At 40.7% G+C, this 59910-nt stretch overlaps 1 protein-coding gene across 1 annotated transcript; it reads right to left on the bottom strand.

The window, feature by feature from the left end:
• Positions 1 to 14379: 14379 nt before the first annotated feature.
• LOC128643760 (cytochrome P450 3A9-like) lies at positions 14380 to 58695 on the bottom strand. Its single transcript, XM_053696579.1, has 6 exons — positions 58647 to 58695; positions 57355 to 57454; positions 57133 to 57246; positions 56635 to 56723; positions 44740 to 44888; positions 14380 to 14402 (listed from the first exon to the last, which is right to left on the bottom strand). The coding sequence occupies exons 1-6, from the start codon at positions 58679 to 58681 to the stop codon at positions 14380 to 14382; spliced, it is 510 nt and encodes a 169-aa protein (XP_053552554.1). The 5' UTR covers positions 58682 to 58695.
• Between the last annotated feature and the right edge of the window lie 1215 nt (positions 58696 to 59910).

Genomic DNA, 59910 nt, shown 5'->3' with positions numbered 1-59910 from the left:
TCTCAATAGCGAAAGGACTTTCATGTTCTAAAGGGTCCTTGCTACCCTGCAAGTGTTCACTCTTTGTTTCCCTTTTTGTTTTTTTTGTCTCTCCCTTTTCTTTCTGTGTGACCTTCTTTCCATTTTCAGCATATATTAAATTACGAATATGGGCAGCTCCTTAATGGGCCATTAAGAAGGGTAGAGGGGTGAACTGAATTAGGTAAAGCTAATATTATCTGAGAATATTGTTATCCACTAGGGACATTTAAAGCAAGAAGGTTCTCTTGGGGAAAATTTTGGTAGACCAAAAGGTGCACTAAATTATCAGAGAGCTCTGTTTCTGTCGAGGCGCAGTAATCTTATAGGTTATTCTTTGGGAAGGAACAACCCTGGTCGGCCTAGATCACTTTTTTATCACAGTCACTATTAGAACACTTTTCTCGTATTTTTCCCCGGACCCTTCACTTTTCTCCTTCCCCCCCCTTTTTTTTTTTTTTTTTCTCCCCCCGCTTAGTCACGTATTCACTTGAGTTCACCTGGATTTTATCACCTTAAGACACAGCACATTTTTCCCTCAGGAGGGAGGGAAGGAGAGGGAGGAGGAGGGATCGATTGTTCTGTTCTCTCTCCCCTCTTCCTCTTTCCCCCCTTCCTTTTTTCCCCTTCTCCTCACTTTCTTTTTTTTCGCTGCACTCATTTATGGATAGATTTTTAAATTCACCAACCCATCACAAAAGCACTCCGCCGGCCATGGCTTCCAGACCCAGAGAAAGGAAGAACAAAGAACCGCCAGAAACTCTAGTTGAATTGCACCCTGAACCTGGATCCGCCAGAAGGACCAGTGTTGTGCTAGTGAATAGTATACTAGAAGCCTTGAACCCGAAATTTGAGTCACTCAGGCTAGAAATAAAACAAGATTTAAATTCTCTATCTAATGAGGTCAAGCAATTTACGATGAGAATCGAAGAAGAAGAACAAAGAGTCTCCGATCTTGAAGATCTCACATCAGTCCAAAGCACCAAAATACAGGCAAATACTATCTCCATCAGAGAACTACAGAACAAGATCGAAGATCTAGAAAATCGATCAAGAAGGAATAATGTCAGAATAATTGGGGTGCCTGAAACTCCAGACTATTTAGATCTCCAGAAGTTTGCAGCTGAATCTCTCCCTAAATTACTAAATTTCCCACAAGAACTGCTACCTTTAGTAATAGAGAGAGCCCACAGAATAGGGAGACCTATGGGTGTAGAGGATAACAAATCTAGGCCTAGACCCATAATTGTAAGATATTTGAGCTACCAAGATAAGCTTAAAATCATGCAATTATCCCGCAAGAATTTGCCTGTGCTTTTGGAGGGGGCTAAAATATTAATTTTCCAAGATTTCGCATATGGCACGTCTCTGTAAAGAAGAGAACTCACCCCAATATGCGGCAGATTAATTAAAGAGGGTGTTTCCGCTACTGTAATTTATCCGGCTAAACTTAAAGTAGAATTCCAGGGTCACACATATTTTTTTGAGACCGCTGCGGAGGCAGAAAAGTTTCTCACCGAAAAAGTTGTTAAATAGGATAATAGGATCTTTGATAACTCAAATGTATTCAATCATATTTTTGATAAGCAAAATTAGAGGGTTCTATAGTTTCATCTGTTTTTTTCTTCTGCCTCAGGTTTCAAGGAGAATTAATCTTCTGGGGCTGGGGACGGGGGGCATTTTTTTTTCTTTTTTTTTTTCTTTTCTCTCTTCCTTCTTCTAAGTAATGTCTAAAAAAGGAAAACTGATTTTAACGTCCTGGAATGTCGGGGGTATTTCCTCTCCAATAAAACGCAAGGCAATAGTCTCGCAACTGAGGAAACATAACTTTGATATAGCCTTTATACAAGAGACCCACCTTAATGTGGAAGAATCAGTAAAATTAAAAACTTCCTGGGTGAAGGAGGTATTTTATATACCTAGTATTGGCAGGAAGAGGGGAGTGGCCATCTTAATGGGGAAGAGGTTAACTTATGAAGTGCTATCAAAATACTTTGATTCAAATAGTAGAAGCCTAATCTTGAAAATTAAATTGGCAAATTTTGTCTTTATACTTTGTAACATATATGCCCCCAATAATTTTGATCCTAACTTTTGGGACTCAGTACAAACCAATATCCTATGAATGGGGGAAGGAAATGTCATACTGGCAGGGGACTTTAATATGGCACCACAAACACCCATTGATAGACTCAGGAAAACAAATATTTTTTTGCAATCTAAGAGAGACAAATCAGAGGCCAGAATGTTTAGAACTTTAGCGAGCAACTTGGCTCTTAAAGATATTTGGAGGATACAACATCCAGATCAAAGAGAATTTACATGTAAGGCCAGAAATGTTAACTCTCTCTCAAGAATCGATTTATTTTTAGTTAGTGATAAAATAGTAAAAATAGGTACTACTACTAAAATTACACAAATAACTATCTCAGATCATGCCCCAATCATATTAGAGATCCCAATTTATGGCAAAATGTACGCTTCACGATGGTTTTTCTTCCCAAAATTTCTATCAAAAAATTTAAAGTTTAAAAACTGGCTAATGAATAAAATGAACGAATTTTTTTCCTTAAATTTGGGCTCAGTTAATAATCCAAACTCTCTATGGGAAGCGGGTAAAGCTGTAATGAGGGGGGAGATCATTGCATATATGGTTAAGTTCAAAAGAAAAACTAGTCTTAGAGAACATCAAGCACTGAAAGCCTTGATTAATTCTTATAATAGATATTTAACCCATCCCACTACCGTAAACTGGAAGCGATATTCCGCTGCCAAGAGAGAGAGAGATACTTTATTGACCCATAATACGGTTCAAGCTGACTTAAAATCTAAAGCAAAATTCTATCGCCATGGGGATAAAGCCGGTAAATTTCTGGCCAAACTATGCAAAAACATTCAAGGGAATCCTGTATCGATTCACTCTTAGAATCTGACTCTATGATTAATGATCCGAAAGAAATATTGGAAATTTTTTCAAATTATTATAAAGGGATTTACTCCTTTAAAGAGTCCGACATGGAAGCCTCAAGAGACTTTTGGGAGGGCTTGGATCATCCAGTCTTAGGTGAAGATGCAGTAAATAAAATTAATGCCCCTATAGCTGATCAAGAGATTCTTCAAACCATTAAGGAACTGCGGCTGGATAAAGCTCCTGGGCCGGACTCCTTGCCCAATGAGTTTTACAAGATTTTGGCACCGATTATTACTCCCTATTTGAAGATACTCTTTAATCATTTTTACATAGAGAGAAATCCTATCCCTATATCTTTCTCTGCATCTACCACGTCGTTAATCCTAAAACAAGGTAAGGATCCTTTAAAAAAGGAGGCCTATCGGCCCATAGCATTACTTAACTCCGACTATAAATTGCTGACCTCAATCCTAGCTAAAAGACTACAGAGCGAGATTGGAACTCTTATTAACGAGGATCAGGCGGGGTTTCTAAATAAACGCAATCTAACGGCCAAAGTTAGCGAACTCTTTCTGATCCTTGACTATTTTAACAATTCTGGGAAAGTATCGTCACAAGACCAAATGGATTTAGCGGTGATAGCGCTGGACGCAGAGAAGGCGTTTGACTCAGTACATCATCAGCATATTTTGACTTCTCTCTCATCCTTTTGATTTAAGGATAACTTTATATACTTCATTAAAAGTCTTCAACAAAACTGACTATCAATCAGCTAGAATCCGGCCCAATCAAACTTCAAAGGGGCACCAGACAAGGCTGCCCCTTATCGCCTCTGGTGTTTGACCTAGCTATTGAGCCTTTAGCCCTCAAAATAAGAAAAGATCTTCAAGGCATAAAGATAGGGTCTATGGAACAAAAAATTGCTCTATATGCTGATGATGTACTGGTCTATGTCTCAAATACTAGAATTAATATTCCCAGATTACTCTCGATTACAAATTCTTTTGGAACATTTACGGGTTATAAAATTAACGCTGCTAAATCAGAGTTAATGTGGATTAGGAAAAGTGAGACATCCATGACTGAGTTACCTTTTAATGAGGTAATTTCTCACTTTAGATATTTAGGCATTAATATATCGGCAAACCCACGAGAGTGGTATGACCTTAATATCTCCCCAGTCCTAGTCAAGGTAAAAGAATATAAGAAGAACTGGCAAAATTTTCCGCTTTCATTGTCAGGTGGAATTGCACTTTTCAAGATGGTTCTTCTCCCTAAGATCCTTTTTCCCCTGCAAAATGTACCAGTCATGCTGAAAACCAAGGACTGGAAGAGTTTATGTAAGGCCCTTCGGTACTTCATATGGAAGTGCAAAAGGCCTCGAATTTCGATTAATAGACTACATCTGCCCAGGAGGTTTGGTGGCATGGCTCTACCAGACCTCAGCAGCTATAGCTTGGTCTTTTTAGCACAAACTGTAATAGATTGGTTATTAAATAAGAATTATTTTACGAATAACACTCTTGAAACAAATATAATACATCCATATAATCCCACAGCGTTAATTCACTGCCCTATGCACCTGATTCCTAAGGAAGTGAAATGCCTTAGCTCTGTATATACAATAATACAAGCTTGGAAAAAATTAGGATGTAAATTAGGCATAGATCTCTCTATTCTGAAATTTCAAGGACTGTGTGGCAATCCGGAATTCCAAAGAGGTACTCAATCTCAGGTCTTCCAGAAATGGAATAGCCTGGGACTGACTTACCTCACACAATTTATAGATCAGGAGACCCATCTAATTAAAACTTTTGAGAGACTAAAGCAGGAATTTAAATTAAGCAATAAGGACTTCTTTGCGTATTTACAGGCTAGACATTACCTCTTTTCACTTATCGATAAATATGGCTGGTCTTGGTCTTGGGGGAAGTTAGATGGATGGCCGATCCTTGTTAAAAGTAATTTATTTTCCATTTCAACCTGGTATGACCTGTTGGTCAGCCAAAAGGGTGATCTCAATTTATATTACATATCGCAAAAATGGAATCTAATGTCTCAAGACTTAGATATTGGGCCAAACCAGGTGGAAAAGTCTATAGCCACGATAACACAAACTACTCTATCTGCTAGTTGGAGGGAATCACACATTAAGTTGTTATATAGAACCTATTACACTCCACTTAAAGGATTTAAATGGCATAATTTCAATTTTAATGCTTGCCCAAAATGCTCGTTTCCAGCGGCGGACTTAGTCCATATGATATGGACTTGTCCTCGATTAACGCAGTTTTGGTGGAAGTTAGAAATTTGGCTTACTAAGGCTTTAAAGTTGCCTCCTCTCTCTCTCTCTCTCTCTCTCTCTGGCAGAAGTAGTCTTCCTGGTTGAATCCCCTTCTACTCATAACGCTAAAAAGATAATGAATATGACAATCTTGGCCGCAAGGAATTTAATTTTTAATAAATGGCGAGACACTTCAACTCCGAGTATATCAGAAGTTAAAAATTACATGAAAAAGCAATGTATCATTGAGCAGATGGATATAACCTTGACATCCGAGAGGGAAATAACTCTTTTTTTCCAGAAATGGGCCAGATGCATTAAAATCTTCCCCCAGGAAGAAATAGATAATTTAATATATCCCCTTAGACATTCCGAGACAGTTTTATTAGGGTGTTGGTAAAGAAGGGTTCCTTTTTTTTTTTTTTGCTCCCCTTTTCCACCTATTTCCTTTCCTTTTTTTTTTCTTTTTTTTTTTTTTTCTCTCCCTCCCCCATCCCCCCCCCCCCCTAGATGTTAAATAAACAACGGATGAATTGAAATTCTGTTTAGAAAATTAATGGCTTTAACTATAGGTGTATTCTAAAAACTGTTGAAATCTATTATGCTATATTATGTTTACAAGGTATTTATTTCCAATTTATCTTCATGTTCTCTAAAATGAGATTTTTTTTTGAATGTACATTTATTCCTGTCGAGTATTGATGACTACTTGTTTATGTTGTAAACTAATCTAAAACTGAATAAAAAATTATAAAAGAACAAAAAACAAAAAAAACCCATAAAGACAATTAATGTATACAAGGTCTCCATTTGTTTCATCTACAAGATGTGAATTAGACACAGTTAAGACACAGTGATATCAGTTTTTGAGGAGTGACTGTGAGAACAACGTCACTTCTGGTGCCAGGTTTATTTGATAATGGTACATTTCCATGGCAACATAACAACAAATAATGGAAAGGGCGAAAAAATTAGAAACGTTACTTGATTTTAATTATTACAAAATTGATCTAGTATATAATAAACACGACACTTAATGGTGCCATACTGTGATGTCTGAAATAAAAGTAAGTATCTAAGTGAACCACAGCTGCTGAGATAAATTTAATTTTAGTAAGTGTGTTTGCAGAGATTGTTTTTTGGGTGGTAACATCAATTACAATATATGTAATGTGAGAACCCACAGTTAATCAATGCAGTTTAATAGTAGGTGAAGGATGCTGTGGATATTCTATAGCTGCCACATGTGAATAAATCACTGAATAAATGCAGCAGCATAAGCACAACAAGTCACCAATGAAAAAGGTGTTAACACAGAGAAAAAATATAACAACTGAGGTGTAATTAGTATGAAAAAGCAACAAGAAAGAGGCGCCAATGGTGCAGATCAATGGAGATTTTAGTATACCAATCGTATGTGAACACTAGGTACTCACAATAAATGGAGGCACTCAGTTGTGCCAGTAGATACAGGCTGGGTTTTAACAGCAATCCAGCTGGCTGAACAAGGAAGCAGCTCTCTATCAGCCCTATATAAGGAGTAAAGATTTGTTTAGAAACATGCCTGAGGAAACAGTTTTAACTGAGAAACGCGTCGTATGTATTCCTTATGTATCAATTACTTTTTTAACACTGTGATGAGTGGTAAACCTTTTTATATGTTTTAAATAAATCCATTTTTATATAAATCCACTCTCAGTGTTATGTATGGTACTTTTTTGCTATGCTACTTTAGAGTATCTGCACTCTGACACCCACGAACCAGCCATTACACCCTGGATCAGCCAGCTGGATTGCTGTTAAAATCCAGCCCGTCTCTATAGGTACAAGTGAGTGCCTTCAACAAATGTGAGTACTCTGTGTATATTGGGCTATTATTGCTATTTGTACCACCATTTACCTGCACCATTGGCGCCTCTATCCTTGCTTACACAGTAATTAGTATGACACTGAGTAGATCGATCACAGTGTAATATAATGTATTAAGTGTATATTGCTGAAACATATAACAGGTAAGTGGCTGAATGAGGTACCTGAGCAGTTAAAGCTTAACTGCAGGAGAAAGAACTCAGTGCGAGCAAACAGACTCAGTCCACGAGATGCGGCAAAGGTTCGTGTGTGACGTCACCGCTCCGATACTTCCGGGATTAGTGAAACAGCTGACAGGCGGCTTAGAGTTCCGTAGCTGAACAGAGAGTTCTGAGGTTGCTTCAAAGGAGGCTGGGAAGGAGTGCAGACAATGCAAACTACAATCCAATACCAAGCAAAGAGTAGTGTGGGAGGAGGCCTTTTATAGGCTGGATGTCAGACTATTAAAGAAACAGTACTATTTGCAAGTGAGTTAATACAATAACTGCATAGAAGAGCAGATGAATAGCTGTGAACATGACAGGACTCCCCCCTCAAGGAGCCACTCCGGGGCTCAGGAACGGGGTCTATCAGGATTCCTCTGATGGAACCGAGAAATGAGTCGAGGGGCCGAGATATTACTGGCAGGTTCCCAGGAATCATCCTCTTCTGCATACCCCTTCCACCTTATAAGATATTGCAGGATGCCACGGTAGATTCTGGAATCTAGAATGGAGTGAACCTCATATTCGATGTTAGGGTCAACAGATACCTGCGGTAGAGGTTGTTGGGAAGAGCCCGCCTGAACCGTCCGGTATGGTTTCAGGAGGGAGACATGAAATGTCGGATGTATTTTGAGGTTATTAGGCAGTTGAATACGCACAGCATTGTCATTGATGATTTTGATGATAGGAAAAGGTCCTATATATAATGGAGAGAGTTGCTTCAAAGGAGGCTGGGAAGGAGTGCAGACAATGCAAACTACAATCCAATACCAAGCAAAGAGTAGCGTTGGAGGAGGCCTTTTATAGGCTGGATGTCAGACTATTAAAGAAACAGTACTATTTGCAAGTGAGTTAATACAATAACTGCATAGAAGAGCAGATGAATAGCTGTGAACATGACAGGACTCCCCCCTCAAGGAGCCACTCCGGGGCTCAGGAACGGGGTCTATCAGGATTCCTCTGATGGACCCGAGAAATGAGTCGAGGGGCCGAGATATTACTGGCAGGTTCCCAGGAATCATCCTCTTCTGCATACCCCTTCCACCTTATAAGATATTGCAGGATGCCACGGTAGATTCTGGAATCTAGAATGGAGTGAACCTCATATTCAATGTTAGGGTCAACAGATACCTGCGGTAGAGGTTGTTGGGAAGAGCCCGCCTGAACTGTCCGGTATGGTTTCAGGAGGGAGACATGAAATTTCGGATGTATTTTGAGGTTATTAGGCAGTTGAATACGCACAGCATTGTCATTGATGATTTTGATGATAGGAAAAGGTCCTATATATAATGGAGAGAGTTGCTTCAAAGGAGGCTGGGAAGGAGTGCAGACAATGCAAACTACAATCCAATACCAAGCAAAGAGTAGTGTGGGAGGAGGCCTTTTATAGGCTGGATGTCAGACTATTAAAGAAACAGTACTATTTGCAAGTGAGTTAATACAATAACTGCATAGAAGAGCAGGAGGGAGACATGAAATGTCGGATGTATTTTGAGGTTATTAGGCAGTTGAATACGCACAGCATTGTCATTGATGATTTTGATGATAGGAAAAGGTCCTATATATAATGGAGAGAGTTTCTTGGACGGAGTGTTCATGCGCAGATTCTTGGTAGACAACCAGACAAGGTCTCCAAGGGAGTAATGTGGAGCAGGGGTTCTTCTCATGTCATAATATTTTTTATGTATCCGTTTGGCTTCCTCAATTGCATTACGTACAGTGATGAAATTTGAAGCAATAGTTTGGGTTAAATCGCTGATATGGACTGAGTTGTCATTTCCTGGTAGAAGTTGGAAAGATGGATGATAACCATAGTTAACAAAGAACAGTGTTTGCTTAGTTGTGGCATGGATGGTGTTATTGAAGACAAACTCTGCGTAAGGGAGTAGAGTTGACCAAGATTCCTGGTTGTAATGACAGTAAGTCCGTAGAAATTGTTCAACCCATTGCTTACACCTTTCGGTTTGACCATTGGTCTGAGGATGATATGATGATGAGAGCTTTTTTTCAATCGAAAATGATTTACAGAATTCTGCCCAAAGAGTGCTGGTAAATTGCGATCCGCGGTCTGTGAGAATCCTTTGTGGTAATCCATGTAACTTGAAAACATGGGTAAGGAGAACTTGTATGGTTTCAGCAGCTGTTGGTAATTTATGATATGGAATGAGATGTATCATTTTACTAGACAAATCTACAACCACTATTATGGTGGTGTTATTAGAAGATCTGGGTAGGTCAACAATGTAGTCCATTGCGATATCAAGCCATGGTCTGTTGGGTGTAGAAATTGGTAGCAACAATCCATAGGGTGACTGTTTTGTTCGTTTTGAAGTGGCACAAACTGAACAGCTGTTAATATAGTCTGAGATGTCGTTGGTCATGTTGGGCCACCAGTATGATCTTTTTATCATCTCCTGCGTTTTAACAATGCCACTGTGGCCAGCTAATCGAGAATCGTGTGCAGAATGCAACAGGGTTGCTCTTATGGAAGAAGGTACATATAATTTACCCTGGTGATGGTATAGGGCATCAGAGTTTAGTTGTAATAAATGAAGAGGTTTCGTTGTATCCTTTTGTTGTTCTCGGCGCAATAAGGGAATGGAATCTATTAGAAAGAGTAGAAATTTGTCTTCAGGTATCACAGACTGGGGAGAGTGGGTGTAGCAATCTTTTGGTGGTAATCGTGATAGTGCGTCTGCCTTCCGATTTTTTGCAGCGGGTCTGTAGGTTATAAGAAAATCGAATCTAGAAAAATAAAGATTCCAATGAACCTGTCTGGCTGTAAGAGTTTTGGTAGACTTCAAGTATTGTAGGTTACGGTGATCTGTGTAAACTATGGTTGGGTATGTAGCTCCCTCAAGTAGATGTCGCCACTGTTCAAAGGCTACCTTTATGGCTAGAAGTTCTTTATCGCCAACTGGGTAGTGTGACTCGGGTATAGTTAGACATCTTGAGAAATAAGCAACAGGATGAAGTGGTTTTTGTAACTGTTCTCTCTGAGATAAAACTGCTCCAATTGCCAGGTCAGAAGCATCAACCTCTAGTATGAACTGTAGTTGAGTGTTAGGATATCGTAGTATTGGTGCTGATGTGAACTTCTTTTTTAGAAGATCAAAGGAGGATTGTGTTTCTTGTGTCCAAAGAAATTTGTTATCTTTTGTGAGGTTAGTTAACGGTTTTGCAACTGAGGCAAAGTTGTGTATAAACTTGCGATAAAAATTCGCAAAACCAAGAAAACTTTGGACTTGTTTTTTGTTGGTGGGTTTGGGCCAATTGAGTATGGTTTGTATTTTTGTGTTGTCCATCTGTATGCCATGTTCAGAAATCTGATAACCTAGAAAGGTAATGTTATGCGAGTTAAATATGCATTTTTCTGCTTTTGCATAAAGGGAATGACTTCGTAGTCTGGAGAGTACCTGTCTGACATGGTTCACATGTTCAGAAGGTGTTTTTGAAAATATCAGAATGTCGTCCAGGTAAATGACAACGAAGACATCCAGAATGTCTCTGAATATATCATGTATGAAGTGTTGGAAGGTGGCTGGGGCGTTACAGAGGCTGAATGGCATGACGGTGTACTCGTAAAGGCCATACCGAGTACGGAACGCCGTCAGCCATTCGTCCCCAGCCCTCATACGGATGAGATTATAAGCCCCCCTTAAGTCTAGCTTAGTGAATATGTTTGATCCTTCAAGCCTTTCTATTAATTGAGGAATGAGGGGTAAGGGATAGCAGTTTTTTATAGTGATTTTATTCAGTTGCCTATAATCCACAATAGGTCTTAAAGTCCCGTCCTTGTTCTTGACAAAGAACATACCCGCGGCTGCGGGGGAGGTTGAGGGACGTATGAACCCCTTCTTTAAATTGTCATCAAGATAAGTTTTTAAGTGTTGTAACTCTGGCTTGGATAAAGGGAATACATGGCCACAGGGTATGACTGCACCTGGTAAGATCTCAATTGAGCAGTCATATGGGCGATGGGGTGGTAAATTCTCGGATTCTTTTTTACTGAAGACATCCGAAAAGTCCATGTATTCCTGGGGAATAGTAAATTCTTGAGTAGAATGTTTGTTCTTGTTTGTTTTTGTTATTTAGTTAATTGTCTTTAATTAATGTAATGTATTTAATTGTAGTGTAATGTTAGGTGTTAGTATAAGACAGGTTAGGTTTTATTTTACAGGTAAATTTGTATTTATTTTAGCTAGGTAGCTAGTAAATAGTTAATTACTATTTACTAACTAGTCTACCTAGTTAAAATAAATACAAACTTTCCTGTGAAATAAAAATAAAACCTAAGCTAGCTACAATGTAACTATTAGTTATATTGTAGCTAGCGTGGGGTTTATTTTATAGGTAGGTATTTAGCTTTAAATAGGAATTATTTAGTTAATGATAATTTTTATTTAGATTTATTTTAATTATATTAGTTAGTGGTGTTAGGGTTACATTTAGGGTTAGGTTTAGGGGTTTATAACTTTAGTATAGTGGCAGCGATTTTGGGGGCAGCAGATTAGGGGTTAATAACATTAATGTAGATTACAGCGATGTTAGGGACAGCAGATTAGAGGTTAATAATATTTAACTAGTGTTTACGATGCGGGAGTACGGTGGTTTAGGGGTTAATATGTTTATTCTAGTGGCGGTGATGTTGGGAACGGCAGATTAGGGGTTAATTATTTTATTTTAGTGTTTGTGATGCGGGAGGGCCTCGGTTTAGGGGTTAATGGGTAGTTTATGGGTATTAGTGTACTTTTTAGCACTTTAGTTATGAGTTTTATGTTACAGCGTTGTAGCATAAAACCCATAACTACTGACTTTCAGTTTACGGTACGGATCTTGTAGTTATAGGCTGTACCGCTCACTTTTTGGCCGGACAGGCAAACTCGTAATACCGGCACTGTGGAAGTCCCATTTGAAAGATGCGGTAATTACGTTGCATTACGGCCAAAAAAGGGTGCGGGACAGCTGTACCTACAAGACTCGTAATAGCAGCGGTAGTGAAAAAGAGCCATAACGATGCTTTTTCACTCATACCGCAAAACTCGTAATCTAGCCGAATGTCTTCTATGGCTTCTCTCCAGCAAAAGATGCAGTCAGTTATGGCTGCAGTTAATCCTAGGAAAGCAACTTGTAAAAAGGAAACATTTGTGTATTAATGATGACATTTCCCCTATAATTTCTCCTGAGAGTTTTAATAAGTCTGCCTGGTTCAGACAATGAGTCTGCGCTGCCCAAAAAATTGCAGGATTTTTCCTCAGAGGATTCTGAGCCTGCTCTAGAAAAAATTAAGAAACATATAACTAAGCGCAAAAATGACGTTGACATTGTTTCAACATCTGAGTTGGAAGACTCTAATTATTCTAAAAAATTTCATGACATTAAAGATGATGATTCATTGTTTGAGGATGTTTCTGACTCATCATCCTCTAATGGTGATTCTCCCAAATATAAGAGGTCCAAAAAACCTAATAAGTCTAAGAAACCTAGATTACTAGACAATGCTGGGGAATTCTACCTAGACCCAGATGACATTGAACACCTTAGGTCTTCTAATTGAAAACCATCAAAAAGGGTTTCTAAATTTATAGCTTACTATATCAGGAGACCATTATCTAAAAAATCAAAAAATATTTTAAGGGCAGAATGCCCTAGACCTGAATTACCAAGTTTAGCTCATGCCACTCCTGAGATTGATCTCAATTTACTAAAATTTATTGGCACAAAAAATTTTAATATTCGCAAAGCATCTGACAGGTTTTTAAAAGCATGTCAGGACAAGTTGTTAGACACTCTAGACCCTGTAACTAAATTACTAGAATTGTCCGAGGATTCTATTTCTAAGGTGACTCAAATTGATCCCACTATTATTAAACAATGGGTTCAACGCCTTGTATATTTGATTGGTGACTCCAATTCAGCCCTGTCTTCTCAAAGGAGATAAATTTTATTGAGGAAACTTGACCCTAAATTAACTGATTTTGCACTCACTGAAATGGGTCCAAAGACCAAAGGATACTTATTTGGGGATGCAGGACTTAAAGAACTGTCCAATTATGTTTCTTCTCTCAATTCATTGAACAAGAAACTCTCAAACAAAGAAAATCTTTTATCAAAGTACTAGAGTTTTGACAGGGCCGGGAAAGGAAGAGGCCGCTTTCCTGGCTGTTCATCCTATGTATCCAGACCCCTCTACCAGAACAACCCAGTACTATCTTCCTCCTTCAACAACTTCTTCCCAACAAGAGGCAGACAATGGTCATCCAGACCATCTAGAGGAAGATCTTCTAGAAGACCCTTCTCAGGTAAATTTGAACATTTGTCATTCCATGCTTTCTTTCCCTCAAAAGATAGGAGGCAGACTTGCCTTATTTATTCACAATTGGGAAAAAAATATCTCAAGACCCGTGGGTACTTCAAGCACTTTCAGGTCTACACCTCAACTTCATATCATTCCCTATCGGTCATACTTTCCCAATCTCATATTTTTTTTCCCATTCAGACTATCACCATCTAGATCTAGAAATTACAGAATTAGCCAAAAAAACAAGCTATAGAGATAGCTCCTTCAGACGAAGAGTCATACATCAGCAACATGTTCTTAGTAAAAAAGAGAGGGTTCTTTTCACCCTGTTATAAACCTGAGGGATCTCAATTACCATCTAGAATTCAATCATTTCAAAATGGAGGGAATTCATCTCCTCAGATTGTCTTCTTCCAAAAGATTGGTTAGTCCGTCTAGATCTGAAAGATGCATACCTTTCTATTCCCATTCACCAGTCTTTCAGATTTTTTTTAAGATTTCTTTGGAAAAACAACCTTTGGCAATTCACATGCCTTCCTTTTGGACTTTCTTCAGCTCCTTGGGCATTTACAAAGATTCTTCGTCCTGTTGTTGCTTGGCTTCGGATGAGGGGTGTTCGTCTTATAATTTATTTAGATGATATACTCATCATGCACCAAGATCATCTTTCATTAACTTCTCATCTCAGTTTAACGATAGATCTCTTTCAGAATTTAGGTTTTGTATACAACTTCAACAAATCGGAGATCAATCCTTCCCAATCTCTAAAATTTCTGGGGTTCCTAATAGATTCTCAATCATCTACTTTGAGTCTTCCTTTGGACAAAGTCAAGAAAATAAAGAAATAGATTTCATATGTTCTCAGGATACCTCAATTTCCAATTCGGACTTAAACTTGCATAATTGGTTTCCTGTCGTCATCCATCCAAGCTATTTTTCCAGCTCCTCTTCACTACAGAGCTCTTCAAAGACTGAAGATTTTTTATCTTCGAAAAGGTTTTTCCTATTGTCATAAGATTTCTTTGTCAGAGGAAGCAAGATCAGAATTATTATGGTGGTTAGCAAATTTAGAAGCCTGGAATGGGAGAGCCATTTTTGGGTGTTCTCTCGAGATTATTTTGGAATCAGATGCCAGCAATTCAGGATGGGGAGCCAGATTTGGTCCTCTCATTACTGGAGGCAAATGGACTTCAGAAGAAAAGAACCTCCCTATCAATTGTTTAGAATTATTAGCAGGTTCTTTTGCTGTCAAGAGTTTTGTTCTATCTGATCATCCTATTTCTGTTCGTCTCAAGATGGACAATATTTCTGCTGTCAAGTACCTCAACCGTTTGGGGGGGTACTACATAAAAAATGTTGTCAGACATCAGAATTTATCCATTCTTGTTTGGATCACAATATTCTCATTCAAGCAGAATATATTCCGGGTCAGAACAACACTATGGCAGATTGGGGTTTACGCCATCTTCAGGATTCCAGCGATTGGAAACTGAATTCCAAGATATTTTGTATCTTGTCTAAACTCAGGGGTCCTTTTTCCATAGACCTCTTTGCCTCTCACTTGAATCATCAGCTGACTCAATTTTTCAGTTAGAGACCGGATCCTCTAGCTCTAGCAGCGGATGCAATCCTACAGGAATAGCCAATTCTAGGAGCTTATGCATTCCCTCCTTTTTCAATGATTCCACGAACAATTTAATTTGTCAGGAGGAATCTTCTTCCTATTCTTATAACTCCCTGGTGGTCAGCCCAGTCTTGGTTTCCAGCCATTCTAGAGATGTCTTACCATCCTCCTCTTCTTCTTACTCTCCAACAAGATCTTCTATCGGACCCGATAGATCAGCCTCACAACCTGGTTCTTCAGGGATCCCTTCATTTGATTGCCTGGATGATTTCAGGGGATCCTGGTCGTTCGAGGGTCTTTCGGAAGAAGCTAAATTGCTACTCCGAGAATCTTGGGCACCAGGAACCAAGAAGTTATACAAATATGCATGGCTCAAATGGTCTAATTGGTGCAGTAGCAGGGACCTGGATCCCTTTTCAGCTCCTGTGAATGAAGTAATTAACTATTTGACGTCTTTGTTCAAAGCATGTATAGCATACAGGTCTAATAATATTGCACGATCTGCAATTTCAGCAGGACATTATCCTTTAACTAATATTCCTATTGGCCAGATTTCTTCTGTTAAAAAAACTTCTTAAAGCAATCAGAGTTACAAAAACCTCCGGTTCCTAAACATTCTTATTTTTGGGATGTAGATTTATTAATTCATTTCTTTATTAATTGGCCTTCTAATAAAGATCTTTCTCTTAAAAAATTCACTTGCAAATTAGCTTCTTTGTTATGTTTACTTTCCTGTAAAAGAGTTTTTTATGTTAGAGCAATAGACTACAACTTTCTAGGAGAACTAAATCTCTTTCATCCTATTTTCTATCCTTACTTTTTTTGAGTGCCCTAAATTATGTGTTTCTTGCTTGAAAGAATATGAGTCTAGAACTTTACATTTTAGATTATCATCTTCTTCCTGTCAACTTCTTATTTCTTTTGTTTCTCCTCATCTGCCTGTTTCAACTACCACAATAAGTAGGTGGGTTAAGTGGATTATGTCTTTAGCTGGTGTGAAAGACAAGTTTTCAGCACATTCAGTTAGGGGAGCTTCGGCTTCAAAAGCCTTTATTAAATCTGCTTAATTACAAGAATTCCTTAATGCAGCAGATTGGTCCTCTGATTCTGTATTTCGTCAGTTTTATTTTAAACCTATAACTTCAATTCCACACCATCTTTTGTCATGATTCATTTTGCTTTAAACTTGCAAAATAGGAGTCTCTGTCCTTGTAATAAAATGGTGATTATCCTAACTTAGTGACGGAATAATCTAGATTTTATTAAAGAGACAGAGACAAGTATTTTCCCTCCCTTATTTTTTTATGTATTTCATTCAATTTACTTACTTATTTATCCCTCCCAGTTAATTGAGGTTCTATCATATATTATATTATTATTTGACATTTTCTCTTTTTCAGCCCAGAACCCGACAAATTTAGGATTCCAACTGTGATCAAGCCTTAGTATCATATACTTCATCAAGAATTTATTCTCTCCATCAGGATGATGTCTCGATTTTTCTTCACGTCTCTGGAGACATTTTCTTTCCATCAAGTTTCCTGTATTCTTCACGATTCTGTTTTGCATTTTTGCATGTGTATCAGAATTTTGTTTCATATTTGTTCCTACTTTCCTTGTGTTATTAGCAGCAAAGCTCAAAGAGGATTAGATGTTATACCTCTGTTCACTTATACCTTTGGATATTATCTGATTGGATGTTTACATGTTGCATAACATGTACCTGTAATCTTATTGGTTACATTTTTCTGTATACTTTATTCAAATTTGTCAATGATTTTAAGTGCTGTCTGTTCAGTAAATGGAAAGTTATTGCAAAATACTCGTCTCTGTCCTTGTAATAAAATCTAGATTATTCAGTCACAAAATTAAAATAATCGCCATTATATTGCAGAAAATAGACCAGAATGCAACAGAAAAGGAGCCAGCTTCTGTGATTATATTGCAGAAAATAGACCAGAATGCAACAGAAAAGGAGCCAGCTTCTGTGATTATATTGCAGAAAATAGACCAGAATGCAACAGAAAAGGAGCCAGCTTCTGTGATTATATTGCAGAAAATAGACCAGAATGCAACAGAAAAGGAGCCAGCTGCTTTGATTATATTGCAGAAAATAGACCAGAATGCAACAGAAAAGAAGCCAGCTGCTGTGATCATATTGCAGAAAATAGACCAGAATGCAACAGAAAAGGAGCCAGCTGCTGTGATTATATTGCAGAAAATAGACCAGAATGCAACAGAAAAGGAGCCAGCTGCTGTGATTATATTGCAGAAAATAGATCAGAATGCAACAGAAAAGGAACCAGCTGCTATGATTATATTGCAGAAAATAGACCAGAATGCAACAGAAAAGGAGCCAGCTGCTGTGATTATATTGCAGAAAATAGACCAGAATGCAACAGAAAAGGAGCCAGCTGCTGTGATTATATTGCAGAAAATAGACCAGAATGCAACAGAAAAGGAGCCAGCTGCTGTGATTATATTGCAGAAAATACATGGAGTGCAGAATTATTAGGCAAGTTGTATTTTTGAGTATTAATTTTATTATTGAACAACAACCATGTTCTCAATGAACCCAAAAAACTCATTAATATCAAAGCTGAATATTTTTGGAAGTAGTTTTTAGTTTGTTTTTAGTTTTAGCTATTTTAGGGAGATATCTGTGTGTGCAGGTGACTATTACTGTGCATAATTATTAGGCAACTTAACAAAAAACAAATATATACCCATTTCAATTATTTATTTTTACCAGTGAAACCAATATAACATCTCAACATTCACAAATATACATTTCTGACATTCAAAAACAAAACAAAAACAAATCAGTGACCAATATAGCCACCTTTCTTTGCAAGGACACTAAAAAGCCTGCCATCCATGGATTCTGTCAGTGTTTTGATCTGTTCACCATCAACATTGCGTGCAGCAGCAACCACAGCCTCCCAGACACTGTTCAGAGAGGTGTACTGTTTTCCCTCCTTGTAAATCTCACATTTGATGATGGACCACAGGTTCTCAATGGGGTTCAGATCAGGTGAACAAGGAGGCCATGTCATTAGATTTTCTTCTTTTATACCCTTTCTTGCCAGCCACGCTGTGGAGTACTTGGACGCGTGTGATGGAGCATTGTCCTGCATGAAAATCATGTTTTTCTTGAAGGATGCAGACTTCTTCCTGTACCACTGCTTGAAGAAGGTGTCTTCCAGAAACTGGCAGTAGGACTGGGAGTTGAGCTTGACTCCATCCTCAACCCGAAAAGGCCCCACAAGCTCATCTTTGATGATACCAGCCCAAACCAGTACTCCACCTCCACCTTGCTGGCGTCTGAGTCAGACTGGAGCTCTCTGCCCTTTACCAATCCAGCCACGGGCCCATCCATCTGGCCCATCAAGACTCACTCTCATTTCATCAGTCCATAAAACCTTAGAAAAATCAGTCTTGAGATATTTCTTGGCCCAGTCTTGACGTTTCAGCTTGTGTGTCTTGTTCAGTGGTGGTTGTCTTTCAGCCTTTCTTACCTTGGCCATGTCTCTGAGTATTGCACACCTTGTGCTTTTGGGCACTCCAGTGATGTTGCAGCTCTGAAATATGGCCAAACTGGTGGCAAGTGGCATCTTGGCAGCTGCACGCTTGACTTTTCTCAGTTCATGGGCAGTTATTTTGCGCCTTGGTTTTTCCACACGCTTCTTGCGACCCTGTTGACTATTTTGAATGAAACGCCTGATTGTTCGATGATCACGCTTCAGAAGCTTTGCAATTTTAAGAGTGCTGCATCCCTCTGCAAGATATCTCACTATTTTTGACTTTTCTGAGCCTGTCAAGTCCTTCTTTTGACCCATTTTGCCAAAGGAAAGGAAGTTGCCTAATAATTATGCACACCTGATATAGGGTGTTGATGCCATTAGACCACACCCCTTCTCATTACAGAGATGCACATCACCTAATATGCTTAATTGGTAGTAGGCTTTCGAGCCTATACAGCTTGGAATAAGACAACATGCATAAAGAGGATGATGTGGTCAAAATACTCATTTGCCTAATAATTCTGCACTCCCTGTAGACCAGAATATCACAGAAAAGGAGCCAGCTGCTATGATTATATTGCAGAAAATAGACCAGAATGCAACAGAAAAGGAGCCAGCTGCTGTGATTATATTGCAGAAAATAGACCAGAATATCACAGAAAAGGAGCCAGCTGCTGTAATTATATTGCAGAAAATAGACCAGAATATCACAGAAAAGGAGCCAGCTGTTGTGATTATATTACAGAAAATAGACCAGAATGCAACAGAAAAGGAGCCAGCTGCTGTGATTATATTGCAGAAAATAGACCATAATGCAACAGAAAAGGAGCCAGCTGCTGTGATTATATTGCAGAAAATAGACCAGAATGCAACAGAAAAGGAGCCAGCTGCTGTGATTATATTGCAGAAAATAGACCAGAATGCAACAGAAAAGGAGCCAGCTGCTGTGATTATATTGCAGAAAATAGACCAGAATGTCACAGAAAAGGAGCCAGCTGCTGTGATTATATTGCAGAAAATAGATCAGAATGTCACAGAAAAGGAGCCAGCTGCTGTGATTATATTGCAGAAAATAGACCAGAATGCAACAGAAAAGGAGCCAGCTGCTGTGATTATATTGCAGAAAATAGACCAGAATGTCACAGAAAAGGAGCCAGCTGCTGTGATTATATTGCAGAAAATAGACCAGAATGTCACAGAAAAGGAGCCAGCTGCTGTGATTATATTGCAGAAAATAGACCAGAATGTCACAGAAAAGGAGCCAGCTGCTGTGATTATATTGCAGAAAATAGACAAGAATGTCACAGAAAAGGAGCCAGCTGTTGTGATTATATTGCAGAAAATAGACCAGAATGCAACAGAAAAGGAGACAGCTGCTGTGATTATATTGCAGAAAATAGACCAGAATGTCACAGAAAAGGAGCCAGCTGCTGTGATTATATTGCAGAAAATAGACCAGAATGTCACAGAAAAGGAGCCAGCTGCTGTGATTATATTGCAGAAAATAGACCAGAATGCAACAGAAAAGGAGCCAGCTGCTGTGATTATATTGCAGAAAATAGACCAGAATGTCACAGAAAAGGAGCCAGCTGCTGTGATTATATTGCAGAAAATAGACCAGAATGAAACAGAAAAGGAGCCAGCTGCTGTGATTATATTGCAGAAAATAGACCAGAATTAATCAGAAAAGGAGCCAGCTGCTGTGATTATATTGCAGAAAATAGACCAGAATGCAACAGAAAAGGAGCCAGCTGCTGTGATTATATTGCAGAAAATAGACCAGAATGCAACAGAAAAGGAACCAACTGCTGTGATTATATTACAGAAAATAGAACAGAATGTCACAGAAAAGGAGCCAGCTGCTGTGATTATATTGCAGAAAATAGACCAGAATGTAACAGAAAAGGAGCCAGCTGCTGTGATTAAATTGCAGAAAATAGACCAGAATGCAACAGAAAAGGAGCCAGCTGCTGTGATTATATTGCAGAAAATAGACCAGAATGCAACAGAAAAGGAGCCAGCTGTTGTGATTATATTGCAGAAAATAGACCAGAATGTCACAGAAAAGGAGCCAGCTGCTGTGATTATATTGCAGAAAATAGACCAGAATGTCACAGAAAAGGAGCCAGCTGCTGTGATTATATTGCAGAAAATAGACAAGAATGTCACAGAAAAGGAGCCAGCTGTTGTGATTATATTGCAGAAAATAGACCAGAATGCAACAGAAAAGGAGACAGCTGCTGTGATTATATTGCAGAAAATAGACCAGAATGTCACAGAAAAGGAGCCAGCTGCTGTGATTATATTGCAGAAAATAGACCAGAATGTCACAGAAAAGGAGCCAGCTGCTGTGATTATATTGCAGAAAATAGAACAGAATGCAACAGAAAAGGAGCCAGCTGCTGTGATTATATTGCAGAAAATAGACCAGAATGCAACAGAAAAGGAGCCAGCTGCTGTGATTATATTGCAGAAAATAGACCAGAATGTCACAGAAAAGGAGCCAGCTGCTGTGATTATATTGCAGAAAATAGACCAGAATGTCACAGAAAAGGAGCCAGCTGCTGTGATTATATTGCAGAAAATAGACCAGAATGTCACAGAAAAGGAGCCAGCTGCTGTGATTATATTGCAGAAAATAGAACAGAATGCAACAGAAAAGGAGCCAGCTGCTGTGATTATATTGCAGAAAATAGACCAGAATGCAACAGAAAAGGAGCCAGCTGTTGTGATTATATTGCAGAAAATAGACCAGAATGCAACAGAAAAGGAGACAGCTGCTGTGATTATATTGCAGAAAATAGACCAGAATGTCACAGAAAAGGAGCCAGCTGCTGTGATTATATTGCAGAAAATAGACCAGAATGTCACAGAAAAGGAGCCAGCTGCTGTGATTATATTGCAGAAAATAGACCAGAATGAAACAGAAAAGGAGCCAGCTGCTGTGATTATATTGCAGAAAATAGACCAGAATTAATCAGAAAAGGAGCCAGCTGCTGTGATTATATTGCAGAAAATAGACCAGAATGCAACAGAAAAGGAACCAACTGCTGTGATTATATTACAGAAAATAGACCAGAATGCAACAGAAAAGGAGCCAGCTGCTGTGATTATATTGCAGAAAATAGACCAGAATGTAACAGAAAAGGAGCCAGCTGCTGTGATTATATTGCAGAAAATAGACCAGAATGCAACAGAAAAGGAGCCAGCTGCTGTGATTATATTGCAGAAAATAGACCAGAATATCACAGAAAAGGAGCCAGCTGCTGTGATTATATTACAGAAAATAGACCAGAATATCACAGAAAATGAGCCAGCTGTTGTGATTATATTACAGAAAATAGACCAGAATGCAACAGAAAAGGAGCCAGCTGCTGTGATTATATTGCAGAAAATAGACCATAATGCAACAGAAAAGGAGCCAGCTGCTGTGATTATATTGCAGAAAATAGACCAGAATGCAACAGAAAAGGAGCCAGCTGCTGTGATTATATTGCAGAAAATAGACCAGAATGCAACAGAAAAGGAGCCAGCTGCTGTGATTATATTGCAGAAAATAGACCAGAATGTCACAGAAAAGGAGCCAGCTGCTGTGATTATATTGCAGAAAATAGACCAGAATGCAACAGAAAAGGAGCCAGCTGCTGTGATTATATTGCAGAAAATAGACCAGAATGTCACAGAAAAGGAGCCAGCTGCTGTGATTATATTGCAGAAAATAGACCAGAATATCACAGAAAAGGAGCCAGCTGCTGTGATTATATTACAGAAAATAGACCAGAATGTCACAGAAAAGGAGCCAGCTGCTGTGATTATATTGCAGAAAATAGACCAGAATGTCACAGAAAAGGAGCCAGCTGCTGTGATTATATTGCAGAAAATAGACCAGAATGCAACAGAAAAGGAGCCAGCTGCTGTGATTATATTGCAGAAAATAGACCAGAATGTAACAGAAAAGGAGCCAGCTGCTGTGATTATATTGCAGAAAATAGACCAGAATGAAACAGAAAAGGAGCCAGCTGCTGTGATTATATTGCAGAAAATAGACCAGAATTAATCAGAAAAGGAGCCAGCTGCTGTGATTATATTGCAGAAAATAGACCAGAATGCAACAGAAAAGGAACCAACTGCTGTGATTATATTACAGAAAATAGATCAGAATGTCACAGAAAAGGAGCCAGCTGCTGTGATTATATTGCAGAAAATAGATCAGAATGTCACAGAAAAGGAGCCAGCTGCTGTGATTATATTGCAGAAAATAGACCAGAATGTAACAGAAAAGGAGCCAGCTGCTGTGATTATATTGCAGAAAATAGACCAGAATGCAACAGAAAAGGAGCCAGCTGCTGTGATTATATTGCAGAAAATAGACCAGAATGCAACAGAAAAGGAGCCAGCTGTTGTGATTATATTGCAGAAAATAGACCAGAATGCAACAGAAAAGGAGCCAGCTGCTGTGATTATATTGCAGAAAATAGACCAGAATGCAACAGAAAAGGAGCCAGCTGCTGTGATTATATTGCAGAAAATAGACCAGAATGTCACAGAAAAGGAGCCAGCTGTTGTGATTATATTACAGAAAATAGACCAGAATGCAACAGAAAAGGAGCCAGCTGTTGTGATTATATTGCAGAAAATAGACCATAATGCAACAGAAAAGGAGCCAGCTGCTGTGATTATATTGCAGAAAATAGACCAGGATGCAACAGAAAAGGAGCCAGCTGTTGTGATTATATTGCAGAAAATAGACCAGAATGTCACAGAAAAGGAGCCAGCTGTTGTGATTATATTGCAGAAAATAGACCATAATGCAACAGAAAAGGAGCCAGCTGCTGTGATTATATTGCAGAAAATAGACCAGGATGTCACAGAAAAGGAGCCAGCTGTTGTGATTATATTGCAGAAAATAGACCAGAATGAAACAGAAAAGGAGCCAGCTGCTATGATTATATTGCAGAAAATAGACCAGAATGTCACAGAAAAGGAGCCAGCTGCTGTGATTATATTGCAGAAAATAGACCAGAATGCAACAGAAAAGGAGCCAGCTGCTGTGATTATATTGCAGAAAATAGACCAGAATGTCACAGAAAAGGAGCCAGCTGCTGTGATTATATTGCAGAAAATAGACCAGAATGAAACAGAAAAGGAGCCAGCTGCTGTGATTATATTGCAGAAAATAGACCAGAATTAAACAGAAAAGGAGCCAGCTGCTGTGATTATATTGCAGAAAATAGACCAGAATGCAACAGAAAAGGAGCCAGCTGCTGTGATTATATTGCAGAAAATAGACCAGAATGCAACAGAAAAGGAACCAACTGCTGTGATTATATTACAGAAAATAGATCAGAATGTCACAGAAAAGGAGCCAGCTGCTGTGATTATATTGCAGAAAATAGACCAGAATGTAACAGAAAAGGAGCCAGCTGCTGTGATTATATTGCAGAAAATAGACCAGAATGCAACAGAAAAGGAGCCAGCTGCTGTGATTATATTGCAGAAAATAGACCAGAATGCAACAGAAAAGGAGCCAGCTGTTGTGATTATATTGCAGAAAATAGACCAGAATGTCACAGAAAAGGAGCCAGCTGCTGTGATTATATTGCAGAAAATAGACCAGAATGTAACAGAAAAGGAGCCAGCTGCTGTGATTATATTGCAGAAAATAGACCAGAATGTCACAGAAAAGGAGCCAGCTGTTGTGATTATATTGCAGAAAATAGACCAGAATGCAACAGAAAAGGAGACAGCTGCTGTGATTATATTGCAGAAAATAGACCAGAATGTCACAGAAAAGGAGCCAGCTGCTGTGATTATATTGCAGAAAATAGACCAGAATGTCACAGAAAAGGAGCCAGCTGCTGTGATTATATTGCAGAAAATAGAACAGAATGCAACAGAAAAGGAGCCAGCTGCTGTGATTATATTGCAGAAAATAGACCAGAATGTCACAGAAAAGGAGCCAGCTGCTGTGATTATATTGCAGAAAATAGACCAGAATGAAACAGAAAAGGAGCCAGCTGCTGTGATTATATTGCAGAAAATAGACCAGAATTAAACAGAAAAGGAGCCAGCTGCTGTGATTATATTGCAGAAAATAGACCAGAATGCAACAGAAAAGGAACCAACTGCTGTGATTATATTACAGAAAATAGACCAGAATGCAACAGAAAAGGAGCCAGCTGCTGTGATTATATTGCAGAAAATAGACCAGAATGTAACAGAAAAGGAGCCAGCTGCTGTGATTATATTGCAGAAAATAGACCAGAATGCAACAGAAAAGGAGCCAGCTGCTGTGATTATATTGCAGAAAATAGACCAGAATATCACAGAAAAGGAGCCAGCTGCTGTGATTATATTGCAGAAAATAGACCAGAATATCACAGAAAATGAGCCAGCTGTTGTGATTATATTACAGAAAATAGACCAGAATGCAACAGAAAAGGAGCCAGCTGCTGTGATTATATTGCAGAAAATAGACCATAATGCAACAGAAAAGGAGCCAGCTGCTGTGATTATATTGCAGAAAATAGACCAGAATGCAACAGAAAAGGAGCCAGCTGCCGTGATTATATTGCAGAAAATAGACCAGAATGCAACAGAAAAGGAGCCAGCTGCTGTGATTATATTGCAGAAAATAGACCAGAATGTCACAGAAAAGGAGCCAGCTGCTGTGATTATATTGCAGAAAATAGACCAGAATGCAACAGAAAAGGAGCCAGCTGCTGTGATTATATTGCAGAAAATAGACCAGAATGTCACAGAAAAGGAGCCAGCTGCTGTGATTATATTGCAGAAAATAGACCAGAATATCACAGAAAAGGAGCCAGCTGCTGTGATTATATTGCAGAAAATAGACCAGAATGTCACAGAAAAGGAGCCAGCTGCTGTGATTATATTGCAGAAAATAGACCAGAATGTCACAGAAAAGGAGCCAGCTGCTGTGATTATATTGCAGAAAATAGACCAGAATGCAACAGAAAAGGAGCCAGCTGCTGTGATTATATTGCAGAAAATAGACCAGAATGTCACAGAAAAGGAGCCAGCTGCTGTGATTATATTGCAGAAAATAGACCAGAATGAAACAGAAAAGGAGCCAGCTGCTGTGATTATATTGCAGAAAATAGACCAGAATTAATCAGAAAAGGAGCCAGCTGCTGTGATTATATTGCAGAAAATAGACCAGAATGCAACAGTAAAGGAACCAACTGCTGTGATTATATTACAGAAAATAGATCAGAATGTCACAGAAAAGGAGCCAGCTGCTGTGATTATATTGCAGAAAATAGATCAGAATGTCACAGAAAAGGAGCCAGCTGCTGTGATTATATTGTAGAAAATAGACCAGAATGTAACAGAAAAGGAGCCAGCTGCTGTGATTAAATTGCAGAAAATAGACCAGAATGCAACAGAAAAGGAGCCAGCTGCTGTGATTATATTGCAGAAAATAGACCAGAATGCAACAGAAAAGGAGCCAGCTGTTGTGATTATATTGCAGAAAATAGACCAGAATGCAACAGAAAAGGAGCCAGCTGCTGTGATTATATTGCAGAAAATAGACCAGAATGCAACAGAAAAGGAGCCAGCTGCTGTGATTATATTGCAGAAAATAGACCAGAATGTCACAGAAAAGGAGCCAGCTGTTGTGATTATATTACAGAAAATAGACCAGAATGCAACAGAAAAGGAGCCAGCTGTTGTGATTATATTGCAGAAAATAGACCATAATGCAACAGAAAAGGAGCCAGCTGCTGTGATTATATTGCAGAAAATAGACCAGGATGCAACAGAAAAGGAGCCAGCTGTTGTGATTATATTGCAGAAAATAGACCAGAATGTCACAGAAAAGGAGCCAGCTGTTGTGATTATATTGCAGAAAATAGACCATAATGCAACAGAAAAGGAGCCAGCTGCTGTGATTATATTGCAGAAAATAGACCAGGATGTCACAGAAAAGGAGCCAGCTGTTGTGATTATATTGCAGAAAATAGACCAGAATGAAACAGAAAAGGAGCCAGCTGCTGTGATTATGTTGCAGAAAATAGACCAGAATGCAACAGAAAAGGAGCCAGCTGCTGTGATTATATTGCAGAAAATAGACCAGAATGAAACAGAAAAGGAGCCAGCTGCTATGATTATATTGCAGAAAATAGACCAGAATGTAACAGAAAAGGAGCCAACTGCTGTGATTATATTGCAGAAAATAGACCAGAATGCAACAGAAAAGGAGCCAGCTGCTTTGATTATATTGCAGAAAATAGACCAGAATGCAACAGAAAAGGAGCCAACTGCTGTGATTATATTGCATAAAATAGACCAGAATGTCACAGAAAAGGAGCCAACTGCTGTGATTATATTGCAGAAAATAGACCAGAATGTCACAGAAAAGGAGCCAGCTGCTGTGATTATATTGCAGAAAATAGACCAGAATGCAACAGAAAAGGAGCCAGCTGCTGTGATTATATTGCAGAAAATAGACCAGAATGCAACAGAAAAGGAGCCAGCTGCTGTGATTATATTGCAGGAAATACCAGAATGTAACAGAAAAGGAGCCAACTGCTGTGATTATATTGCAGAAAATAGACCAGAATGTAACAGAAAAGGAGCCAGCTGCTGTGAGTATATTGCAGAAAATAGACCAGAATGTCACAGAAAAGGAGCCAGCTGCTGTGATTATATTGCAGAAAATAGACCAGAATGCAACAGAAAAGGAGCCAGCTGCTGTGATTATATTACAGAAAATAGATCAGAATGTCACAGAAAAGGAGCCAGCTGCTGTGATTATATTGCAGAAAATAGACCAGAATGCAACAGAAAAGGAGCCAGCTGCTGTGATTATATTGAAGAAAATAGACCAGAATGTCACAGAAAAGGAGCCAGCTGCTGTGATTATATTGCAGAAAATAGACCAGAATGAAACAGAAAAGGAGCCAGCTGCTGTGATTATATTAAAGAAATAGACCAGAATTAATCAGAAAAGGAGCCAGCTGCTGTGATTATATTGCAGAAAATAGACCAGAATGCAACAGAAAAGGAACCAACTGCTGTGATTATATTACAGAAAATAGACCAGAATGTCACAGAAAAGGAGCCAGCTGCTGTGATTATATTGCAGAAAATAGACCAGAATGTAACAGAAAAGGAGCCAGCTGCTGTGATTAAATTGCAGAAAATAGACCAGAATGCAACAGAAAAGGAGCCAGCTGCTGTGATTATATTGCAGAAAATAGACCAGAATGCAACAGAAAAGGAGCCAGCTGTTGTGATTATATTGCAGAAAATAGACCAGAATGTCACAGAAAAGGAGCCAGCTGCTGTGATTATATTGCAGAAAATAGACCAGAATGTCACAGAAAAGGAGCCAGCTGCTGTGATTATATTGCAGAAAATAGACAAGAATGTCACAGAAAAGGAGCCAGCTGTTGTGATTATATTGCAGAAAATAGACCAGAATGCAACAGAAAAGGAGACAGCTGCTGTGATTATATTGCAGAAAATAGACCAGAATGTCACAGAAAAGGAGCCAGCTGCTGTGATTATATTGCAGAAAATAGACCAGAATGTCACAGAAAAGGAGCCAGCTGCTGTGATTATATTGCAGAAAATAGAACAGAATGCAACAGAAAAGGAGCCAGCTGCTGTGATTATATTGCAGAAAATAGACCAGAATGTCACAGAAAAGGAGCCAGCTGCTGTGATTATATTGCAGAAAATAGACCAGAATGAAACAGAAAAGGAGCCAGCTTCTGTGATTATATTGCAGAAAATAGACCAGAATGCAACAGAAAAGGAGCCAGCTTCTGTGATTATATTGCAGAAAATAGACCAGAATGCAACAGAAAAGGAGCCAGCTTCTGTGATTATATTGCAGAAAATAGACCAGAATGCAACAGAAAAGGAGCCAGCTGCTTTGATTATATTGCAGAAAATAGACCAGAATGCAACAGAAAAGAAGCCAGCTGCTGTGATCATATTGCAGAAAATAGACCAGAATGCAACAGAAAAGGAGCCAGCTGCTGTGATTATATTGCAGAAAATAGACCAGAATGCAACAGAAAAGGAGCCAGCTGCTGTGATTATATTGCAGAAAATAGATCAGAATGCAACAGAAAAGGAACCAGCTGCTATGATTATATTGCAGAAAATAGACCAGAATGCAACAGAAAAGGAGCCAGCTGCTGTGATTATATTGCAGAAAATAGACCAGAATGCAACAGAAAAGGAGCCAGCTGCTGTGATTATATTGCAGAAAATAGACCAGAATGCAACAGAAAAGGAGCCAGCTGCTGTGATTATATTGCAGAAAATACATGGAGTGCAGAATTATTAGGCAAGTTGTATTTTTGAGTATTAATTTTATTATTGAACAACAACCATGTTCTCAATGAACCCAAAAAACTCATTAATATCAAAGCTGAATATTTTTGGAAGTAGTTTTTAGTTTGTTTTTAGTTTTAGCTATTTTAGGGAGATATCTGTGTGTGCAGGTGACTATTACTGTGCATAATTATTAGGCAACTTAACAAAAAACAAATATATACCCATTTCAATTATTTATTTTTACCAGTGAAACCAATATAACATCTCAACATTCACAAATATACATTTCTGACATTCAAAAACAAAACAAAAACAAATCAGTGACCAATATAGCCACCTTTCTTTGCAAGGACACTAAAAAGCCTGCCATCCATGGATTCTGTCAGTGTTTTGATCTGTTCACCATCAACATTGCGTGCAGCAGCAACCACAGCCTCCCAGACACTGTTCAGAGAGGTGTACTGTTTTCCCTCCTTGTAAATCTCACATTTGATGATGGACCACAGGTTCTCAATGGGGTTCAGATCAGGTGAACAAGGAGGCCATGTCATTAGATTTTCTTCTTTTATACCCTTTCTTGCCAGCCACGCTGTGGAGTACTTGGACGCGTGTGATGGAGCATTGTCCTGCATGAAAATCATGTTTTTCTTGAAGGATGCAGACTTCTTCCTGTACCACTGCTTGAAGAAGGTGTCTTCCAGAAACTGGCAGTAGGACTGGGAGTTGAGCTTGACTCCATCCTCAACCCGAAAAGGCCCCACAAGCTCATCTTTGATGATACCAGCCCAAACCAGTACTCCACCTCCACCTTGCTGGCGTCTGAGTCAGACTGGAGCTCTCTGCCCTTTACCAATCCAGCCACGGGCCCATCCATCTGGCCCATCAAGACTCACTCTCATTTCATCAGTCCATAAAACCTTAGAAAAATCAGTCTTGAGATATTTCTTGGCCCAGTCTTGACGTTTCAGCTTGTGTGTCTTGTTCAGTGGTGGTTGTCTTTCAGCCTTTCTTACCTTGGCCATGTCTCTGAGTATTGCACACCTTGTGCTTTTGGGCACTCCAGTGATGTTGCAGCTCTGAAATATGGCCAAACTGGTGGCAAGTGGCATCTTGGCAGCTGCACGCTTGACTTTTCTCAGTTCATGGGCAGTTATTTTGCGCCTTGGTTTTTCCACACGCTTCTTGCGACCCTGTTGACTATTTTGAATGAAACGCCTGATTGTTCGATGATCACGCTTCAGAAGCTTTGCAATTTTAAGAGTGCTGCATCCCTCTGCAAGATATCTCACTATTTTTGACTTTTCTGAGCCTGTCAAGTCCTTCTTTTGACCCATTTTGCCAAAGGAAAGGAAGTTGCCTAATAATTATGCACACCTGATATAGGGTGTTGATGCCATTAGACCACACCCCTTCTCATTACAGAGATGCACATCACCTAATATGCTTAATTGGTAGTAGGCTTTCGAGCCTATACAGCTTGGAATAAGACAACATGCATAAAGAGGATGATGTGGTCAAAATACTCATTTGCCTAATAATTCTGCACTCCCTGTAGACCAGAATATCACAGAAAAGGAGCCAGCTGCTATGATTATATTGCAGAAAATAGACCAGAATGCAACAGAAAAGGAGCCAGCTGCTGTGATTATATTGCAGAAAATAGACCAGAATATCACAGAAAAGGAGCCAGCTGCTGTAATTATATTGCAGAAAATAGACCAGAATATCACAGAAAAGGAGCCAGCTGTTGTGATTATATTACAGAAAATAGACCAGAATGCAACAGAAAAGGAGCCAGCTGCTGTGATTATATTGCAGAAAATAGACCATAATGCAACAGAAAAGGAGCCAGCTGCTGTGATTATATTGCAGAAAATAGACCAGAATGCAACAGAAAAGGAGCCAGCTGCTGTGATTATATTGCAGAAAATAGACCAGAATGCAACAGAAAAGGAGCCAGCTGCTGTGATTATATTGCAGAAAATAGACCAGAATGTCACAGAAAAGGAGCCAGCTGCTGTGATTATATTGCAGAAAATAGATCAGAATGTCACAGAAAAGGAGCCAGCTGCTGTGATTATATTGCAGAAAATAGACCAGAATGCAACAGAAAAGGAGCCAGCTGCTGTGATTATATTGCAGAAAATAGACCAGAATGTCACAGAAAAGGAGCCAGCTGCTGTGATTATATTGCAGAAAATAGACCAGAATGTCACAGAAAAGGAGCCAGCTGCTGTGATTATATTGCAGAAAATAGACCAGAATGTCACAGAAAAGGAGCCAGCTGCTGTGATTATATTGCAGAAAATAGACAAGAATGTCACAGAAAAGGAGCCAGCTGTTGTGATTATATTGCAGAAAATAGACCAGAATGCAACAGAAAAGGAGACAGCTGCTGTGATTATATTGCAGAAAATAGACCAGAATGTCACAGAAAAGGAGCCAGCTGCTGTGATTATATTGCAGAAAATAGACCAGAATGTCACAGAAAAGGAGCCAGCTGCTGTGATTATATTGCAGAAAATAGACCAGAATGCAACAGAAAAGGAGCCAGCTGCTGTGATTATATTGCAGAAAATAGACCAGAATGTCACAGAAAAGGAGCCAGCTGCTGTGATTATATTGCAGAAAATAGACAAGAATGAAACAGAAAAGGAGCCAGCTGCTGTGATTATATTGCAGAAAATAGACCAGAATTAATCAGAAAAGGAGCCAGCTGCTGTGATTATATTGCAGAAAATAGACCAGAATGCAACAGAAAAGGAGCCAGCTGCTGTGATTATATTGCAGAAAATAGACCAGAATGCAACAGAAAAGGAGCCAGCTGCTGTGATTATATTACAGAAAATAGATCAGAATGTCACAGAAAAGGAGCCAGCTGCTGTGATTATATTGCAGAAAATAGACCAGAATGCAACAGAAAAGGAGCCAGCTGCTGTGATTATATTGAAGAAAATAGACCAGAATGTCACAGAAAAGGAGCCAGCTGCTGTGATTATATTGCAGAAAATAGACCAGAATGAAACAGAAAAGGAGCCAGCTGCTGTGATTATATTGCAGAAATAGACCAGAATTAATCAGAAAAGGAGCCAGCTGCTGTGATTATATTGCAGAAAATAGACCAGAATGCAACAGAAAAGGAACCAACTGCTGTGATTATATTACAGAAAATAGATCAGAATGTCACAGAAAAGGAGCCAGCTGCTGTGATTATATTGCAGAAAATAGACCAGAATGTAACAGAAAAGGAGCCAGCTGCTGTGATTAAATTGCAGAAAATAGACCAGAATGCAACAGAAAAGGAGCCAGCTGCTGTGATTATATTGCAGAAAATAGACCAGAATGCAACAGAAAAGGAGCCAGCTGTTGTGATTATATTGCAGAAAATAGACCAGAATGTCACAGAAAAGGAGCCAGCTGCTGTGATTATATTGCAGAAAATAGACCAGAATGTCACAGAAAAGGAGCCAGCTGCTGTGATTATATTGCAGAAAATAGACCAGAATGTAACAGAAAAGGAGCCAGCTGCTGTGATTATATTGCAGAAAATAGACCAGAATGCAACAGAAAAAGGAACCAACTGCTGTGATTATATTACAGAAAATAGATCAGAATGTCACAGAAAAGGAGCCAGCTGCTGTGATTATATTGCAGAAAATAGACCAGAATGCAACAGAAAAGGAGCCAGCTGCTGTGATTATATTGCAGAAAATAGACCAGAATGCAACAGAAAAGGAGCCAGCTGCTATGATTATATTGCAGAAAATAGACCAGAATGCAACAGAAAAGGAGCCAGCTGCTGTGATTATATTGCAGAAAATAGACCAGAATATCACAGAAAAGGAGCCAGCTGCTGTGATTATATTACAGAAAATAGACCAGAATATCACAGAAAATGAGCCAGCTGTTGTGATTATATTACAGAAAATAGACCAGAATGCAACAGAAAAGGAGCCAGCTGCTGTGATTATATTGCAGAAAATAGACCATAATGCAACAGAAAAGGAGCCAGCTGCTGTGATTATATTGCAGAAAATAGACCAGAATGCAACAGAAAAGGAGCCAGCTGCTGTGATTATATTGCAGAAAATAGACCAGAATGCAACAGAAAAGGAGCCAGCTGCTGTGATTATATTGCAGAAAATAGACCAGAATGTCACAGAAAAGGAGCCAGCTGCTGTGATTATATTGCAGAAAATAGACCAGAATGCAACAGAAAAGGAGCCAGCTGCTGTGATTATATTGCAGAAAATAGACCAGAATGTCACAGAAAAGGAGCCAGCTGCTGTGATTATATTGCAGAAAATAGACCAGAATATCACAGAAAAGGAGCCAGCTGCTGTGATTATATTGCAGAAAATAGACCAGAATTAATCAGAAAAGGAGCCAGCTGCTGTGATTATATTGCAGAAAATAGACCAGAATGCAACAGAAAAGGAACCAACTGCTGTGATTATATTACAGAAAATAGATCAGAATGTCACAGAAAAGGAGCCAGCTGCTGTGATTATATTGCAGAAAATAGATCAGAATGTCACAGAAAAGGAGCCAGCTGCTGTGATTATATTGCAGAAAATAGACCAGAATGTAACAGAAAAGGAGCCAGCTGCTGTGATTAAATTGCAGAAAATAGACCAGAATGCAACAGAAAAGGAGCCAGCTGCTGTGATTATATTGCAGAAAATAGACCAGAATGCAACAGAAAAGGAGCCAGCTGTTGTGATTATATTGCAGAAAATAGACCAGAATGCAACAGAAAAGGAGCCAGCTGCTGTGATTATATTGCAGAAAATAGACCAGAATGCAACAGAAAAGGAGCCAGCTGCTGTGATTATATTGCAGAAAATAGACCAGAATGTCACAGAAAAGGAGCCAGCTGTTGTGATTATATTACAGAAAATAGACCAGAATGCAACAGAAAAGGAGCCAGCTGTTGTGATTATATTGCAGAAAATAGACCATAATGCAACAGAAAAGGAGCCAGCTGCTGTGATTATATTGCAGAAAATAGACCAGGATGCAACAGAAAAGGAGCCAGCTGTTGTGATTATATTGCAGAAAATAGACCAGAATGTCACAGAAAAGGAGCCAGCTGTTGTGATTATATTGCAGAAAATAGACCATAATGCAACAGAAAAGGAGCCAGCTGCTGTGATTATATTGCAGAAAATAGACCAGGATGTCACAGAAAAGGAGCCAGCTGTTGTGATTATATTGCAGAAAATAGACCAGAATGAAACAGAAAAGGAGCCAGCTGCTGTGATTATGTTGCAGAAAATAGACCAGAATGCAACAGAAAAGGAGCCAGCTGCTGTGATTATATTGCAGAAAATAGACCAGAATGAAACAGAAAAGGAGCCAGCTGCTATGATTATATTGCAGAAAATAGACCAGAATGTAACAGAAAAGGAGCCAACTGCTGTGATTATATTGCAGAAAATAGACCAGAATGCAACAGAAAAGGAGCCAGCTGCTTTGATTATATTGCAGAAAATAGACCAGAATGCAACAGAAAAGGAGCCAGCTGCTGTGATTATATTGCATAAAATAGACCAGAATGTCACAGAAAAGGAGCCAACTGCTGTGATTATATTGCAGAAAATAGACCAGAATGTCACAGAAAAGGAGCCAGGTGCTGTGATTATATTGCAGAAAATAGACCAGAATGCAACAGAAAAGGAGCCAGCTGCTGTGATTATATTGCAGAAAATAGACCAGAATGCAACAGAAAAGGAGCCAGCTGCTGTGATTATATTGCAGGAAATACCAGAATGTAACAGAAAAGGAGCCAACTGCTGTGATTATATTGCAGAAAATAGACCAGAATGCAACAGAAAAGGAGCCAGCTGCTGTGATTATATTGCAGAAAATAGACCAGAATGTCACAGAAAAGGAGCCAGCTGCTGTGATTATATTGCAGAAAATAGACCAGAATGCAACAGAAAAGGAGCCAGCTGCTGTGATTATATTACAGAAAATAGATCAGAATGTCACAGAAAAGGAGCCAGCTGCTGTGATTATATTGCAGAAAATAGACCAGAATGCAACAGAAAAGGAGCCAGCTGCTGTGATTATATTGCAGAAAATAGACCAGAATGACACAGAAAAGGAGCCAGCTGCTGTGATTATATTGCAGAAAATAGACCAGAATGAAACAGAAAAGGAGCCAGCTGCTGTGATTATATTGCAGAAATAGACCAGAATTAATCAGAAAAGGAGCCAGCTGCTGTGATTATATTGCAGAAAATAGACCAGAATGCAACAGAAAAGGAACCAACTGCTGTGATTATATTACAGAAAATAGATCAGAATGTCACAGAAAAGGAGCCAGCTGCTGTGATTATATTGCAGAAAATAGACCAGAATGTAACAGAAAAGGAGCCAGCTGCTGTGATTATATTGCAGAAAATAGACCAGAATGCAACAGAAAAGGAGCCAGCTGCTGTGATTATATTGCAGAAAATAGACCAGAATGCAACAGAAAAGGAGCCAGCTGTTGTGATTATATTGCAGAAAATAGACCAGAATGTCACAGAAAAGGAGCCAGCTGCTGTGATTATATTGCAGAAAATAGACCAGAATGTCACAGAAAAGGAGCCAGCTGCTGTGATTATATTGCAGAAAATAGACAAGAATGTCACAGAAAAGGAGCCAGCTGCTGTGATTATATTGCAGAAAATAGACCAGAATGCAACAGAAAAGGAGCCAGCTGCTGTGATTATATTGCAGAAAATAGACCAGAATGTCACAGAAAAGGAGCCAGCTGCTGTGATTATATTGCAGAAAATAGACCAGAATGTCACAGAAAAGGAGCCAGCTGCTGTGATTATATTGCAGAAAATAGAACAGAATGCAACAGAAAAGGAGCCAGCTGCTGTGATTATATTGCAGAAAATAGACCAGAATGTCACAGAAAAGGAGCCAGCTGCTGTGATTATATTGCAGAAAATAGACCAGAATGAAACAGAAAAGGAGCCAGCTGCTGTGATTATATTGCAGAAAATAGACCAGAATTAATCAGAAAAGGAGCCAGCTGCTGTGATTATATTGCAGAAAATAGACCAGAATGCAACAGAAAAGGAACCAACTGCTGTGATTATATTACAGAAAATAGATCAGAATGTCACAGAAAAGGAGCCAGCTGCTGTGATTATATTGCAGAAAATAGACCAGAATGTAACAGAAAAGGAGCCAGCTGCTGTGATTATATTGCAGAAAATAGACCAGAATGAAACAGAAAAGGAGCCAGCTGCTGTGATTATATTGCAGAAAATAGATCAGAATGCAACAGAAAAGGAGCCAGCTGCTATGATTATATTGCAGAAAATAGACCAGAATGCAACAGAAAAGGAGCCAGCTGCTGTGATTATATTGCAGAAAATAGACCAGAATATCACAGAAAAGGAGCCAGCTGCTGTGATTATATTACAGAAAATAGACCAGAATATCACAGAAAATGAGCCAGCTGTTGTGATTATATTACAGAAAATAGACCAGAATGCAACAGAAAAGGAGCCAGCTGCTGTGATTATATTGCAGAAAATAGACCATAATGCAACAGAAAAGGAGCCAGCTGCTGTGATTATATTGCAGAAAATAGACCAGAATGCAACAGAAAAGGAGCCAGCTGCTGTGATTATATTGCAGAAAATAGACCAGAATGCCACAGAAAAGGAGCCAGCTGCTGTGATTATATTGCAGAAAATAGACCAGAATGTCACAGAAAAGGAGCCAGCTGCTGTGATTATATTGCAGAAAATAGACCAGAATGCAACAGAAAAGGAGCCAGCTGCTGTGATTATATTGCAGAAAATAGACCAGAATGTCACAGAAAAGGAGCCAGCTGCTGTGATTATATTGCAGAAAATAGACCAGAATATCACAGAAAAGGAGCCAGCTGCTGTGATTATATTGCAGAAAATAGAACAGAATGTCACAGAAAAGGAGCCAGCTGCTGTGATTATATTGCAGAAAATAGACCAGAATGTCACAGAAAAGGAGCCAGCTGCTGTGATTATATTGCAGAAAATAGACCAGAATGCAACAGAAAAGGAGCCAGCTGCTGTGATTATATTGCAGAAAATAGACCAGAATGTCACAGAAAAGGAGCCAGCTGCTGTGATTATATTGCAGAAAATAGACCAGAATGTCACAGAAAAGGAGCCAGCTGCTGTGATTATATTGCAGAAAAATAGACCAGAATGCAACAGAAAAGGAGCCAGCTGCTGTGATTATATTGCAGAAAATAGACCAGAATGTCACAGAAAAGGAGCCAGCTGCTGTGATTATATTGCAGAAAATAGACCAGAATATCACAGAAAAGGAGCCAGCTGTTGTGATTATATTACAGAAAATAGACCAGAATGTCACAGAAAAGGAGCCAGCTGCTGTGATTATATTGCAGAAAATAGACCAGAATGTCACAGAAAAGGAGCCAGCTGCTGTGATTATATTGCAGAAAATAGACCAGAATGCAACAGAAAAGGAGCCAGCTGCTGTGATTATATTGCAGAAAATAGACCAGAATGTCACAGAAAAGGAGCCAGCTGCTGTGATTATATTGCAGAAAATAGACCAGAATGAAACAGAAAAGGAGCCAGCTGCTGTGATTATATTGCAGAAAATAGACCAGAATTAATCAGAAAAGGAGCCAGCTGCTGTGATTATATTGCAGAAAATAGACCAGAATGCAACAGAAAAGGAACCAACTGCTGTGATTATATTACAGAAAATAGATCAGAATGTCACAGAAAAGGAGCCAGCTGCTGTGATTATATTGCAGAAAATAGATCAGAATGTCACAGAAAAGGAGCCAGCTGCTGTGATTATATTGCAGAAAATAGACCAGAATGTAACAGAAAAGGAGCCAGCTGCTGTGATTAAATTGCAGAAAATAGACCAGAATGCAACAGAAAAGGAGCCAGCTGCTGTGATTATATTGCAGAAAATAGACCAGAATGCAACAGAAAAGGAGCCAGCTGTTGTGATTATATTGCAGAAAATAGACCAGAATGCAACAGAAAAGGAGCCAGCTGCTGTGATTATATTGCAGAAAATAGACCAGAATGCAACAGAAAAGGAGCCAGCTGCTGTGATTATATTGCAGAAAATAGACCAGAATGTCACAGAAAAGGAGCCAGCTGTTGTGATTATATTGCAGAAAATAGACCAGAATGCAACAGAAAAGGAGCCAGCTGTTGTGATTATATTGCAGAAAATAGACCATAATGCAACAGAAAAGGAGCCAGCTGCTGTGATTATATTGCAGAAAATAGACCAGGATGCAACAGAAAAGGAGCCAGCTGTTGTGATTATATTGCAGAAAATAGACCAGAATGTCACAGAAAAGGAGCCAGCTGTTGTGATTATATTGCAGAAAATAGACCATAATGCAACAGAAAAGGAGCCAGCTGCTGTGATTATATTGCAGAAAATAGACCAGGATGTCACAGAAAAGGAGCCAGCTGTTGTGATTATATTGCAGAAAATAGACCAGAATGAAACAGAAAAGGAGCCAGCTGCTGTGATTATATTGCAGAAAATAGACCAGAATGAAACAGAAAAGGAGCCAGCTGCTGTGATTATATTGCAGAAAATAGACCAGAATGAAACAGAAAAGGAGCCAGCTGCTGTGATTATATTGCAGAAAATAGACCAGAATGTAACAGAAAAGGAGCCAACTGCTGTGATTATATTGCAGAAAATAGACCAGAATGCAACAGAAAAGGAGCCAGCTGCTTTGATTATATTGCAGAAAATAGACCAGAATGCAACAGAAAAGGAGCCAACTGCTGTGATTATATTGCATAAAATAGACCAGAATGTCACAGAAAAGGAGCCAACTGCTGTGATTATATTGCAGAAAATAGACCAGAATGTCACAGAAAAGGAGCCAGGTGCTGTGATTATATTGCAGAAAATAGACCAGAATGCAACAGAAAAGGAGCCAGCTGCTGTGATTATATTGCAGAAAATAGACCAGAATGCAACAGAAAAGGAGCCAGCTGCTGTGATTATATTGCAGGAAATACCAGAATGTAACAGAAAAGGAGCCAACTGCTGTGATTATATTGCAGAAAATAGACCAGAATGTAACAGAAAAGGAGCCAGCTGCTGTGATTATATTGCAGAAAATAGACCAGAATGTCACAGAAAAGGAGCCAGCTGCTGTGATTATATTGCAGAAAATAGACCAGAATGCAACAGAAAAGGAGCCAGCTGCTGTGATTATATTACAGAAAATAGATCAGAATGTCACAGAAAAGGAGCCAGCTGCTGTGATTATATTGCAGAAAATAGACCAGAATGAAACAGAAAAGGAGCCAGCTGCTGTGATTATATTGAAGAAAATAGACCAGAATGTCACAGAAAAGGAGCCAGCTGCTGTGATTATATTGCAGAAAATAGACCAGAATGAAACAGAAAAGGAGCCAGCTGCTGTGATTATATTGCAGAAATAGACCAGAATTAATCAGAAAAGGAGCCAGCTGCTGTGATTATATTGCAGAAAATAGACCAGAATGCAACAGAAAAGGATCCATCTGCTGTGATTATATTACAGAAAATAGATCAGAATGTCACAGAAAAGGAGCCAGCTGCTGTGATTATATTGCAGAAAATAGACCAGAATGTAACAGAAAAGGAGCCAGCTGCTGTGATTAAATTGCAGAAAATAGACCAGAATGCAACAGAAAAGGAGCCAGCTGCTGTGATTATATTGCAGAAAATAGACCAGAATGAAACAGAAAAGGAGCCAGCTGTTGTGATTATATTGCAGAAAATAGACCAGAATGAAACAGAAAAGGAGCCAGCTGCTGTGATTATATTGCAGAAAATAGACCAGAATGTCACAGAAAAGGAGCCAGCTGCTGTGATTATATTGCAGAAAATAGACAAGAATGTCACAGAAAAGGAGCCAGCTGCTGTGATTATATTGCAGAAAATAGACCAGAATGCAACAGAAAAGGAGACAGCTGCTGTGATTATATTGCAGAAAATAGACCAGAATGTCACAGAAAAGGAGCCAGCTGCTGTGATTATATTGCAGAAAATAGACCAGAATGTCACAGAAAAGGAGCCAGCTGCTGTGATTATATTGCAGAAAATAGACCAGAATGCAACAGAAAAGGAGCCAGCTGCTGTGATTATATTGCAGAAAATAGACCAGAATGTCACAGAAAAGGAGCCAGCTGCTGTGATTATATTGCAGAAAATAGACCAGAATGAAACAGAAAAGGAGCCAGCTGCTGTGATTATATTGCAGAAAATAGACCAGAATGACACAGAAAAGGAGCCAGCTGCTGTGATTATATTGCAGAAAATAGACCAGAATGCAACAGAAAAGGAACCAACTGCTGTGATTATATTACAGAAAATAGATCAGAATGTCACAGAAAAGGAGCCAGCTGCTGTGATTATATTGCAGAAAATAGACCAGAATGTAACAGAAAAGGAGCCAGCTGCTGTGATTATATTGCAGAAAATAGACCAGAATGCAACAGAAAAGGAGCCAGCTGCTGTGATTATATTGCAGAAAATAGATCAGAATGCAACAGAAAAGGAGCCAGCTGCTATGATTATATTGCAGAAAATAGACCAGAATGCAACAGAAAAGGAGCCAGCTGCTGTGATTATATTGCAGAAAATAGACCAGAATATCACAGAAAAGGAGCCAGCTGCTGTGATTATATTACAGAAAATAGACCAGAATATCACAGAAAATGAGCCAGCTGTTGTGATTATATTACAGAAAATAGACCAGAATGCAACAGAAAAGGAGCCAGCTGCTGTGATTATATTGCAGAAAATAGACCATAATGCAACAGAAAAGGAGCCAGCTGCTGTGATTATATTGCAGAAAATAGACCAGAATGCAACAGAAAAGGAGCCAGCTGCTGTGATTATATTGCAGAAAATAGACCAGAATGAAACAGAAAAGGAGCCAGCTGCTGTGATTATATTGCAGAAAATAGACCAGAATGTCACAGAAAAGGAGCCAGCTGCTGTGATTATATTGCAGAAAATAGACCAGAATGCAACAGAAAAGGAGCCAGCTGCTGTGATTATATTGCAGAAAATAGACCAGAATGTCACAGAAAAGGAGCCAGCTGCTGTGATTATATTGCAGAAAATAGACCAGAATATCACAGAAAAGGAGCCAGCTGCTGTGATTATATTGCAGAAAATAGACCAGAATGTCACAGAAAAGGAGCCAGCTGCTGTGATTATATTGCAGAAAATAGACCAGAATGTCACAGAAAAGGAGCCAGCTGCTGTGATTATATTGCAGAAAATAGACCAGAATGCAACAGAAAAGGAGCCAGCTGCTGTGATTATATTGCAGAAAATAGACCAGAATGTCACAGAAAAGGAGCCAGCTGCTGTGATTATATTGCAGAAAATAGAACAGAATGAAACAGAAAAGGAGCCAGCTGATGTGATTATATTGCAGAAAATAGACCAGAATTAATCAGAAAAGGAGCCAGCTGCTGTGATTATATTGCAGAAAATAGACCAGAATGCAACAGAAAAGGAACCAACTGCTGTGATTATATTACAGAAAATAGATCAGAATGTCACAGAAAAGGAGCCAGCTGCTGTGATTATATTGCAGAAAATAGATCAGAATGTCACAGAAAAGGAGCCAGCTGCTGTGATTATATTGCAGAAAATAGACCAGAATGTAACAGAAAAGGAGCCAGCTGCTGTGATTATATTGCAGAAAATAGACCAGAATGCAACAGAAAAGGAGCCAGCTGCTGTGATTATATTGCAGAAAATAGACCAGAATGCAACAGAAAAGGAGCCAGCTGCTGTGATTATATTGCAGAAAATAGACCAGAATGCAACAGAAAAGGAGCCAGCTGCTGTGATTATATTGCAGAAAATAGACCAGAATGCAACAGAAAAGGAGCCAGCTGCTGTGATTATATTGCAGAAAATAGACCAGAATGTCACAGAAAAGGAGCCAGCTGTTGTGATTATATTACAGAAAATAGACCAGAATGCAACAGAAAAGGAGCCAGCTGCTGTGATTATATTGCAGAAAATAGACCATAATGCAACAGAAAAGGAGCCAGCTGCTGTGATTATATTGCAGAAAATAGACCAGGATGCAACAGAAAAGGAGCCAGCTGTTGTGATTATATTGCAGAAAATAGACCAGAATGTCACAGAAAAGGAGCCAGCTGTTGTGATTATATTGCAGAAAATAGACCATAATGCAACAGAAAAGGAGCCAGCTGCTGTGATTATATTGCAGAAAATAGATCAGGATGTCACAGAAAAGGAGCCAGCTGTTGTGATTATATTGCAGAAAATAGACCAGAATGAAACAGAAAAGGAGCCAGCTGCTGTGATTATGTTGCAGAAAATAGACCAGAATGCAACAGAAAAGGAGCCAGCTGCTGTGATTATATTGCAGAAAATAGACCAGAATGAAACAGAAAAGGAGCCAGCTGCTATGATTATATTGCAGAAAATAGACCAGAATGCAACAGAAAAGGAGCCAACTGCTGTGATTATATTGCAGAAAATAGACCAGAATGCAACAGAAAAGGAGCCAGCTGCTTTGATTATATTGCAGAAAATAGACCAGAATGCAACAGAAAAGGAGCCAACTGCTGTGATTATATTGCATAAAATAGACCAGAATGTCACAGAAAAGGAGCCAACTGCTGTGATTATATTGCAGAAAATAGACCAGAATGTCACAGAAAAGGAGCCAGCTGCTGTGATTATATTGCAGAAAATAGACCAGAATGCAACAGAAAAGGAGCCAGCTGCTGTGATTATATTGCAGAAAATAGACCAGAATGCAACAGAAAAGGAGCCAGCTGCTGTGATTATATTGCAGGAAATACCAGAATGTAACAGAAAAGGAGCCAACTGCTGTGATTATATTGCAGAAAATAGACCAGAATGTAACAGAAAAGGAGCCAGCTGCTGTGAGTATATTGCAGAAAATAGACCAGAATGTCACAGAAAAGGAGCCAGCTGCTGTGATTATATTGCAGAAAATAGACCAGAATGTCACAGAAAAGGAGCCAGCTGCTGTGATTATATTGCAGAAAATAGACCAGAATGTCACAGAAAAGGAGCCAGCTGCTGTGATTATATTGCAGAAAATAGACCAGAATGTCACAGAAAAGGAGCCAGCTGCTGTAATTATATTGCAGAAAATAGACCAGAATGTAACAGAAAAGGAGCCAACTGCTGTGATTATATTGCAGAAAATAGACCAGAATGCAACAGAAAAGGAGCCAACTGCTGTGATTATATTGCAGAAAATTGACCAGAATGTAACAGAAAAGGAGCCAGCTGCTGTGATTATATTGCAGAAAATAGACCAGAATGCAACAGAAAAGGAACCAACTGCTGTGATTATATTGCAGAAAATAGATCAGAATGAAACAGAAAAGGAGCCAGCAGCTGTGATTATATTGCAGAAAATAGACCAGAATGTCACAGAAAAGGAGCCAGCTGCTGTGATTATATTGCAGAAAATAGACCAGAATGTCACAGAAAAGGAGCCAGCTGCTGTGATTATATTGCAGAAAATAGACCAGAATGTCACAGAAAAGGAGCCAGCTGCTGTGATTATATTGCAGAAAATAGACCAGAATGCAACAGAAAAGGAGCCAGCTTCTGTGATTATATTGCAGAAAATAGACCAGAATGAAACAGAAAAGGAGCCAGCTGCTGTGATTATATTGCAGAAAATAGACCAGAATGTCACAGAAAAGGAGCCAACTGCTGTGATTATATTGCAGAAAATAGACCAGAATGCAACAGAAAAAGGAACCAACTGCTGTGATTATATTGCAGAAAATAGATCAGAATGAAACAGAAAAGGAGCCAGCTGCTGTGATTATATTGCAGAAAATAGACCAGAATGTCACAGAAAAGGAGCCAGCTGATGTGATTATATTGCAGAAAATAGACCAGAATGCAACAGAAAAGGAGCCAGCTGCTGTGATTATATTGCAGAAAATAGATCAGAATGAAACAGAAAAGGAGCCAGCTGCTGTGATTATATTGCAGAAAATAGACCAGAATGTCACAGAAAAGGAGCCCGCTGCTGTGATTATATTGCAGAAAATAGACCAGAATGTCACAGAAAAGGAGCCAGCTGCTGTGATTATATTGCAGAAAATAGACCAGAATGTCACAGTAAAGGAGCCAGCTGCTGTGATTATATTACAGAAAATAGACCAGAATGTCACAGAAAAGGAGCCAGCTGCTGTGATATTATTGCAGAAAATAGACCAGAATATCACAGAAAAGGAGCTAGCTGCTGTGATTATATTACAGAAAATAGACCAGAATGCAACAGAAAAGGAGCCAGCTGCTGTGATTATATTGCAGAAAATAGACCAGAATGTAACAGAAAAGGAGCCAGCTGCTGTGATTATATTGCAGAAAATAGACCAGAATGTCACAGAAAAGGAGCCAGCTGCTGTGATTATATTGCAGAAAATAGACCAGAATGTCACAGAAAAGGAGCCAGCTGCTGTGATTATATTGCAGAAAATAGACCGGAATGCAACAGAAAAGGAGCCAGCTGTTGTGATTATATTGCAGAAAATAGACCAGAATGCAACAGAAAAGGAGCCAGCTGCCCCAGGCATTTATACATTGTATCTTGCCCATACCTAAAGGACAATACCATTAATTATAGTAACCTTACCCACACAGATGAGAAGTGGACTGAACAAGCCTAATTTTAGCAGTTTCTTGATTTGTGTAACAAAAGGATCATTAGGTTTGTTGAGCGAGTCAATATTCACTCCAAATGAAGTGCTGGTGATTACGTCCATGCTGTAGGCTCCAAATATTCTAGAATAAATCGAGAAGAGAGGAAGAGATTAACCTCCAATTATGCAGCTCCTCTTCTGTAGAGCAGGAGCCAGGAAGTGGCCCTTTAGTAGATACATTTCCTCTGCTCATTTCACTTTAAGTAAACTAGTTCATTAGAAGACTTAAAGTAAAGGTAAACTTTGATGAATGAAAGTCCATTTTTTTTAAATACTATTAAAAACAGGGGTGTGATGAGAGCAGGAAGTGATGTCATTAGTTTGGGGGCGGGGCTTAGGTCCGGTAGTCTGTGTCGCAGTTAGTGAAATCAACCTGACTAGATGTATGTTTCTGTGCTCTGTAATAAAATAGAGTTGTACCATCATTGCTGTGTCCTGCATCTCATGACATGGTGTCAGAAGTTCTGGCCTGCGCTTCTGTTCCTGATCGATGACGATGTCAAAGTATACCCCACCTGAGCCTTTTGACTTCTCTCAGCCTGCAGCTTGGCCCACATGGCGTCAGCGGTTTCAGTCCTTCAGGATCGCTTCTAAACTGAACAAGGAGAGTGGTTGTGACAGACCTCTCTGTCAATACTTGAAGGGTTAACTCTGTTCAGTTTTGAGAAACTATTTTCTGAGACAGGTTTGCTAGGATCAGCTATTGTGTACTGTAATTAAGTTTTAGTGATAAGCGTTCACATTGTTTAATCACCTCCAGAGTCAGACTGCTAGGTGATAAGAAGGACTCCATTGTTTTCTTGTGTTTAAATTGTTTATCTGCTTAAGTAATGTAATTCTATGGTATCATGAAAAAGGGCAGCTTCCCTCTATCTAATGTACAATACTGCCAACCCCCCATCTGGTCTCAAACCTGCATAAATACTGGGCATATAGCCCTCAATAAAGTGTATTCTGTTTTTACCTTCAATGTGGAGCCTGGTCTCATGTTTGAGGGGGGAATTAGCTGGGTTGTGTGTTGCTGATCCCATATTCAGGACATCTTTCATCTGGTATTAACCCTTGATATCTGTTGATACCATAACAATTGGTGGCAAGCGACGGGATGATCCTCATCACCCAGAAGAGCAAATACACAAGCCAGTAACCTCAGGAAGAGGGGGATTATTACAATACTGACCAAGATGGAAGGAGTACCAGGGACCGAAGGAACCAATGGGCCCAGCATATCAGACAGAACCCCCGAAGAAGCAAGCTTTGATCGGGCGGTTAAAATAAGACTGGCACATTATGGCCCCAACCCATCTGCCGAAATTATCGACCGGGTCATAGCAGCTGTGGAGGCCAACCTACTTCGCCAAAGCGGCGCTGCAGCAGCCCAAGTCACAGCAACCCCAGTGGAAAAGAGAAAAGTAAATTTTGCAGCTTTTAAAAACTTCCTGGAAACAGAAGGAGAGATTGATGGGTACCTTGCGGATTTTGAGAGGCAATGTGCACTACACAAGGTGCCCGCAGAGGACTGGGTCATATTATCCGGAATATTATCCGGCCGGGCCAGCGAGGCTTTTCGGGCCATTCCAGATGAGGAAGTTGGGGATTATAATGCTGTAAAAGAGGCTCTGCTCTCCAGGTATGCGGTTACACCAGAGGCATACAGGAGGCGGTTCAGAGACACTGTTAAACTAGCTGGAGATTCCTACGTCGAGTGGGCATGTAAGGTGCACCGCACAGCAGCTCACTGGATAGCGGGGTGCCAAGCCTTATCTGGGGAAGAGGTGCTGCAGCAATTCCTGTTGGAACATTGCTTTGACAAGTTACCCGCAGGAGTTCGAGAGTGGGTTCGGGACTGTAAACCCTCCACCCTGCATGAAGCTGCTCGCTTGGCAGATGAGTATACAGATACCCGCAAACTGGACACTGCTACCACTAAGCCCCCTGCCAGAGAGGAGTACCAACCCCCGGCGCACCGCTCTACCACACGGCCTCCAGCCACAAACTATCCTCAGAGAGCCCGGTTCAACTCATGGGACTACTCACAACCTATTCGGTGCTTTGGATGTAAGCAACTAGGGCACAAAAGACCAGAGCGTCCCCTAAACGCAGCGAACCAAGCACAGTCCTGGAGAAGACCCGCCGGCGGAATGCCACGTAACCCTCAGCCTGCGGCCCACTGTGTAGAGGTGGAAGAATGCTGGGGCATCCTACATGAAGCAGACCCCGTGCAAGCTGCCCACCGCAATAACCGGCAACTGGTTAAAGTGAATGGGAAGGAGATCAGTGGTCTACGGGATACTGGTGCTACCATGACGTTGCTCCAAAAGAACTTGGTGTCTGAGAACCAGCACACCAGAGACACTGTGGCTGTGAGGGTAGCAGGGGGCGCTGTGTTCCGCCTACCTGTTTCCCGGGTACATTTGGATTGGGGAGTGGGCTCTAGACATGTGAATGTGGGGGTCATGAAGGACTTACCAGCTGATGTTCTCCTTGGAAATGACTTGGCCCCCTTTGTTTCTGCCTACGCTCCCATGGGTCCCGCCGATGTTAACCCTGTGACTACCCGTGCCACAGAGACTGACCCACCTGCTGCTGAGCCCCAGGATGCTGAGCTTAGTAAATCTCTATCCGCCATAGATACGTGGAAGTCCCGTTACAATGCGCTTATGAAGGAGAAGAGTCAAGTAGAGGATGAAATGGTCACGTTAAACAATCACCTAACAGTGCTAGCGGGAGAGAAGAGGAGCGCAGAGGAAAAAGCGCGTTTAGAACGGGAATCTCTGCTAGACAAGCTGCACTGACAGACTGCAGAAAACACCAGCTTGAGAGTGGAACATGAAACATTAAAGACAAACTTAGCGACACTGGAGGAGAAGCTGACACTGGCTCATAGTGAGGTACAGCAACTCAAGGTCACCCTATGTCAGTATGAAGGGATTGTGGATACCTATAAAGAGCAGGTACAAAAAACTTGTAAAGAAGCCGATGAGATTTTGAAGGACTGTTTAGCCCTGGTCTGGGCACTGAAGAAGTTGAACCCTTATTTATACGGACAGGAATTCTCTCTCATAATGGGAATGGAGATGGATTGTCCCAGCAAACTGACATGCCTACCACCTCCTAGTCCGGTCATCCCCAAGTTGACCCGCCAAAGGGTCAAGCCGGGTCTGCCAGAGTGTCCCACCAGGATGGAGCCGTGTGACAGACCTCTCTGTCAGTACTTGAAGGGTTAACTCTGTTCAGTTTTGAGAAACTATTTTCTGAGACAGGTTTGCTAGCATCAGCTATTGTGTACTGTAATTAAGTTTTAGTGATAAGCGTTCACATTGTTTAATCACCTCCAGAGTCAGACTGCTAGGTGATAAGAAGGACTCCATTGTTTTCTTGTGTTTAAATTGTTTATCTGCTTAAGTAACGTAATTCTATGGTATCATGAAAAAGGGCGTCTTCCCTCTATCTAATGTACAATACTGCCAACCCCCCATCTGGCCTCAAACCTGCCTAAATACTGGGCATATAGCCCTCAATAAAGTGCATTCTGTTTTTACTTTCAATGTGGAGCCTGGTCTCATGTTTGAGGGGGGAATTAGCTGGGTTGTGTGTTGCTGATCCCATATTCAGGACATCTTTCATCTGGTATTAACCCTTGATATCTGTTGATACCATAACAGTGGTGAAGTACAAGTTAATTCTCTTTTATACTCTATGGGGAAGGATGTGGAGCCAGTGTTCAATGCTTTTATTTTCCAAGAAGGGGAAGAATTTAACTTTGATATAGTTATGGATAAACTCAGTGCCCACTTTGTGCCCAAAAGAAATGTGATTCATGAGAGAGCTTGTTTTCACAAACGTAATCAGCGTGTGGGAGAATCTGTGGAGTCATTTGTGCGCAGCCTGTATGAACTAGCTGAATTCTGTGAGTTTGGTGTTGCTAAAGAAGAGCAAATCAGAGACAGAATAGTTATTGGAATTGCAGATGCTGAAGTCTCACTGAAGCTGCAGTTAGAGCCTGATTTAACATTAGATGGGGCTATTAGGATGGCCCGTCAGAGTGAACTGGTAAAAAAGTGCTGATCTGAGGTCTGAGAGTATTGTGGATGACGTGCAACAGTTCAGGAAAACTGCTAGTGAAAGGCACAGTGAGCGGTAAATCTAAAATAACGGATAGACCTAGAGGTGGATGGGCGCAGCATGCCCGATGCACACGGTGCAACCGTGCCCATGATCAGAGTGCTATATGCCCGGCCAGAGATAAAAGATGCAGAAAATGTAACAGAATGGGCCATTTTGAAGTGGTGTGTAAAACTGAATACATTAAGGAGATGCAGGTGGATAGTGACTAAGAGGGTCAGGAAGTGTCTTTTGTGGGGTCTGTTGTGGAACGGCCAAGCTCAGAGGAAGATTGGAAGGTTACTTTTACTGTAATGGGAGCCAAAGTTGATTTTAAGATTGACACAGGAACAGATATCACTGTAATGTCTTTTGCTGCATTTATGAAACAGCCTCGACAGCCCCAGCTAGCGAAGGTTACTACAAATGCCCATAGTCCCGGTGACCGCATTGATTGTGCGGGGAAATTTCTTGCCAGCTGTCAGTACAAGCAAAGGAAATTCACTGTGTGGGTGCATGTGATTCAAGGTCAATGTGTTAGCAATTTATTGAGCAGAAAAGCAGCCTGTGACTTGGGCCTCGTGGCCAGAGTGAATGAGATCTCCGAAAATATGTTTGGCAAATTGGGCCTACTGAATTGCAAGCCAGTCCGTATAGCACTTAAAAGTGACGCAATCCCATACAGTATTTCTACTCCCCGTAGAATTCCGTTCCCGCTCATGCCTCAAGTGGAGAAGGAGCTTATGCGCATGAAGTCTATGGGGGTTATTGAAGAGGTTGTTGAAGCAACTGATTGGTGTGCCCCCATTGTTCCTGTTGCAAAGAAAAACGGAAAGGTGCGCATCTGTGTGGACCTGAAAAGGTTGAATGAGGCAGTGAAGAGAGAGAGATTTGTGCTGCTGACATTAGAAGATATAGCTCCAAAGTTGGCTGGGGCGAAGTTCTTTTCTACATTAGACGCTTCTAGCGGCTTTTGGCAGATCCCCTTAGACTCAAAGTGCCGCAAACTGACTACCTTTATCACACCAGTAGGTTGGTTTTGCTTCTGCAGACTCCCCTTTGGGATATCCTCTGCTCCTGAAATCTTTCAAAGGGAAATGAGTTCTCTCCTGAGTGACCACGTGGGCACGGCAGTCGTCATGGACGACATTCTAGTGTATGGGTCTACAGTGGAGGAGCACGATCAGCGTTTAAGTTGTGTGCTGCAGGCTATCAAAGAGTCTGGGCTGAAGTTAAATAAAGAAAAATGTCATTTTAGGTGTTACGGTACCAACAGGATACCAAGGGTTAATACCAGATGGAAGATGCCCTGAATGTGAGATCAGCAACTCACAACCCAGCTAATTCCCCCCTCAAACATGAGACCAGGCTCCACATTGAAGGTTAAAACAGAATGCAATTTATTGAAGGCTAGATGCCCAGTATTTATGCAGGTCTGACCCCTGATGGGGGTTGAAAGAATATTGTACTTTAGATAGAGGGAAAACGCCCTTTGACATGATACAATAGAATTACATTACTTAAGCAGATAAACAAATTAAACACAAGAAAACAATGCAGTCCTTCTTATCACCTAGCAGTGAATGCTTATCACATAAACTTAATTACAGTACACAATAGCTGATGCCAGCAACCTGGTATTTAGAAAATAGCTTCTTAAAGCTGAACAAAGTTAACTGTTTCAGTACTGACAGAAGGGTCTGTCACATTAGGAAAACTGAATTATGTTACTTTGGGCATTTTATCAATGGGGATGGCATCAAACCAGACCCCGAGAAAATACGTGCTATTGAACAGATGAAAAGTCCTTCTGATGTACATGAGCTGAGACAGATATTGGGCCTTGTAAATGATGTGGGCAAGTTTCTTCCAGATTTATCAACAGTTCTACACCCTATTACAGAGTTGCTAAAGAAAGACGTTGCCTGGGTCTGGGGACCTTCACAAGAAAAATCTTTTATGCAGGTCAAGTCCCTGCTGGGGTCTGCCCCAGTGCTGGGGTTCTACGACCCTTCCAAAAAGACTGTGGTTAGTGCTGATGCAAGCAGTTATGGGTTGGGGGCTGCTCTCCTGCAGTTAAATGAAAATAAACTACAGCCCATCGCCTGCTGTTCCCGCACACTGACGGCTGCTGAGTCAAAATACGCTCAAATTGATAGAGTGCCTGGCTGCAGTTTGGGCCTGTGAGTGCTTTCAGCGTTATCTAGTGGGTTTAGAGAAATTTAGTCTGGAGACTGACCATAAACCGCTAGTCCATCTAATCAACTCTTATGATATCGACAAAACACCCTTAAGATGCCAGAGACTTTTAATGAGACTACTCAGGTTCAATGTTCAGGCAGTGCATGTGCCGGGGAAACACCTGATTGTGGCAGCTACACTATCCATGCTCCCGCTGGCTGCTGCTGAAGAATCCTCAACCGAATCTGATGTGAAAGTGTATGCTGATTCGGTTCTGGCCTCAAAGTCCATTTCTTCAAGGAAACTGGAAGAAATAAAGAAAGAGACATATTTGGACACAGATCTGCAAGAGGTTATAAAGTACATAAAAGAAGGCTGGCCCGAGAGCCGGGCAGCCAGGATGTCTTTAAGTTCTTACCAGAGAGGTCGCAGCTCACAGAGCTGGAGGGGTTGGTGCTGTTCCAAGATCGCATCGTTATTCCTGTCAGCATGAGGAAGGAGATGTTAAACAGGATTCACGATGGCCACTTAGGCATTACAAAGTGCAGAGAAAGGGCAGCTACAGCTGTGTGGTGGCCTGGGATCAGCTCCGACATTGCAAATCACATGTCTAAATGTGCCTTTTGCCGGGAACGCCGGCCTACTCAGAGAAGGGAGCCCTTGATTTCTACTCCGCTGCCTGCGGGGCCGTGGCAGAAAATAGCTGCTGATTTGTGTGAACTGCACGGGAAAACGTTTCTTGTTGTGATTGTGACAGACCCTGTGGTCAGAACTAAAAGAATTGACCTTGTGTAGCTTTGAGAAGCTGTTTTCTAAAAGACAGGTTTGCTGGCCTCAGCTATTGTTTACTATCATTAAAGTTAGTGATAAACATTCCATTGTTCAATCACATCTAGAGAGCAGACGCCTCAGTGATAAGGAAATCCAAGTGTGTGTCTTGTGTTTAAGTTGTTATCAGCTTGAGCAAGGTATTCTATTGTATCATGTCAAAGGGCGTCTTCCCCTTTTATCTAATGTACAAGAGTCTTTCAACCCCCCCATCTGGGGTCAAACCTGTATAAATACTAGGCATCTAGCCTTTAATAAATGACATTCTGTTTTAAACCTGAAATGTGGAGCCTGGTCTCATGTTGAGGGGGAAACTGATTGGGGTTGTGAATTGCTGATTCCCTATGCAGGACATTGTTCATCTGGTATTAACCCTTGGTATCCGGTTGGTACCGTAACAATTGGTGGCAAGCGACGGGAGAATCCTTATCGCCCAGAGGAGCAACTACCCATCCAGACCGAATGGGAATACCGTATGAAAGGCTAAATAGAGCTACCCTTAAAGACCTGCTAGAGCAACGGGGCCAACAAACCAGTAACCTCAGGAAGAGGGAGATTATTACAAGACTGACCGAGATGGACGGAGTACCAGGGCATGAAGGAACCAATGAGCCCAGCATGTCAGACAGAACCCCCGAAGAAGCAAGCTTTGACCGGGCGGTCAAAATAAGACTGGCACATTATGGCCCCAACCCATCTGCGGACATTATCGACCGGGTCATAGCAGCTGTGGAGGCCAACCTACTTCGCCAAAGTGGTGCTGCAGCAGCCCAAGTCACCGCAACCCCAGTGGAAAAGAGAAAAGTGCATTTTACCGCTTTTAAAAACTTCCTGGAAACAGAAGGAGAGATTGACGGGTACCTTGCGGATTTTGAGAGGCAATGTGCACTACACCAGGTGCCCGCAGAGGACTGGGTCACGATATTGTCCGGAAAATTCTCCGGCCGGGCCAGTGAGGCTTTTTGGGCCATTCCAGATGAGGAAGTCGGGGATTATAATACTGTGAAAAAGGCTCTGCTCTCCAGGTATGCGGTTACACCGGAGGCATACCGGAGGCGGTTCAGAGACACTGTTAAATTAGCTGGTGATTCCTACGTTGAGTGGGCATGTAAGGTGCACCGCACAGCAGCTCACTGGATAGCGGGGTGCCAAGCCGTATCTGGGGAAGAGGTGCTGCAGCTATTCCTGTTGGAACATTGCTTTGACAAGTTATCAGCAGGAGTTAGAGAGTGGGTTCGGGACCGTAAACCCTCCACCCTGCATGAAGCTGCTCGCCTGGCAGATGAGTATACGGATGCCTGCAAACTGGACACTGCTACCACTAAGCCCTCTGCTAGAGTGGAGTACAGACCCCCAGTCACCCCAGCAGCTGCCAGTTACCAACCCCCGGCGCACCGCTATACCACACAGCCTCTGGCCACGAACTACCCTCAGAGAGCCCGGTTCAATTCACGGGGCTACTCACAGCCTATTCGGTGCTTTGGATGTAAGCAACTTGGGCACAAAAGACCAGAGTGTCCCCTAAATGCAGCGAACCAAACACAGTCCTGGAGAAGACCCGCCGGCGGAATCCCACGTAACCCTCAGCCTGCGGCCCGCTACGTAGAGGCGCAAGAATGCTGGGGCATCCTACATGAAGCAGACCTTGTGCAAGCTGCCCGCCGGAATAACCGGCAACTGGTTAAAGTGAATGGGAAGGAGGTCAGTGGTCTACGGGATACTGGTGCTACCACGACCTTGCTTCAAAAGAACTTGGTGTCTGAGAAACAGCACACTGGAGACACTGTGACTTTGAGGGTAGCAGGGGGTGCTGTGTTCCGCCTACCTGTTGCCAGGGTACATTTGGATTGGGGAGTGGGCGCTAGACCTGTGAATGTGGGGGTCATGAAGGATTTACCCGCTGATGTTCTCCTTGGAAATAATTTGGCCCCCCTTGTTTCTGCCTACGCTCCTATGGGTCCCGCTGATGTTAACCCTGTGACTACCCGTGCCCAGATCCGTGCAGCAGAGACTGACCCACCTGCTGCTAAGCCCCAGGACGCTGAGCTCAGTAAATCTCTATCCGCTATTGATACGTGGAAGTCCCGTTACAATGCGCTGATGAAGGAGAAGAGGAGTGCAGAGGAAAAAGCATGTTTAGAACGTGAATCTCTGCTAGACAAGCTGCACCGACAGACTGCAGAAAACACCAGCTTGAAAGTGGGACATGAAACATTAAAGACAAACTTAGTGACACTGGAGGAGAAGCTGACGCTGGCTCATAGTGAGGTGCAGCAACTCAAGGGCACCCTATGTCAGTATGAAGGTATTGTGGATACCTATAAAGAGCAGGTACAGAAAACTCGTAAAGAAGCTGATGGTATTTTGAAGGACTGTTTAGCCCTAGTCTGGGCACTGAGGAAGTTGAACCCTTGTTTGTATGGACAGGAATTCTCTCTCATAACGGGAATACAGATGGATTGTCCTGGCAAACTGACATGCCTACCACCTCCTAGTCCGGTCATCCCCAGGTTGACCCGCCAAAGGGTCAAGCCGGGTCTGCCGGAGTGTTCCACAAGGGGGGAGCTATGTGACAGACCCTGTGGTCAGAACTAAAAGAATTGACCTTGTGTAGCTTTGAGAAGCTGTTTTCTAAAAGACAGGTTTGCTGGCCTCAGCTATTGTTTACTGTCATTAAAGTTAGTGATAAACATTCCATTGTTCAATCACATCTAGAGAGCAGACGCCTCAGTGATAAGGAAATCCAAGTGTGTGTCTTGTGTTTAAGTTGTTATCAGCTTGAGCAAGGTATTCTATTGTATCATGTCAAAGGGCGTCTTCCCCTTTTATCTAATGTACAAGAGTCTTTCAACCCCCCCATCTGGGGTCAAACCTATATAAATACTAGGCATCTAGCCTTTAATAAATGGCATTCTGTTTTAAACCTGAAATGTGGAGCCTGGTCTCATGTTGAGGGGGAAACTGATTGGGGTTGTGAATTGCTGATTCCCTATGCAGGACATTGTTCATCTGGTATTAACCCTTGGTATCCGGTTGGTACCGTAACAGTGATCGACTACTATTCCAGGTATTTGCACCTTTTGAATGATATCACAAGTCAAGCCGTTATCATTCGTCTGAAGAGCTTGTTCGCCCGGTGGGGCATTCCGATGGAGCTGGTGAGTGATAATGACATGCAGTTCGCTTCTACAGAGTTCAGTGCTTTCAGCAGGGAATTTGACTTTGTACATTCCACATCAAGTCCACATTACCCGGAGGCCAACGGAATGGCTGAAAGGGCAGTTCAAACAACAAAGTTCATTTTAAAGCAATCTGAGCCGTACCTAGCCCTCTTGTCATACAGGGTGATGCCCATTCAAGCCACCGGGTTCAGCCCGGCACAGATGATGCTAGGATGCCAGATTCACACCACTTTACCCTCAGTGGGTGTCTTCAAGCCGACTGGCTCTGTTCCTTGGGACAAAGTCCTTAGGAGGGATGAAGAGGCCAAAAAGGGCTATTGTTTTTTCTACGACAGGAGACATTCTGTCAGGCCCTTACAGGAACTAAATGCGGGGCAAAGTGTCAGAATTAAACTGGATGATGAGAAGAAATGGAAGAAGCCTGCTACGGTAATTGGACGCTCTCCAGCACCAAGGTCTTACGCAGTCCTTACTGATGGAGGGACGGTTACCCGCCGTAACCGAAGACATCTTCAGCCTGTACCTGAGAGTCTGGAACTGGATGCCTCAGTACCACCGCCGGTGGGATCCCCTGTTCTAAGAGAGGTGCCTTCCCCTCAGCAAGATCACAGCGGGGATATGTCTTTGCCTCCAGCGGACTCTTATTCACCTTCTTCTGTATCAGAGGACAGTTCATGCAAAGTTACATCAAGCGGAAGAGTGGTGAAACTTCCTGCCCGATATAGTGACCGAAAGTATGGGCAGAATAATCTCATTGTCACTGTGGACTAGGGTAGTCTACCCCAATGTCCCAGTCAGGATGTAATTAATGTTTATTTTCTGTAACCAATTTGCTATATACTGTTCAAAAATGTTGTTGTATGCTCTTTGTATACCCTGTTATTCGTTATATTTAAATGTATGCTTCGCCCTTTGAAAAGGGCGAAGATGTGATGAGAGCAGGAAGGGATGTCACTAGTTTGGGGGCGGGGCTTAGGTCCGGTAGTCTGTGTCGTAGTTAGTTAGTGAAATCAACCTGACTAGATGTATGTTTCTGTGCTCTGTAATAAAATAGAGTTGTACCATCATTGCTGTGTCCTGCATATGTCCTGCATCTCATGACAAGGGGCACTTTCATTCATCAAAGTTTACAAAGCAACCGTTTTGATTTGAAGTTTTAAAACTTTACCTCTTTTTCTTTTCACAGCCAGAGCAGCTTCCCCCTCCTGGAAATCCTCTCTTCACACGTCAGCAATGACTAATCCAGCTTCCTCCAATCACTGCATGGCCTCAGGCAATGACTACCCTGGGGGAAAGCCGTGATTGGAGGAAGCCGGATTAGTCATTGCTGACGTGTGAAGAGAGGATTTCCAGGAGGGGGAAGCTGCTCTGGCTGTGAAAAGAAAAAAAGGTAAAGTTTTAATCAAAACTGCTGCTTTGTAAACTTTGATGAATGAAAGTGCCCCTGTTTGTAATAGTATTTTTTTAAAATGGACTATCATTCATCAAAGTTTACCTTCACTTTAACGTGATATTAGATTTGTCATCACTCACTCTTTCATGGTACATGGCTTGTCATTTTCCACGTAGTCCTGTATGTTCTTCACAAGAATATTGGAGTAGTCCTTCATTATGGGAAACATCTGAAAAACAAAAGCCACCATTTTTTGTGCCGGGAATTGTGCTCTCTAAAGAGACCAAGCCATCTTATCTCACCTGGGAAATATGGTATTTACAATCATATTATTAATAAAGCTAACCCTTTAGTATAATGAAGAAATACATAACATTATGGTTTCTAGTATTGGAGTTGGAATATTTCCCCTGTTGTATTAGCTTTATTACATTTTGTTTGTTCCAGCAGTTTTGTGGTGTTATTCTCCACTCATGCACCATAAAAAGGCTTGAGATGTTACTTTTTATGGAAACCAGTTTAATGCATATTGAATTAAGACCCTAGGATAGTTAGAGTTAGCTCAGTGCCATTAAAAGGAATTGAACATCTTTATTGTGGGCTCCCCTCGCTATTGCAGTAACTGTGGGAGCACTTACCTCCTTGAGTTTCCCACTTGTAAATGTGGGCGACAACACAGTGCGTATTCTCTTCCATTGCTCATCCTGAGCTATAGTGATAGCCGAGCTTAGAGGACCGTTTAGACCAAAACTCTACAGGCAAAAAGAAGGACGTGAACCAATGAGCATCTTATGTAGCTGTAGCATCAGTTCCACTGATGGACACATGCACCACCCTGTATGATGACATCACCACCTTACCCGCCTGTTTGTGAAGTTTGTGTAACATTCTTTCACCAGAATGGTTTTAATGATAGCTGGATCCAATACCGCAAGCACTGGGACTCTGCCGTCATAAAGCCTGCAAAAAACAAATACGCACTTCTGGTGTGTACGTCATTGTGTGTCTCGCGTACTTACAGGAAATAGGAGCAGAGATATTGGCCTCGAGGCAATAAAATGTGTCAATGAAACCAATATCTTGCTGCAAAAATGCATCATTTCAGAACGGTGATCCGGCATTTCAGAAGAACAAGGTAAGTATTTTTAAAATATGGTGCTATGTCAATTTTCATGAATGAAAGTGCCCCTGTTTTTAATAGTTTTTTTAAAAAACCGACACTTTCACATGAAAATTGACCTTCACTTTAACACTAAATACATTTTATAAGCACCTCCCTCTAGTCATGAGTGCCACCATATTGATATCTATCTCTCACTACATTGTTTGCACACGGGCATGAACTCTACTTCAAATACCTGGAGTCTTAAATGCCAAAATGACTGAACCTACAATTAGAGGGAGGTGCATGAGATGCATTTAGCATTCAATGTTCTTTTAAACATCTCAAGTAAAACTGTGCTTGGACAACACTCTCTAGAAAGGCCAAAAACAAAACTGTAACCTAGGTTTTCAAGCTGCTGCAAACTGCCGAAACCAGCTGTGGGATTTGCTTTTTGGCTTCTCCAATGAGTGTAGCACAAGCTCTGTTTTACAGAAAAGCAACAGGTGTTTGATGTCCTTTTAAGTTTTCAATGCATAGGACGAGTTGCAGTGTCACATTGCGAAACAAATACAAACATAATAACCTGCGCTATAAAACAGTTCACTACAAAATATGCTAAACAGAAAACCTAAACAGCTGAAGATAAATGTTATACAAAAACAAGACAACCCTGTTTGCTTAGAAGTAGCGAGATGAGACTCTTTATTTGTCCATCATATATTTAGGATTTCCGCATGCCAGAATCAAGTGAAAATGAGACCACACCTAAAAGACTCCCTAGAATGCCAGCGGCCGGCCCCATGTTACTATTTGTGAGGTTTCTCAGACGGTCCGCTTTCTATCTAGTGAGACAAATAATTATACCAGCTGTTTCCTAGGTGTTGCAGCTGTTATGGAGGTAGAGGCCCTTCTGTCTAACTAGATATATAAATGGAAGCTATTACTACAGGCCCTTTGCATCCTAATAAGTCCATTGTGTAATATCTGCTGCTAGAGGCGCCCCATTCCCTGCTATATTACCTTAAGGCCTTGTCACTTCATACTCACCCCCAAAGCTTCCCATATTTCCTGAAGCATTCCATATCAAATTGCACAACACCCTATAAACAGACACACAACAACAAGACATTAGAGATACAAAAGTGATTAGAGGGAAAAGGACATATTTGTATCATCTCTTACTGTACATAATATTGATACACAACACAATGACACAATATGCACACTCATCACACCCCCCACAGGCACAAATGCACACAATATGTACAGACATTACGCACTATGTACAGGCATCACACACTGATACACACTATGTACAGACATCACACACTGACACACTATGTACAGACATCACACACTGACACACTATGTACAGACATCACACACTGACACACACTATGTACAGACATCACACACTGACACACTATGTACAGACATCACACACTGACACACACTATGTACAGACATCACACACTGACACACACTATGTACAGACATCACACACTGATACACACTATGTACAGACATCACACACTGACACACTATGTACAGACATTACACACTGACACACACTATGTACAGACATCACACACTGACACACACTATGTACAGACATCACACACTGACACACACTATGTACAGACATTAAACACTGACACACACTATGTACAGACAACACACACTATGTACAGACATCACACACTGACACACACTATGTACAGACAACACACACTATGTACAGACATCACACACTGACACACACTATGTAAAGACATTAAACACTGACACACACTATGTACAGACAACACACACTATGTACAGACATCACACACTGACACACACTATGTACAGACATCACACACTGACACACACTATGTACAGACATTAAACACTGACACACATTATGTACAGACAACACACACTATGTACAGACATTGTGGCAAACCTAGCCACTTCTGGACTATAACGTAAGAAAGGTTGTCTGTGACAGACCCTTCGGTCAGGACTGAAAGTGTTAACTTTATTTTCTAACCACAAGTGGCTGGCTCCAGCTACAATCTAATTAATGCTTAGCATTCTATTGTTTGATCACCCCCAGAGAGAAACGCCTAAGTGATAAGGAGAGTCAAGAGTGTCCTGTGGTTGAAGTGTTTAAGTAATATAATCCTATTGTATCATGTCAAGGGCGCTTCTCCCTTTTATCTAATGTACAACATTCTTTCAACCCCCATCTGGGGGGGGGGGGGGGTCAAAAACCTGTATAAATCTATATGCTGCCTTCAAATAAAGTGTTATTCTGTTTTAAACCTGA

Source organism: Bombina bombina, unplaced genomic scaffold, assembly GCF_027579735.1.
Source record: "Bombina bombina isolate aBomBom1 unplaced genomic scaffold, aBomBom1.pri scaffold_1460, whole genome shotgun sequence".
Classification (NCBI taxonomy): Eukaryota; Metazoa; Chordata; class Amphibia; order Anura; family Bombinatoridae; genus Bombina; species Bombina bombina.
Note: the sequence above shows the minus strand (reverse complement) of the source record. Positions and strands in the feature narration are given on the sequence as shown.

Bases quoted from the DNA above. Each gene is read 5' to 3' on its own strand.
- LOC128643760 (XM_053696579.1), bottom strand. From the start codon at position 58,681: ATGGAATGCTTCAGGAAATATGGGAAGCTTTGGGG. The intron at 57,455-58,646 runs GTGAGTATGAAG...TGTTTTTTGCAG, and splicing joins AAATATGGGAAGCTTTGGGG to GCTTTATGACGGCAGAGTCC. The intron at 14,403-44,739 runs GTAAGGTTACTA...CTTTGTCCAAAG, and splicing joins TCCACTTCTCATCTGTGTGG to GAAGACTCAAAGTAGATGAT.